Genomic DNA, 72,089 nt, shown 5'->3' on the forward strand with positions numbered 1-72,089 from the left:
AGTCTTCAGCCTGGTATGTACCTGATATTCAAATAGATTACGTGGTTTTAATAAAAACTCAAACTTTCAACATGGATGACACCTTCTTAATTTTTTAATTACGAACCATTTATTAACTTTGATATGAATTTATTTGAATTCAAACGGAAGCTGTCTTGCTATGATAATATTTTTTTTAATTTCATACCACCAACAGAGATGTTTCTCCAATTACAGGTGGCTTAGTCAGTATACATTAATTATTAATAATAATAATAAAAAATTACAGTATCATTGAATTATCGCGCCCAGTAGTAACACAGTAGTAGCAGTACGGTGATGAAGTGTTCTTTGTTCTAGAAAGGAAATTCCTTAATTACAGCACGCCCTCCAAAATTGTGATAGCTGCACTGTAACAACGAATGACTATGTAAGGCGTTTCACTCCCAAATTTCCGTTAACACCTTCCATTTAGGTACGATTTGAGGTATGAATACGGAGGAAAATTATTAAGAAGCTATTATATAAATAATCGGATACGCAGATAAAGTGGTACATTCTAAGTATACCTTAACACGGGAAGGCCTCTCTCCTCAGATTCGGACCGCCACAGAGCACAACAAAATTGTGAGGAATTAGAGGAGGGGAATGATACGCGTACTCATTTGTATTCACAGGCTAATGCGCTATTATAGCGATCACTCACGTGAAATGGTAATACAAGCAACGCGTTCTCCAGTGCACGAGTTATTTCCATAGAAAGGGTTTCAAATAATCCCTTCCGTAACTAAATTACGGTAATGAGCCTACCACCCTAAATGCGTTCCACCTCTGATCCACATTAAATCAGGGAACTGGATGACAATCCCTTTCTTTAATTTTGCCGCATTCATGTCCCGGTTGTTGCAGCAGTTCAGAATTCTAACTTCTTTTCCTGCAAAACATAATACATGAATTTACACAGGGACATGCTGTTAAAATGAAAACCTATTCAGTTCATGATATAACGGTATATTATGATATTAATAAACCCATTGTATATTTCTATATCAGAATCTGACTTTAATACTTTCCGACTTAAACAGAAAATTATTCGTTTCAAATTATTCTTCTTCTTCTTCTTCTTATTATTATTATTATTATTATTATTATTATTATTATTATTATTATTATTATTATTATTATTATTATTATTATTATTCCCGACTAAGGAGCGCGACTTCTCACATGCCAGCAATAAAAATTGTCTTTCACAAAAGTTCGTCCTGCGAGTATTTTCGGGAGGAAAAGGTCGTTGAAGAGTGGCAATCTGGCAACACTGTAACCACATGTAGGGTAACTACCTCTGTCAGCATGTGTTAGTCGTGCTGTGCAGTTGGTGCAGTGGATAGAGTTTTGGGTTAACATGTAGGAGGTCGAGGGTTCGATCCTGGGTTGAGGTGGTTTTTTATTTGCTAATTTACATACTGTAACATAGTAAGACACCGTTTCTTAGGTCGCATGTATCCTACTTTTACAAAATTTAGTAACGCTGAACACGTTGTAATGCATCTAGTAGACGAAATGGTGCGAATAAATTCACGCCCACGACGTGCAAAGGGCGTCTTTCAAAGCTGACCAATGAAAACGAATGTTCATCCATTTCCGGAGAACCCGCTGCAATCGCTGTTGAAGATTAAGATGCCAGATACTATACCATCAGGACTACATTTACGAAATAAAAAACCTACGCCTCAACCCAGGAATGACCCCTCGACCTCCTGCATGTTAACCCAAAACTCTATCCATTGCTCCAACTGTACAGCACGACTGGCGTGTGCTGACAGAGGTAGTTACCTACATGTGGTTACAGTGTTGCCAGATTGCCACTCTTCAACGACCTTTGTCTCCCGAAAATACTCGCAGGACGAACTTTTGTGAGACATTTTTTTTATTGCTGGCATGTGAGGAGTCGCGCTGCGAATTTCGCTTCATCCTGTATAGTATATTTAATATGTTTAGAGTGGATTTTTTGATTCTTTGGCCGTAATATTCACTGACTTATTTCCTATATATATGACTGGTATATTTATAAATACTCAATGACTTATTACGAAGATGCCAGTCGCACTTACGGGTCAGTAACCTTTACAAGTTCGATACGGTGTATCCGGAAATTATTTATCTGGTCGTGAAAGTACATGAAGCCTTAAAAAATTCTGAAAACTAGAAGCTTCCGTTGACTACTATGTATCAACTGTGTATATCCACAGTGATCATTGTGTGACACTCGACACCTATCCAAATAATTTACTCTAGTATTCCTGCCCTAATTCTTTTCATAATAATTGACGGGTTTAATTATTATTCAATGGTTATTCTATTATACTCCACTTGATTATGCTGGAATCTAACCAAAACATTGCCACATGTAACAATCACATCTGTAACAACACAAGAGAAATCAGTTCAACTTACCAGTAAATACAACTAATTTCAAACTACAATCGATTCCTACTGTATTAATTTCGCGTACCGTTTTCTTTTTTCAGATGTTATCAGGGTAACTACTGCTGAAGCTGCAGGCGTGGACATAATTCTGAAAAAAAAACTGATTTAAAAACGAGGAATATATTTCCAAATAAAAATACGAAACAGAAAGTAGAGGGAAGTAAATAAATTCATAATCTGTAACCTTGACGTTAGTCACGTTTTCCCCCAGGAACTAATCTGGTATTATTTATGTGTGTGTGTGTGTGTGTGTGTGTGTGTGTGTGTGTGTGTGTGTGTGTGTGTGTGTGTGTGTGTGTGTGTGTGTGTGTGTGTGTGTGTGTGTGTGTGTGTGTGTGTGTGTGTGTGGACTGAGTGCCTCTCTAGGAGTGAAGTCTTGTCACAAACAATTTTCGACTACCCACGTCCTTCTGGGCAAACGGAGCATGCCTTTACTGCATCCGCTAGGCAGGCCCCTTTTCAATCCGCATAGGCAGTTATGAGCCGTGGAGAAGGAATAGTCTACAATACAAAAATAAATATACCTTATATAAAAGCCGTACGAAGTCAGGAGAAGCATAAAATATTTCAGATTCAAAAATGGACTGATGACCCAAAAACAACATGAGAGCAGAGAGAAACAACTTTCTTTACAGCGAGCATCTGTGCCCGTTCTTTAAACGACACTTAAGTTTTTCCATGAATATGTGCGAAGTTCCACGGCTCAATTCAAACGCTAACTATGCCATGTTGAAATGATATTTTGTCCAGAAGCATGTGGCCGTAATGAGAAATGCGATAAATCTCAATCAAATCGAGTACGGCACAGTTCCTTACCCAGTGTAGGACGAAATTCCCTCAGTTTCCAAGCTATATACTGTAGTTCCTCTGACCACTGCGACCGAAGAATCGTGAAGCCCGTTCTTAGCGATATTTTCTTTATTACGTTCTCTATCAGAAAAGTAAAATGTCTGCCCTCTTCTTTCTGAAAAACCACCTTGAAATGACACTGAAATGATGTGAACCGAAAGTCTCATGTGACTTCGACTAACATCTTTCTGATCACCGACTTTCTGAAATAGATATTTTCTAATACCACTAACTACCTGAATATTAACTGTATACTAGAGGACCTGCGCTGCTCCTCAGCGTTCGTTATAAACAGGTCAAATAACGTGTCTTGACATGAAATTGCTCCTTGCTCTGCCCAGGTTGTTTTTTTAATGTTTACTCTTAGAATTTGTATTACCTGTTAATTACACGTTAAGTGAGTTTTTGTATACACTGCCGGAAAGAAACCATGCTACATCTCCAAGGAAAAGGTGATTTCTTTCACAAGTGATGTGACAGGTACTTCATCATTGAATGTGTATATGATTACAAATGAAACACACATGTCACAGTGAAGGGTGCCCAAACAGTCGCATCAATACGCAGTGTACATCTGGTGGCAATGTAGGCATGTATTCGCGCATGCAAACGATCATAAAGGTGCCGAGATAAAACTACATACTATTCACCCCATTATACCGTTTAAACCGTTAAAGGTACATCTAAGACATAGCCCACTGTAAGTGTTTTTATGTTACAGTTTGCAGTGCATTAACGTCAAATTTAAAAACAACCTCTAAAATCAATTTGTTAATCCCTTTCGAAGTAAATTGTTTATTGTCCTCAAGTAACTAAAGTACATTAAAAATGAATTTAAAGAATGTTATTTTCACATACATTTTCGGATATATCGTCGTTTTCGTATTTTCGAGCAAATCCATTCTGAAATATGGAAATATAAATGACCAGCTTCAGAGTGACTGAGTAGATTGGGAGCCAGAACGGGAGCTATCAACGGCTTCGGCAAACATTCCTTATACATGCTAACAATGAAACTGACAAACAAAGAGATTCTCGAATGTCACAGGACAGATAAAGAATGACTTCACAAAGACACAGAGAGTTGTTGTTGTTGAGTCATCAGTCCATAGACTGGTTTGATGCAGCTCTCCATGCCACCCTATCCTGTGCTAACCTTTTCATTTCTACGTAACTATTGCATCCTACATCTGCTCTAATCTGTTTGTCATATTCATACCTTGGTCTACCCCTACCGTTCTTGCCACCTACACTTCCTTCAAAAACCAACTGAACAAGTCCTGGGTGTCTTAAGATGTGTCCTATCATTCTATCTCTTCTTCTCGTCAAATGTAGCCAAATCGATCTCCTCTCACCAATTCGATTCAGTATCTCTTCATTCGTGATTCGATCTATCCATCTCACCTTCAGCATTCTTCTGTAACACCACATTTCAAAAGCTTCTATTCTCTTTCTTTCTGAGCTAGTTATCGTCCATGTTTCACTTCCATACAATGCCACGCTCCACACAAAAGTCTTCAAAAACATCTTTCTAATTCCGATATCAATGTTTGAAGTGAGCAAATTTCTTTTCTTAAGAAAGCTCTTCCTTGCTTGTGCTAGTCTGCATTTTATGTCCTCCTCACTTCTGCCATCGTTGGTTATTTTACTACCCAAGTAACAATATTCATCTACTTCCTTTAAGACTTCATTTCCTAATCTAATATTTCCTACATCACCTGCCTTCGTTCGACTGCACTCCATTACTTTTGTTTTGGACTTATTTATTTTCATCTTGTACTCCTTACCTAAGACTTCATCCATACCAGTCAGCAACTTCTCGAGATCTTCTGCATTCTCAGATAAAATAACAATATCATCGGCAAATCTCAAGGTTTTGATTTCCTCTCCTTGGACTGTGATTCCCTTTCCAAATTTCTCTTTGATTTCCTTTACTGCCTGTTCTATGTAAACATTGAAAAGGAGAGGGGACAAACTGCAGCCTTGCCTCACTCCTTTCTGGATTGCTGCTTCTTTTTCAAAGCCCTCGATTCTTATCACTGCAGACTGATTTTTATACAGGTTGTAGATAATTCTTCGTTCTCGGTATCTGATCCCTATCATCTTCAGAATCATAAATAGCCTGGTCCAATCAACATTATCGAATGCCTTTTCTAGATCTACGAATGCCATGTACGTGGGCTTGCCCTTCTTGATTCGATCCTCTAAGATCAGACGTAAAGTCAGGATTGCTTCACGTGTTCCTACATTTCTTCTGAAGCCAAATTGATCTTCCCCCAACTCAGCTTCAACTTGTTTTTCCATTCTTCTGTAAATAATACGTGTTAAAATTTTGCAGGCATGAGATACTAAACTAATAGTGCGGTAGTTTTCACACCTGTCAGCACCGGCTTTCTTGGGAATAGGTATAACAACATTCTGCCGAAAATCGGATGGGACTTCTCCTGTCTCATACATCTTGCACACTAAATGAAATAACTTTACCATGCTGGTTTCTCCTAAGGCAGTCAGTAATTCAGAGGGAATATCATCAATTCCAGGTGCCTTGTTCCTATTTAGGTCACTCACAGCTCTGTCAAACTCTGACCTCAAAATTGGGTCTCCCATTTCATCAGCATCAACAGCCTCTTCATGTTCCAGAAAGAAATTATCTACATCGTTACCTTGATACAACTGTTGGATATGCTCCTGCCATCTTTCTGCTTTGTCTTCTTTCCCTAGAAGTGGCTTTCCATCTGAGCTCTTAATATTCATGCACCTAGATTTCCTTTCTCCAAAGGTTTCCTTGATTTTCCTGTATGCAGCATCTACCTTTCCCAGGACCATACAGCCTTCGACATCCTTGCACTTCTCCTTCAGCCATTCTTCCTTAGCTACCTTGCACTTTCTATCCACTTCATTCTTTAATCGCCTGTATTCTTTTCTGCCCTCTTCATTTCTAGCATTCTTATATTTTCGTCGTTCATCAATCAGGTCTAGTATCTCCTGAGTTATCCACTGATTCTTAGTTGATCTTTTCTTCCTTCCTAACATTTCTTCAGCAGCCCTACTGACTTCATTTTTCATGACTCTCCACTCTTCCTCTACTGTGTTTCCTTCGGCCTTTTCATTTAGTCCTTGTGCAACATGTTCCTTGAAACAATCCATCACACTCTTTTCTTTCAACTTGTCTAGATCCCATCTTTTTGCATTCTTTCCTTTCTTCAATTTCTTCAACTTCAGATGGCATTTCATGACCAACAAGTTGTGGTCAGAGTCCACGTCTGCTCCTGGGAAAGTTTTGCAATCCAACACCTGGTTTCTGAATCTCTGCCTAATCATAATGAAGTCTATTTGATACCTTCCAGTGTCTCCAGGTCTCGTCCACGTATACAGCCGTCGTTTGTGGTGTTTGAACCAAGTATTGGCGAGGACTAAATTATGGTCAGTGCAGAATTCAACCAGCCGACTTCCTCTTTCGTTCCTTTGTCCCAATCCAAATTCTCCTACTGTGCTACCTTCTCTTCCTTGGCCTACCACTGCGTTCCAGTCTCCCATCACAATTAGATTCTCGTCACCTTTGACATATTGTATTAAATCTTCTATCTCCTCATATATTCTTTCAATTTCTTCATCATCCGCTGAACTAGTAGGCATATAGACCTGCACTATTGTGGTGGGCATTGGTTTGGTGTCTATCTTGGCGACAATAATTCTTTCACTATGCTGGTCGTAGTAGCTTATCCGCTGCCCTATTTTCTTATTCATTATTAAACCAACTCCTGCATTACCCCTGTTTGATTTCGTGTTGATAATTCGGTAGTCACCTGACCAAAAATCCTGTTCTTCCTGCCAACGTACTTCACTTATACCAACTACATCTAACTTTAGCCTATCCATCTCCCTTTTCAGATTCTCTAACCTACCACAACGATTCAAACTTCTAACATTCCACGCTCCGACTCGCAGAATGTCAGTATCCATCTTCCTGATGATCGCCCCCTCTCGTGTAGTCCCCACCCGGAGATCCGAATGGGGGACTAGTTTACCTCCGGAATATTTTACCCGGGAGGAAGCCATCATCAGTACATCATTCATACAGAGAGAGCTGCATGTCCTCGGGAGGTGGTTACGGCTGTAGTTTCCCGTTGCTTTCAGCCGTGTAGCAGTATCAACACAGCTAAGCCATGTTGAGTATTATTACAAGGCCGTATCAGTCAATCATCTAGACTGCCGCCCTTGCAACTACCGAAAGGCTGCTACCCCCCTTTCGATGAACCATTCGTTAGTCTGGTCTCTCAACAGATACCCATCCGATATGGTTGCACCTGCGGCTCGGCTATCTACATCATTGGGACACGCAAGCCTCCCCACCGCGGCAAGGTCACATGGTTCGCAGAGAGAGTTATATTTCTCAAAATTCACTGCCCAGGTTCAAGAATATTACACAGCAGGGAAGATGTTCATTACCCTACAGAATTTACATCATTACATCATTCCGGCTTGCCACCACTAAAGCTGATTTTGAAAGTGGGGTTACCTACTATATTGTTACGTTATCTACACCCGCCAAAGTTATGCAGTGGGAGGCGATTGCTAGTGAAAATTCTGAAGTTTGATTGAAGCTACTGTGGCATAGGAGAAGCGGTGTTAATACCGACAGTCCTTATGATTACTTCATATTTCCTTTTTTATTTCAAACGAGTTCATATTCCGGTAAGAGTCTGCTTTGGCATGACGGTGAACTACGTACTTAGCGCGGGTGGAATTGATCTCAATGGATGTTTTTCTCATGGACAGGCTTTACGTGTCCCTTTCGCGTCTTACATCAAAACAAAATCATTCCATGTGCATTACCGCAAAGACAGGCACTTAACGTAGCCCAACCATTTTGCATAAATAATATATAATGTTTTTGATAGCGTGGAGAGTCAATTTGATGAGTAAATTTAAAATAGAGTTTCTTTTTCAAAATCGTTCTTTTTCTACACTTTTCCCCTGATCACACTCTCTTCTTTTGTTTGCGGAATTTGTGTCTTTTCACAGAAGACAGAAAACAATAAATTAAAAGGACTACATTCTGTCAAGGAAATATGTTTTATCTGCGATTGCAAAGGATGTAAAATGCATTCGTCATGCATTATAACAGAGGGTGTATTCACGTTTACTATTTCAGTAACCTCAAACTGTCTGGTTGGGCATTTTGTGAAGCCAAGGAATGTATTTTGTTGTTTCTTCATATTGTTTTAAGAGGCCTAACATCGAAGGTCATCAGCCCTTTGTTGCTTCTCAATTCTAATGCGTATAATAGAGAATTTTATTTTATTAAGGGCACAAACATCGAGGTCATCGACCCTCCATGCATTAAACTTATACGGTGCATCGTGGTGGACTAAAGCAAATTGTCTACATACGGAGAGTAAGAAAAGTACGGGAGAAAACTTCAAGAGTAGATTCCTCGAGTGTAAAGAAGAATAAGCCATAGCAACATGCTTAATTTCTGAGTTAATAGACTGTCTAGTACGACATATACGTTCGTTGACTAGCACGGAATTTCAAATACTGGTATGTTACCATGTGTAGCTATCGTGGCTGAAATGAATGATGTTGCATGAGCCTTCTGGGAGCATGTTCGGTACTCAGTAAGGTGACGAAACGACGCTTATATTCACACAGAGGGTGGGCTTTTTGACCATTGGATTTTAATAATAGCTACAAAGTGTACCAAAATGTCATAAATATCCATATTTGAATTAGCTAAGAGCATGCATTAAAGTCAGATAATTTAGAAATTAAGCCATCTCCATATCAATAAAATATATTTTACTATCTACATATAAAGAATAAATTCTTAATATTTGCCTATATTTTTGGTAATTCATAATTTTGTTTTAATATCAATTCAATTGCGATTTATTTGTCAATTTCATGTGCATAGATGACAAAGATTCCATAAAAAGAAAACATATTTCAGTTGGGCACAACGAGAAAGAAGGACGGGATAAGTGACAGATTGTTTAAGGGTAATCACCGATTAATAAGCTGATGGAAACATACAAGGAACACATTTGTGAACTGTAATGTAAGTATTGAGCTATTAGATCAACAGGCATGTGCAAGGTAGCCCATTAGCAGGCAGCTCAGGAAAGACTCATGGGCTCACGGGCTCTCGACGTGACGGGGTGACGCTAGCGAACAGCCAATTGTTGCCACGCAACTCAATTTACTTTTTATTCCAGCCCATACCCCTCAGCTAGTACATACGCGAGCGCTACAAATTGATACGTCTCTCACACTTTTCATCTCAAAAGAATATGAATAACGAGACATTTTCTGTAACATATCATGTTCATGTAACACACTCTAATGTGGTAGTATCACAAGTACCGTATTGTTTCTAAACATACTTTTTTGAATTATAACCGTAATTATTGCAGATAAGATTATTTCAACTAATAATTAACAAAGACACAGAAAGAGAAACTCTAATCCATAGGATTTGGATTAGAAATCTGAGTGAGTATAGTATACTTATCTTTGTGCATTTGTAGTCACAGTGATTTATTATTCTGAATTTGTATGCGGTCATTCATTTATGAAACAATTTCGATATTTTCAATCTTCCTGAGTACATATAACAATCAACTACATATACACTCTCTTCAATATACACTTGTGCAGATACAGCCCATTAAGAGCAATGGATTGTCAAGACTATTGCTGTCGATTCATGTGATACGTGTAAAAACTTTCTCTGTCATATTACTTGACTTTCATGACTGGATACTTACCTCATAACAGACATCTCCTCGGTTGATCTCAAGTGACAGAGGAATTAAAATCCTTAAAATGTTTAGATGAGCCGGAAATCGAACCAAGGGCCTCTGCGTACGATGCAGGCGCGCTACCCCTACACTATGTTCTACAGCATATAAACCAAACCCCATGGTGCAACAGCCCCGAACGGTCATGGCCTCTCAGGTAAATAGGAATGTTTTATATGTTATCTCGGTCTAGAAAACCAAGAATAACGGCCGAGATTCGTCGTGCCGACCACAGGACACCTCGTAATCTGAAAGCCTTCGGGATGAGCAGCGGTTGCTGATGCGCCATGCGGTTTGGTTTTAGCCAACAAATAAATTTGAGCGCTCATTAGGATGCGGTTTGAAACTCCTGAAAATATGACAATAATATGATCGTATTTTTTGAAAAATTATGACTGAATATTTGAAATCAGCATGCTCAAATTATATGAAATAGACGATAACATTCAAGCCGACGGAAAAAAATCATATGTAGACCAGTGAAATTAAGATAACCATCAAAATGAGAAGGAAAACGCGAAGCTTGACCTCGGATGCCCTGATACCACCGATCCTGATAAAAAACTAAACGCAGTGACTACATTGTACTAAGTCTATCACTTTGATCAACAATAACATTACATTGACTCTCTCTCTCTCTCTCTCTCTCTCTCTTTCTCCGGCTGCCACTCATCTCTACTAGATGGTATTAACTCCGCAACTCCATAAAAACGAACCCATTGTTGATGGGTTCAGCAGGTAATGTATCAATATAAGACTCTTGCCTGGTATAATGTTCTCGGTGACAATCATAATAACACGTAAGTTAAATATGCGGCAAAACCTAGCTTTAACATCTAACTGCATCGTAACCCATTCCAGTTAATTAATACATCGATACTAATACTGAATATATCACATTACGCTTTCTATGACAAATTCATCGTCACGCTGTGTAAAATAATCACAGTAGTAACGCTATCAATAAAGAAATTGCATACTTTGCTTTCGAATTCAATAAAATTTTCCGAAATACACAGAATTCGGATTCACTTAGGTTTCTTTACACTAAGGCAATAACAATTTATGATTAGTGTCCATCATCTAATACAAGGGGCTGTCTGGCCGAGGCGGTCAAAGCGTGCTCTTTTCTCCAGGGAGGACATGGGTTCGAATCACCATCAGGAAGTCGTAAAATTTAAGGAACAAGATTTCCACTTCCGGAGATGCACATGGCCCTGAGGTTCACTCAACCTTCACCAAAAATGAGTACCGGCTTATTTCCTGGGGGCAAAGGCGGCCGGGCGTAGATCTAACCACTCTACTCTATCAAGTGCCGAGGTTACACATAGTGGAAGACTTTACCTTCCACCCCTCCAAGGGCCTCCATGGTCTGTACGGACATGACTTTGCTTTTTATTTCTCATCTAATGCATGTTTTCTTTTCTCTCTAGGTGCTAATCATATTTATTCTACATTATTTCAGTAATCACTATATAGTTTTGAATCTAGTAAGGTAATTTCGGGAGATCCCGACATACGGGAGAGCTCGACACGTTCAAATACGTATATAGCGCCACTAGCAACCATTATACTCTACAGGTCAAACTTTTAACTGCATGTCTACTACTACTACTACTACTACTACTACTACTACTACCACTACTACATGTACTAAATGTATTCATTCCTCCCCTAAAGGAGGAGGCGGGCCTCCTAGAAGGTGACGCCGTCTCTCAGGCCAGGAGATTTATAAAGGAGAAGGAGATGTGCGGATAAGGTGAGAGGGTTGGTGGCCGTTGCCTATATTAGGAACTGCCCCGGCATTCTTCTTAGAGCAGGAGAATGGAAAATCACGGAAAACCATTCTCAGGGCAGCCGACGGTGGGAACCAGTCCTTCTCCGTCTCCCAAATACAGAGGCGTACAGCCACGGTAGAGCCGTGGCCACCCTTCCTCTGCTCGGTTGGCCGGTCGGAATGCAGAGCTGTAGGACCACGGACCAGCCGTGACCACTTATGGACCGAGACCCACTCTGTATGCGTAGACCCACAACTACATCACTTGAAAGCGTGCATTTATGTGTCCATGCTCATCCTATAAAGCTGAAGATTATCATTATAAATACAAACCATCTGAATGGTGTGGCCTACGAAGAGGCCTGCTGCAGGTCTTTCGAGTTGACGCCGTATAGGTGACCTGCGTGTCTGTGAGGATGGGGCTCTACCAGTGATGAATTCTAATGCTGAAGATAGCAGAGGCACCCAGACCCGAGGCATTGTAATTAACTAATGAAGGTTTCAATCCCCGACCCAGTCGAGAATCGAACCTGAGAACCTCTGGACCAAAAGCCAGCACGCTAACCAATGAAGGTTAAAATCCCCGACCCGACCGGGAATCGAGCACGGGATCCTCTGGACCAAAGGCCATGTAAGCTTTGGGAAAGCGTTCTTTCTTATTATATTAGACATGTTTGCGAAATTAATAACTGCTATGAGAGAAGGCAGTTTTGGTTTAGGAAAGGTTATTCCACTGAAACTCAACTTGTAGGTTTCCAGGAAGATATAGCAGATATTCTTGGATTCAGGTCAAATGGACTGTATCGCGATTGATCTAAGGCATATGATAAGGTAGATCATGGGAGACTACTGGCAAATATGAGTGCAATTGGACTAGAAAAAAGAGTGACTCAATGGGTGGATATATCTCTAGAAAATAGAACTCAGAGAATTAGAGTAGGCGAAGCTTTACCTGTCCCTGTAAAAACTAAGCGGGGAATTCCTCAAGACAGTATTATTGGACCTTTATGTTTTCTTTTATATATACCAATGATATGCGTAAAGGAACGGAAACAGAGATAAGGCTGTTTGCAGATGATGTTATTCTGTACAGAGTAATATATAATTTACAAGATTGTGAGCAACTGCAAAATGACCTCGACAATGTTGTGAGATGGGCAGTAGACAATGGTATGATGATAAACGGGGTTAAAAAATTACTGCATTGATGGGGTGAAAGTTCCTTTGGGGGATCATTGTAAGTACCTAGGTGTTAATATAAGGAAAAATCTGCATTGGGGTAATCACATAAATATCATTATAAATAAAGGGTACAGATCTCTGCACATGGTTATGAGGGTATTTAGGGGTTGTAGTAAGTATGTAAAGGAGAGGGTATATAAGTCTCTGGTAAGATCCCAACTAGAGTATGGTTCCATTGTATGGCACCCTCACCAAGATTACTTGATTCAAGAACTGGAAAAAATCCCAAGAAAAGCAGCTCGATTCGTTCTGGGTGATTTCCGACAAAAGAGTAGTGTTACAAAAATGTTGCAGAGTTTGGGCTGGGAAGACTTGGGAGAAAGGAGACGAGCTGCTCGACTAAGTGGTATGTTCCGAGCTGTCCTTGGAGATATGGCGTTGAATGACATCAGTAGATGAATAAGTTTGATTGGTGTCTTTAAAAGTAGGAATGATCACACTATGAAGATGGAATTCAAGAGGACAAATTGGTGCAAATATCCGTCTATAGAAAGGGGAGTTAGGAATTGGAATAACTTACCAAGGGAGATGTTCAATAAATTTCCAATTTCTTTGCAATCATTTAAGAAAAGGCTAGGAAAACAACAGATAGGGAATCTGCCACCTGGGCGACTGCCCTAAATGCAGATCAGTAGTGTTTGTCTGATTGATGCTTATGTATCACGTCATTTTTGCCACTTTGTATTTTTAAGTCATTTGCTAATATTATACGTCATTATTTGGTAATTTTATGGGATTTATTAAGCCATTTTATACGTTTTGTGTCATTTTCTTACATGTTTGAGGAGTTCGAAGCATTTATGCGCGTAGTATTGGATATTAACGCAACTTTAAGTAAGGATGAATACGAAAACTTGAAAATCTTCGCCCGTTTTGTCAATCTCGGGTCTAAAGAGACTTTGTTCACCACTTTCTTCTTGGAAATATCCACATTCCAGGAGAGACACATCCAATTAAGACGTATTCCTCCTCTGAGAAACGTAAAGAATTTCATCTTGTTTTCTTGACATGACAAAAGCACAAAAGCTTATTTTAGTGTCTATAACATGAATATAAGCTATACCAACTCGATTAGTAAATTGATTGTGACATTTCATATAAAATTTATGTGATTATTTTAAAGATTTTGGATCATTTTACTGGATTTATGCCGTCATTTTATGGATCCTTTTAGGTCATCGGAATCCTTGCCCTGATGATAATACTAAATAAGTGGAGGTAGTCTACATTTATTTCTGAAACAAAATAAACTAGGTGCATCTGAATGTTCTGATACCAATTTTTTTTTTCGATCTCCACAAAACGTTTCTCAGACCTAGTACAGTATAATATGACTTGTAGTGATAAATGTTCTGAACAGGCTTTTAACATGTAAATTGAAGGTAATTCAGCAAAATATTAATTACAACATGCATTGTATATGTATAGCCAGACGTATGTAATAAAATTTGCTCCAAACAAATTACCTTGAAGTTTAGAAGGAATATAATTATAGAGTCAAGTAAAATATTTACGAATTAATTTACAGACATAAAATTGACTTTGCTCCAAAGAGCATTTAATTGTTTCCTCTCTAATTGAAATGACGATAACGACTATTATTCGTGATTAAACCATTCAAAGGAAGTTTCTCTTCATATGCCCACCATTCCCACAAAGAACTATTTGTTAGTTAATAAATTGATACACTCTACCACCCATGTAGAATATGTTAATTATGTTTCCACGTTCACTGTCAAGTCTGACGCATATCAATAAATGACCTATCTTCATAGCAGATAGAAAACCAATGCAAGTCGCCATAGCAATTTTCCGTGAATACCTCGTGAAGTTACGCTTTGCATCTCTGCACACTCACTCCATGTCGTTTTTATTAGTACCTCGTTTCCTGATCCAAAGTTACTCATGAGTTCTTTTACGTGCCATTAAACCTACTGAGTCGTAACTCGTAAAATAAAATTGACCTTTCTTATTGTTATTTTCCTCTTCAGTTCTCGTCGAGGAAGAGTGGTTGCACCAAATATATTAGTTAAATTCACAAATGAACTTCCCTCACTGTATAGGTAGCATCACGATACAAGCACCTATCAGTGGTGGCACTGAACATTTTAATTATCAAGGATATTAGCAACCTATTGGCAGTTGCTGACACAAATTATTTTTTCACATATGCTATGGTGGGGAGTCAAGTAAGTTAGTCAGATGGTGGTGTGTTTGCTCACTGTCTCTTAAAAGGCTTCTTGGAGAAATCCATTTTGAATAAGACAAATGCTGTTGTTTGTCTGGAAGGTATTATCCTATGCCTCTTTTCCTTTTTGTGGCAGACAGCGTCTTCCCGCTGGAATTCCGAATAATGAAGTCTTTTCCAAGACTACACAAGGAAAGCAGAAAAAAAAATTTCAATAATCGTCCAGACAGAACAGGGAGAGCTGTAGAATAAAGTCTATGATGTTCAGCTCCCTCCGTGAACCAGTGACAGAGTGTCCTCTGGATTCCAATATCGCGGTTTCAAACCCGGCAGAGGTAGCCGGATTCTGAAGGGCGGAAACATGTATATTCGACATTCCGTGCCGTATGATGGTGACATGTCAAATACATCTGGTTACACATTGTTGTTTACCCGACAAAATTCGGCAGAATAAATTGCAACGTCAGTTGACAGGCAGGTAGTCTAGATGGTGTCGTATCAAAGTACCTGCCCACGGTATCTGAGATCGTATTACTACTATTAGTAGTAGTAGTTTGCAAGTTGTTCTAAGTCGCACAAACACAGATAGGTCCTGTGGCGACGATGGGATAGGAAAGAGCTAGGAGTGGGAAGGAAATGGTCGTGAAAATTGAAAACCACGGGAAATCATATTCAGGGCTGCTGACAGTGGGGTTCGAACCTACTATCTCCCAAATGCAAGCGCACAGCTGCGCACCCCTTACCGCACAGCCAACTCGCTCTGTATTATTATTGTTGTTGGTGGCGTTGTTGTTGTTGTTGTTGTTGTTGTTGTTGTTATTTCGTAATCCGTTTACCCTCGAGGGTTGGTTTTACCCTCGGACGCAGCGAGGGGTTTCACCCCTACCGCCTCACGGGCAGTGTTCTGAAGCGTGAGGCTTTGTGTTGGGAATATAACTGGGAATTATGACCAGTACCTCGTCCAGGCATCCTCACTTCTATGCTGAACAGGGGCCTTGTGGGGAAATGGGAAGATTATAAGGGATAGGCAAGGAAGAGAGAAGGGTCGTGGCCTTAAGTTAGGTACCATCCCGGCATTTGCATTTGAGAAGAATTGGGAAAACCACGAAAAACCACTTCGAGGATGGCTAAAGTGGGAATCTAACCTCCCCTTCTACCATCCTATACTCAGTTGACATCCCGAGACTGAGTGGAACCCGTTCCAGTACTCGTACCACGTTTCAAATTTCGTGCTAGATCCGGGAATCGCCCCCGGGCCTCCCGGGGTGGCAGGTAAGCACACTAACCACTACACCACAGGGGCGGACCACTATTATTATTATTATTATTATTATTATTATTATTATTATTTCTTTTTTGTCATTTAGGCCTACTGAGGACCACGGGGCTCGTATCTACTCTTCGGTAAAGTTGTTGCTTTCTTCTTCTTCCAATACTCCTTCATTTGCTGACCATGAGCCAGCTTTCTCTCCTCTGTCCACTTAGTTCCTGTAGTCTTTTTACTTGTAAGGCACGTTGGTAAAACTCCTTGTCGGATGGTTCACGGAACAGTAGTCGGTCATGAGTTTGTTCCAGTGGGATATCTAGTTGTTTCATATCCTACTTAACTGACGTAATCCATTTGTTCTTAGAAGCCTTGCCTCTTCCTTTTATTGTGAATATCCTGTTGGTGAGTCTTTTGGGATCCAGACGGGCCAAGTGACGGTGACTATCGGCCGATTAACATCTTATGCATATTGCCAAAAGCTTTAGAATTCATAGTTCACAAGCAGATTACCAACTATCTTACTCAACACAATCTCCTCGATATCCACCAGTCCGGCTTTAGACCGAGACACAGCACTTGCAGTGCATTAACACATGTGACGGATGACATAAGGCAAGCTATGGACAACAAACAACTGACAGTTCTAGCGTTATTGGACTTTAGTAAAGATTGACACTGTTGACAGAGACATACTTATATCCAAATTAAATGGTTTAAATTTCTCCGCGAGTGCACTCCAGTGGATCAGTTCCCATCTCACCGGCCGCCGGCAGTGTGTACTTAACAACAATGAATATTCAAATTGGAGTACGGTTGACATAGGAATACAACAAGGATCTTTACTGGGCCCCTATTTTTCTCTTTGTATATAAATGGCATAGCTTCCGGATTAAAACACGGTAAATACCACTTATACGCAGATGACTTACAAATATATATACACAGAAAACCCGGAAACCTACACTCGAAAACACTTCACCTGAATGAAGACTTGATGACCATAGATATATGGCCAAAAATCACGGATTAAAATTAAACCCATCAAAATTCCAGGCAATAATTATTGGTTATCCTAAATTACTTTGCAAACTCAATCGAACAGCGTTACCACAGTTGTCCATAAATGGTACTCCCATACAGCATAGCCAAAATGTAAGAAATGTTGGTATAATATTTGACGAACATCTGTCCCGGTCTACCCAAACTATATATGTGTGTAGAAAAATATACTGTACCCATCCCGGGCATATCAGGGCAACAATTACATAATTCGGCTTCACAAACAAATATATAAATGGAATTCCAGCATGAGAACTTTCGGAAATCACTTCCTGGGAACTGAAGTCTCATCCTCCCTACTTTCATTGGGTCAACGGCTAAAGATCAAAGCATTCGGACAATGGAATGTTCGTAAGAGAAAAATAGGCACTACATAAAATATAACAAAAGTAGGGTTCTCTATAATGTGAGAGGAATACATTAATATTATAAAATGAGAAGGATCTTTGTTAAGAATATTTACTAAAAGTTTTATTAAACTGATAGAATCACACGATAAATACATGAGATAATGCCATATTATTACACATAAACAAAAGAAATAGTTAATTTAAAGCAATCATTTGTATACAGTATGCCTTAACGTCCTTTAGTTTATTCACAGTTGTGGTTGTCGCTTGGCATACTTTAAATCACTTTATTAACACGCACTGATACTATGTTCAGTATGCAAATTTATTTATTTCTAAACAATAATACTCGATGGTACTTGTTATCTGAATGGACTGACCAGAAGTCATGATGGCATTTTCTCAATGAATCATATTATTAGTTAACTGTCGTAGTTATGAAATTTATGAGTACTGGTTAGTACAATATTTTAACGCACGAGATTGCATCGCCACATATCAAACACATGGTCCATTTGACCACGTCAATCATATATTACACTGAAATACGCGTATCCTGGGTTTACCTAAACCTATTATATACAAAGTAAATCAACTAACGCTGGTATCTAACCCATCACCTTAAACACTTGGGAATAATGAAATACCTGAAACCGTCGCCATAAGACGTATCTATGTCGGTGCGACGTAAAGCAAATAGCAATAAAAAATACATGAATACATTACATAGGAAAATACCAAACATATAGCAAACAATACATCTTGAAGATATGGCCTAGTCAAGCCATAAAGTATCAGGTTAAATTCGTATTTCCAACGATGGTCGAACCCACGTTCTTCAGCTTCCGAGGTAAAAATCTGAAACTCCCATCACGAGCTAATTTGATACATAAAAGTGGGGAGGAATATGTCCTTCGCAGAATCATAAAATTATCAACGCTACTCATAATGTATCATTAGCATGGAATCGAAATTGCACAGGCGAATGAAATAAAGCTTACAGATACTGTAAATGTTAAGACTCTTGGAAACAACACAGTCCCTTTAGGACCGTGCGAACCTTTACATCGTAAATCCATCTTCCTCTAGTAATGAGCCAACCTGCCTTGCGGCAGCAAAGGCACTTCGTATTCTTTCTTTCTTTCTTTCTTTCTTTCTTTCTTTCTTTCTTTCTTTCTTTCTTTTCATCTTGGCTCGTTTCCAAGTACACGTTTATTTAAAGGCCACCAATTCTTATTACTTATTATCCCGGCTACTTATACGGCCTAATTCAATACATCACGATAACCGTTATTATTACAATTCTTTGTCATTCCAGCATCTCAAACATTTCACAAGCCTCATCTTTCCCACATCACACCAGTGCATCTCAAATGCATTTCATTCATTTATAGAGAAGACTCTATTCTCACAGGTTATTGAACTGATTCAATTTCACTCGCGTATCTATATAAATCAAATTATACCTCGATTTGACCATCTTCAATGATCATTTATTATTATATGGGATGTATATATAATACCTGAATCACCCTGTGAAGTGAACACATAGTCTATATTCAAATTACTATGAAGATCCTTACCATTTAGTAACATTAGGAAGAATTATAAATTTAACTGAAGTGGCGTTCTCCTCAAAATATGTGCTTCATACGCACTAAGAATTTATGGGATCCATGTACTAATTCATGCAAATAAGCCCACTAAAATATTAGTGATTATCCTTAAATCAAAGAAGAAAATCCTACTTACATAAAATAATATTTCCCAGTCACAAGCGTATAGTGTTCCCTATCTATATAAATAAAATTGTTTCTGTTTGTCTGTTTGTCTGTCTGTTTGTCTGTTCCACCATCACGTCGAAACGGCTGGATAGATCTCAACCAAACTTCATATTTAGAGTATACTGACCCCGGGGAAGGTTTCGATATGCATATCATTTTAAAATCTTTGAAAAGACGGGGGTTTTATAGGAAAAACGGATTTCCTCCATTTTCTCTTATACTATTATAGGCAAAATATCGAATTTGTCGTATAAGGACGAGACAAAGCTCAATTTAATCCTCTTGACGCAAAGAACAAAACTCGGTAAGCCCTACGGGCCCGAAAACCATGTTTTAAGGCCCTAAAACCAACCGTTACGGAGATATTGGCACCACACTACCCCTGCTCTAGGAATCGGATAAAGAAATGAACTGCCGTAACCATGGCAACGTCAGCTCCAGGATTCTAGAGCAGTGAGATTATGCATGTACGTTTGGGCATAGCTGTCAACCAAAATAGGTACAAATAAGACTTAATATCTGGGAAAAAAATATACTGTTGTGTAAGGCACTCATAGGACTCCTTTGGGCGGGGATGGAAAGGGGGTGAAGAACGAGTGTAAAAATCTATATAAATAAAATTGTTTCTGTTTGTCTGTCTGTTTGTCTGTTCCACCATCACGTCGAAACGGCTGGATAGATCTCAACCAAACTTCATATTTAGTGTATACTCATCCCGGAGAAGGTTTTGATATGCATATCATTTTAAAATCCTTGAATAGACAGGGGGTTTATAGGAAAACCAGAATGGTTTTTCCACCATCACGTCGAAACGGCTGGATAGATCTCAACCAAACTTCATATTTAGAGGATACTCATCGCGGGGAAGTTTTCCATATGCATATCATTTTAAAATATTTGAATATATGGGGGGTTTATAGGAAAATCAGAATGGTTTTTCCACCATCACGTCGAAACGGCTGGATGGATCTCAACCAAACATTGTATTTAGAGTATACTAATCCCGGGGAAGGTTTAGATATGCATATCATTTTAAAATCCTTGAATAGACGGGGGGTTTATAGGAAAACCAGAGTGGTTTTCCCACCATCACGTCGAAACGGCTGGATAGATCTCAACCAAACTTCATATTTAGAGGATACTCATCGCGGGGAAGTTTTCCATATGCATATCATTTTAAAATATTTGAATATATGGGGGGTTTATAGGAAAATCAGAATGGTTTTTCCACCATCACGTCGAAACGGCTGGATGGATCTCAACCAAACATTGTATTTAGAGTATACTAATCCCGGGGAAGGTTTAGATATGCATATCATTTTAAAATCCTTGAATAGACGGGGGGTTTATAGGAAAACCAGAGTGGTTTTCCCACCATCACGTCGAAACGGCTGGATAGATCTCAGCCAAACTTCATATTTAGACTATACTCATCCCAGGAAAGGTTCCGATATGCATATAATTTTAAAATCTTTGAATAGACGGGGTGTTTATAGGAAAACCACAGTGGTTTTCCTCTATTTTCTCTTATACTATTGATTTTCTGTAAACTTCGTTTACCGTACGTGAAACGTCTCTTCATTATAAACAACTTTCGTTATGTTCATAATTTACCTTACTCTTCACATGACGGAGAAATTTACAATTTTCTGCTGGTATCATGCTCTGCATTTAGTGACCGACAGACCGACAACGAACCTACAGGTTACCATGGCAACGTCTCTGACTGCATGCCAGTAGGGAAGTAACGTATTGCCATTTTCCTCATCATGCTTTTAAATTCGTGGTTGTTCCTTGGGTAGATGGCAAGAGAGGCATCAATCGGCTCATCTGCGGGATATTGGCGGAATATCGTTGGAGGTTATAACCGCCCTCGAATAGATTAAGTAATAACACCATTAGTCATCTTCATATTTGTTTACCTAAGAATCACTGAACCTAAATTTCTCCTCTGTTAGCGCTTTATTATATCCATAACTCACGGCATTTATTTATTTGTCGTTATCCGACTGTCCTCATTTATAATCCATTTTCTATTAGTTTCAACATTCTTAACTGTATTATTTTTCCTTAATTACGCCGTATGTACGTGAATGCTAGAAACTACTGGATGCATTTCCACCAAGATTCGTATTTAGAATACACCTGTCCTTGATAGGTTTCAGGGCAAATATTGTTTCTAAATCCCTGAACTAACTGGGGGTTTATACGAAACCGAAACAGTGATTTTGCACTTCCAAAAAATATACACAACAAAAGTTTATGGAAGTCTACCTACCTTGGTAGAAATTAATGTCTAAACCTTTTTTTCTCATGTGCATCATTTCGATACGAGGATCAATAAGGGAGATATCATTAAAGGACCGTTTTTCTGTACAAGTCCCATCGGACTTAACTCACGAGCGGGTGCGTGTAAAGCGTATTCCTTACAACTTGAAAACTACTGAAGACATTCGAAACAAAATTTATATTTAGCATCCACCTGTCCAAAGGTAGGTTTTAAACGTAAATAACATTTCATGTTCCGGAATGGACTGGCGGTTTATAAGGAACCGAAATGGTGATTTTACTCTTCCACAATATATACAGAACAAGACCAACCTGACTGGAAATCGACCAAACCTGATGGAATTCCACCTCTAAACCTTTTTTTTTCATGTGCATTTTTTCGTCAGGAGGATTAATAAGGGAGATATCATGAATGGTCACTTTTGCAGGTTAAGTCCAGCGGACATAGCCCAAAAGGTGTTTTACATGGAGCAGATTCCTTATCTATATAAATCAAATCGTAACGACTGTGTACCTCTACACTGACTATTTTGGCGAAATTTTCGTACAGCTTTCCGTTTAAGGGGTAATAATAACAATCTCCATAATTTTTGATTTCCTGAAAGTCCTAATTTTTACCCGCCTCGCCCAAAATCCACATTGTGGCATAATCTGCCAGAAGAATAAGAAGATAATTGAAATTTGACAAAATTATACGTTTTAGCCTGTAACGAATGAAAAATCCTATATCATTAAATTTTTCATTTTTTATCCCCGAAGAATATCGAAATATGCAGGCAATTTTAATGATGGTGCAGACCTTCGGAAATTCCTATCACGTAACGGATTGCACAATCTCCGTTCAATTTGGAATGATCTACAACCTTGGTCTTATGACTTTATGCCGTATCTGTATCCCTTTTACGTTTGATTTTTCTCTATTAATCGATGTTAAGTCAATTTGGAATTTTCACATGCATTATTCATACTTTCAATTACTTATATGAAATACAGAATCATCAAACTCTTCACGAAAATTGGCCCACTCAGTAGCCATTTGTGAGCCAAATGCTACGTATGTAGCTGTCACATTATTATCCGAAAAGTAATGTAATGTGAGATGATCTTACAAAACCTTTACCCTGTTCCACGTTTCTAAATATGACCCAAGAATAGATGACATATCATTGGACCAGCCATTTAGGCCACTAAATCCGGCGTGTCTTATGGTATAATCCTTTGTCGATATGACGTACGTTTAGTAGCAGTTAATCTGTAAATGAAGGTCTTCAATATTGTAAACACGCATATACTTTCGTATGTCGATCTATATATATTCACTGATGTCGATTTAGCGATCGAGAAAGGGTCGGTCTGCTATTGTAATCAGTACTCCCCACACCGACTTTGACTGGCAGTAGGAAAGGGTTCCTTCTCCAACTCCTGTGTAACTGTCATTAGTAAGGAAGGCCTACAATTGTAATGAATAGTTCCCTTCTCGATTTGACTTGCAGAAGGTAAGTGAGCATGCAGTTTTGTTTAAAACTCCCCTACCCGATTGTGTTTGGCAGTAGGCAAGGGTGCCCGCCATTATAAAGAAATGTACTCATCTAAAATGTGACTGGCATTAGGCATAGTGGCCTGCTATTTTGATGGAAACTCACCAACTTGGTGTGACTGGCAGTACGCTGGCTGGCAGTAGGAAAAGGGGCCTGTCATTATAATGATAACTGCACAACTCAATTTCGAGTGATAGTAGGGTAATTGCCTGCCATTATAATAAAAACTGTAATCTGTCTGGAGGTAGGAAAGGGGGCTGCCATTTTAACGAAAACTCCCCAAATCGATTCTGTCCGCATAGTAGGCAATGGGGCCTGCAATTATAATGTAAACTTCCCAACCTGATTGTGAATGCCAGTAGGCAAGTGAGCCTGCCGTTATATCACAAATCCGTAACAAACACTTTACATTGGAAACGTACGGGGACCTCCCCATGCTCTTTCTCGGATAACGCTAAGAGACATGCAATTTTAAAACTATCTTATTTACTGCATGTACACTATTTACTTCGATATTCGAATACAATGTAGAATACCGTAGCGAAGCACGGGTACATTCGCTAGTATTTAATATTATTAATTACAACATATTTAATTTATTTATTTATTTTTTATTTAGAAATAAAAACTAATATTAGCATGCAAATCTCATGGTTTAATATATTAAAAAATGTACTTAATGCCTGTGGTTCGCTGCCACCTCGAAGGTACTTCTGGAATTTTAGACGTTCATGATGACAGCTCCACTCTTAAATAGTCCTTGGTTCTTCTTCCTCCTCACAACATCCATGTCCAGAATTGTGGACTTCCGTTGTTGGAATCTCTAGACGTCCCTGAAGAGATGAATGCAGGCACTTTAGGCGCGTTTCTCGTTGATTCCAGTTCTTGGGTTCGATGATCACTCACGAACATAGAGACAAAAATGGGAAATTTTTTTAATAAACACTATTTATGTGTTTCCACAGAATCTACTGGTGATCAGATCCACTTATAACAAGTAATGGACTAACCCGAACAGTGATAAGTTTATATAAATCAGTATTCATTTCCCCATTTATCACACAGTCTAACTAATTGTTACCGCGAGTGTCCATGGAGTATGCAAACGTTCTTCTTATCTCAAACACCGTTCTTGTAATTTTACTAAGTGTCACTCAATGTTTAAATGCTTTTAAATCAACAACTATTAAATAATGAATATGATCGGTTGTCTCACTGCTTCTAAACAACCTGCTGTGTTTGCCCTTTCTGTAATGATTGCATCACAAGCCGTAACCGACTGTCATTGATATTTAAAGGATTAGATGTTGAAATAAGACTTCTATTCATCACCACTTTACTTTATCTCGTACCACACAGTTTATTTCGCGATATTTATACCACACTGATATGTTTTCCCTCGACACAGCACTTCATACACTGATATCCATAGTTCACTACTAACACGTGAGTACTACAGCTACACAAATTACAATGGGATACTGCATCTAAGTCCAGGTCTTATTTATAGTATTTGGGTTGAGTGGTCGGGGAGGAGGTAGACCACGCTCCGATCGAAATTGAGCTCCGATAAACGGAATCTTTCAACGACGTGAAAGCAATCAAATTATATCTCGTGGCCTCTGTTTTATACTGATCTAGTTCTGAATTAATACGATCAGCGGGTCATTCACAATCTCAAAAGCGACCTTTTAGAAATTCATGCGTCATGTTTCATCTCGCAATCCCACCCACTTTTTTCCTCACGTTGCCAGATCTCGGCAGTCATCTTTAGTCGGCGTACCACTATATGACAGGCGTCATTACCAATCCACTACTAAAGTATTGCATTTATATGCATCAACAATTTGCATTAAATACGTTGGTTGGAATGACACCTGACTTATAAATTTCCATAGATTATCTCAGACAAAGGTGTTCTTCTTCTCCTTATTTTTAGTTAATTATGGTGAACTGGCACCAATGAATGCGGTGTTGAATCAGTAAGGATTTTTATTTCTTGAGGGTTAACACACCTTAATTCAGCCCACTCTCTGACAACATACATTTCCATGCGTAGCGTCATCTCTCCTCCTCTCTCCCTCAGAGTGAGAGCGTGATTTCAAGGTTCCGTGGTAATACGCTATCCTTTTCTCAATAAAGCGCAGAAAACTGCTTCCTTCGGATCTGCGTATCGCAAATCATATCCCGGTTCGGCACGTAGACTGCTAATTACGACATTACATGTCGCAGAATGTTGCGGAAAACGGCATATATGATTGACTAAACCTCCTAACATGCCCATGGCATAGTGATGAACGGTCACAATACAGAACGCTACTCTGTCCTAGTAAATCAAATTCACTTTCCCTTTTAAACTAAAGAAAATTCTTGTTAATCACTCGCATCACTTCATTTTGATTATTGCGATATAGTTTACAACCTAGGAGTAGATTGGGGAAGGAAATTACAGTGTGCTCAGAATGCTTGTGTAGGTTTTATCTGTGGACTTCGTTACGCTGACCATGTCACGCCATCTTACACACGGCTCGGATGACCTTGCCGGCAAGAACGATGCACACTTCATACTCTTTGCTTTATGCATAATATTCTTAAAACTTCTCAACCAGCCTATCTCCGTGATCGCATCAAGCTCCCCTCCACAGACCGAAACAAAAATACCCGATCCTGCAGCACCATGTGTTTATCCCTTCCTGTACACAGAACAGCAATCTACACGAAATCATTCACTGTTACCGCAGCTCGACAATGGAAGCTCTTACCAGTCGACGTCAGAAGCATGTCCAGCAGCTCAGCTTTTAAACATGCCTGTATCGAAATACTAGGTAAACATGCATGAATCATCACATTGTGACCTGAAAACACCTCCTCCTACCGCCTCTTTATCATTATTTCCCTCTTCCTTTCACAGATCTTTTTATTCTTCTTCTCTTCTTACTAATCCTCCCCTTCACCTCTCAAATGAAGGCGATGTAGAAATACTGTAGAAGTACTGTAGAAATTTTCTAAACTTTCTCTATAAGATTTTTGTAATTTAGGCATTCGCTCTCTATTATTATTATTATTATTATTATTATTATTATTATTATTATTATTATTATGACACACTTAAATAACTTATCCTATTATTTCCCGACCCTCACTATAAACAGTTTTCCGTTTTAACGTACAGAATACACTTTGAACCAACGCTATAGTACACATTATTAATCTATTTTTAATGTACTCTACGCACTGAGCCGTATCCTGCCTGCCCATAAAAATAATTAGAGTATTATTTGACCCAATATGTAAAATTTATTCATAAAAGTTACAGTCTAATATGTTAAAGCATCGTATCCCAAGATAGTTAATATCGGATGTTGAACAAGACAGTGAGTCGCTGGATATTGCTTCATATTTCCGTATGACCATGAGAAAGGGTGGCGTAACCAAGCGCTGGCAAGGATCGACACGTGTATTAGATGCTGAACAAGCAAGATATTTCAGCCAATGGGAAATTAAGGACTTGGGAAACATGGAGGCCACACCGCGCCAAATCTTAATTCCAGAATGACCTACGTGCTCAGTTGCTGAAGTCAGTTTCTGTCGGTAATCGGTTTTCCACAGTTTCTGAAGTCAGATATATTTGGAAAAGTAATATAAAAATTGGTGGAAGCGATTTGCTAGTGTTTGAGCTGTGTTTTGTAAATATATCACAATAAATATTGTGTCATCATATACGACGAATTTTCTGATTGGTGGTTGGTTCAGACACCCGGGAACCCCAGTATTGAAATGGCGTCACCGAAGCATCCTCAGTAACCCAAGCTCTGGAGAGCGTCACTCTGTGTTAAATGCTTGGATAGTGCGGAAGCACAAACTCTGAATTGGTGATCGTGATTAACGTGGTGTTATTCCAGTAACAGTAACTGGTTTTAAATGATATTTTAAATTGTGCAGTTGGAAGATTTTACTGTTCTTGAGTAAATGGAATAGTATATTTTGGCAGAGTTTACTTTCAGTATATAAAGACGGTGCTTAGTGACCGATGTGTAGCAAGTGTAGTGGAGACGTGCTATTGTTTCACTACTTCGCGACGGGCGCGTTTCGCGAGGAACTTCCGTAGCGAACCGTGTGCTGCTTTTTAAACTGTATTCTCACCCTTTAAGTGAAGTGTGTATTATATACGTATCAGTGTGTTTAGCTGATGTTGTAAAGAGAAAGGGTATTTCGGCTCGTAGCATTAAGCAGCGAAGATATTGTCAACCATAGTCTTCTGTGTTTCCGTGGATTATTTTCAAGCAAGATGATGGCCATGCATGCAGAACAAGGAAGTGCATTCCCACATGTTAATGCTGTGATTAACACGGACTAAATCCCTCAATCAGCGGGGATGTAAGCTGCTATCCTGGTATCTCGAGAGTCGTCGGATGGAATTCAGTTAAGATGCATGTGTTATTTATGGCATGATATGTAAATTATGTTAAGGTACTAGGCCAGTGTAGATAGAATTTTTAACTTCATTTAAAGTAAGCCTGACGGCATGTGTTTGTCTTAATTTGTTACTATGATACATTCGGATACGAGAATAATGCATGTTTATTTTATTTTTACTTTGCTTTATGATTAGATGATCGGGAACATGAGGGATTGATAGGATTAGTTGTTGTTTATTTACGTATGTTACTTAGTATAGGATATATATATGCTAGAAGGGCTAGATTGACAGGTTCATCTTTATACAACGTTCAATACGTATTAGTTCATTTCATTTCGGTTATTCAGAGAGACAGGTATAGATATTCTGCATGACGCATAATTTTACGGAAGCTGACTGAAGGAGCTGCAGAACGTCGTTGTTAAAATAATCTTTGAGATAAGTTGGATTCTGTTTACCTGATGGTCTGTAAAGGACACGAACTGAGTCTCATAATGTGGAAGGCCAATGGGATTTATGAGAAATAATGAGATAAAGATTGCATGCTGAATTATAATGTATTGATGCAGGCTGATTGTATGCCTGACAAGAGAAATAATATTGTGCAGATGTGTGTGCCTGCTAAGTGTCTTCTGAGTGTATATTGTGATCAGAATGAACAGTATTAATTCCAGACTATTGAGTCTGATGATATTCAATGGTAAAAGCATGCTAAGAAGGAATGAATATACGTGAGTTTCCGTGTAGCCGGCGAAAGGCGTTATCTCATGGCAAGCTGATTTCTGGTCTGTGTTTATCTGTAGGCGTGAATGAGACGATACTTCCTTGTGACAGCCTCGGGAGACAGAGTCCAAACTTTAGCATAGTGCTGAGTTCAACATTTCGTTTCAGCTCGTAATCTACCCGGAAGTACATGACGGATGACCACGCAGTTGAGCGCTCAAATGCAGCAGAAGGAGGCAATGTTGCCCATTGCTTTTTTCATGATATCAAGGGTTATTTATATGTCTTTCCCTTACAGGATGATGTTTTACATTGTTATTTGTGATTGTATACCTTGTCTCGTTGTTTTAAAAGGGAACAGCCCGAGTGCTGAAGGATTGATGGTTTATCTTGTGCAGTGAACCGGGATTCACATTAGAATCTGTGTAGCATTTAAGACTTTACTCGATATCCGATGTATATAGATGTGTCTAGTTTGATTATTTGAATTGTTGTAAATATAGTATAGGATATGCCCCTAGTATTTTGCATAACTTACATAGCGTCCATTGCGTCTTAATTATTTTCCTTTTTCGTCGTAACTTTTCTTTATAATGTAACTTTTATTTAACGGTAGTATTTCGGCGACTCTCGTTTTAACTTAAATTTGGAAACCGTATCGTTGTGATGAGATAGTGTGTAACTCCATACGTAAATACTACATGTCAGTGTTTGCGTACACTTCTTGCCATACAATATAAACATTGGACTATAAGAAGAAGCTCAGTTTTGATGTATACAAATGTTCTTTGTTGAACTTGATTTTGATTTCAAATTTTGTCTTAACATTCAAGTAACGTTTTGATTTCCTTTTATTTTCTACATTTTTGAGTTCATTTTGACATATTATTTTTTCTTGATTTAATTGTTTTCTCGTAATATGATCGGGGATATTTATCAATAAATCCATCTTACCCCCTATGATTGTTTCTCATTCGTGTTATACCTCCATTTCCTGTCATTGATTGATATTTTAGAGTAGAACTTCGACTTTTTATCCTGACCCAACCGACAACCAACTCACACTCTGCCCAACCCTGAGTTAGTTGGATGTTCATACAGGAATGGAGGCATCGTCCTAGAGGGTATTTACCCCTGGGTACGGTACAGTACGGTGTGTATTATATACAGTAGATGATATGATTTTTTAAGTGTGGTTACATTTATTAATCCTATTACTGTTATTATTGTTAATATTATCGTATTATGGTAATCAGTAGTTATTATTAAGTGTTCTAGGTTAAGACTGGTTAAGTGTAAGAAAGGAAGTACATCCCTAACTTTCGCAGAATAAATAAAACAGATTATTATTATTATTATTATTATTATTATTATTATTATTATTATTATTATTATTATTATTATTATTATTATTATTATTATTATTATTATTATTATTATTATTATTATTGCTGCCAGTCAAAATTGAGTTGTGCTGTTATCATCATAATGAGAGGTCACTTTTCTTAATGCCAGTCACATTTTAGGTGGGTAAATTTGTTTATAATGGCGGGCAATATTTCCTACGTCCAAACACAAACGGTTAGAGGAGTTTTGAAAAAATACATGCTCCCTTGCCTTCTGCCAGTCAAATCGAGAAGGGAAGTATTCATTACAATGGTAGGTCCTCCTTACTAATGCCAGTTACACAGGAGTTGGAGAAGGATCCCATTCCTACTGCCAGTCTGAGGCGATGTGGAGGGTAATGATTACAAAAGCAGACTCCCTCCTACTGAGAGTCGCTATCGATTTGTAAAATACTAAATATAATGGCAGACACACTCTTACTACATCGCTAAAAATCCACTTAAATATATGTAATTGTTACAGGGAAAGTCGATTGTCCAGTAAGAGTTGACTCTCCCTAGGTAAAGTCGACTCTTACTGGTCTTTTCAGTAAAAATTTATTAAAAGCGGAAAGTGTTCAATTTCGATCAACATTTACTAGTCAGAGTTGACTATACCTAGCTAAAGTATACTCTCACTGGCTTGAGGTAGTAACAGTTGACTATTTGCAAGAAAACGGTACTAGCTAACAAAAACAAATAAAAAGGCAAACTAGTACATAAAGAGATAGAAATGTTTAATAAAAACTAATAAAAATGCAAAACCTTTATAATAACATAAAGAGAGAGACATGTTTACCATTTATTACAGCAAAGTAAAGATTTGTGACACTTTGAGTTGCAAAGCACACTTTTCTTCTTACACATACACTTCAATGGATTCGCATTTAGTGCTGCAAGATCATTAAAAAAATAACCTTGTCCACTTCCAAGTGATTGTGAAGTTGCAACAGTCCACACAGCTATTCTTTTATCCATGGGAACTTCATTTTCTTGGATTATTTTCGTAGGACATTCACTAAATTGAAACCTGAAAAAAATATAATCATTGAAATCCGGACAATTTCTTACTACGGGCAGCGAGAGAGAGGAGAGAGATATCTTTCATTTTAGCTTTGAAAACTTACCTTGATAAAAACTGCTTTATATTCCATTTCTCGTTCCAATTCCATAAAATATATCATCGACAACCTCCAGTACCACGCCAAGGATAGATTGAGCATCTCCTCTAACGCAGTCAACATCGGGGACAGGAATTCGAACTGATGTTCCTTTTTCTACTAGTGGATGAATATGATCCGAGGTTTTTCTATGCGTTTAGCTTGTTTTTCTAGACAGTAGGAATATTATTTTCTCTGTTTCTTGATATCCTGAGTAGACTTGTCCAGGTCAGTGAGGACATAATCACTATAATCTACGAGATTTTCACCACTTTATAAATTTTGGTTTGTTTCATTTACATCAGGATTTCCATTCTCGTTACTTTGAATTTCGTTCCCTTGTTGTTGCTGAATTTGACCAATTGCGCATTGAAGATCACCTTCTGTTTCTAAATTTGCCAGTACCTCAACTGGTAGTTTTGAACTAGATAAGCCGTGTCTCGGGGGGCAACCGAACATTGCCTCATACGGGGATCTTTTTATCCCACTATTCAATGCACTGTTTTTCATAAGTTGAATAAACTTTAAGCCTTCACTCCATTTTGATGTTTGTGTTCTTACATCAAGGTAGTTATCATATTATCTACATCCTGGTTGGCTCTTTCGACGCTACCTAGACTCTATTGTCGCGGTTTGCCTTGCACTATTTTGAAGTTAGGCCATGTATTAACCCGACTGTCAATAATTGTAATTACCAAATTCTCTGCCATTATCCGACTGTAAAATACAAGGAGCGCCTAACAAATTAAAAATATCAGTGGCGTACCATGTAGGATATTATTTATATATTGGGGTTTTGCCCCCGATTGACCCTTTTGGGGCCATGTTATGTATGTATCTGATACCTTCTTAATATTGAGTACTTATTTTCTTTCGACGTGGTGTTTTTAATATTTAATTAAGTGTAACCTTCCTTCGTTTCGGTTCAAGGCTTCCTAGTAAATCTGTGCCCTTTCAAATTATTATTATTTTCTATCCTCTGATTATCTTATTTCATTCCTGGTTTTGGTTTGTAACCTAGGGCAAAGACTGACTTTATTTGAATATCTTCAGTAAATGATTTCAGTTAAACAAGTACCTATTGGTTTTTAAATGTCATGACTTAGTTTCAGTTTTGGTCATACTAACCTTTCTTGGTATTGTTTTAATATATATATTGTGCCGTTTCACAGTTCTTTATAAGAGCTGTAGTAACAAAGATGGAGTCTCTGCCATCAAAATGTCAAATAAAATGCATTTAACGTCAGTACGGGCCGAAATGTAAGTCTTTTCGTCGGTCGGTTACGGAAATAACCGCGTATAGAAGGCGCAGGAAAAAATGACAAATGGACATTATTTAAAACCATTATTCAAAAAAAAATGCTCATCACTTATTATATAATCTGACTTCGATGTGTTAAGAAGACGCAAGACTAGATTTGAAAGGGATTATCCAGCGGAGCTAAATACTATAAATTGGAAACGAAAGATAATTCGCGACTACACGCCAATCTGCTGATATCAAGATTTAAATGCCGCGCGGGAGATTAAATACGTAAAAAGAAGAGATAAATAGACTACAGTAGAACTACGTCACGGAGTGGCGCAGGGCCTCAATAAAATTTTCCCGATTCTGTTTAATGTTGAAGGACACCTACTGATCAGTTGTTGAGTGCATTTACGCCAATAAAAAGATAGCGGAAGGAGATTTATTTTCAAATTGGAATATATACAGAACATCTATCTTAGTCGATTTGGAACTAGTTTGTTGGATCAACTGTACCCTAACGAAATCTATACCACTTGAGCAACACAAGAGATATATTAATTGAAAGATGTCAGCAATGAATCAAATATTTTATTATTGTTCTGTTTCATACGCTCGAGTTTCAACCATGAGTCGGTAAAGAAGCAAGGCAACGCTACTTGGATCCTGATGAGGCGATACGATGTTGGCTGTCCCGGATGACCCGTAATCAGTGTTGAGAAGCTACGATGTACCCGACCACTTGTGGAGGAACCAGATGACGAGATCCTAATCTCAGATGACCGGAGATGAGGAAACACCGAGACCATCTTGAGCAAAGCTAAGTCCATTATCCAAGTCGTTTTCGTAAGTAAGAGTATATTATTTCCTTTATTGTATGTTGATGTTTGTTGATGTTGATGTTTTGTGCGAAGACAGTGCGTAGATAAACGTCTAGCTGAGATGATTGGAAGTAAGTACTCATCCAAAGGAAATGTCAATTCCATTTGTAGGCGTGGTCACCAAGTGATTTTCCGATCGTAATGTTTTCCAGTGATATGTGAGGAGAGATAGCTAGAGTTATTATTATTATCAGTGAAGAGTAAAGAGTGAAGTTGGCATTAATACCTGTGTGTCCTAATTTAATCAATGTCAATCAGTTCGAGATCGTATATTGGAAGTGTTTTATGAAGGAATAAGGCAGTAGACTACTCCGAGTTCATGTTAAGTCTAGCACTATGACAGTAGTAAGTAATGTAGGCATTTTATGAATGTCACGGCACGTTGATGTGCAAGTTAAGGGAGTGATTTACATATGATGAAGTGAAAGAGTTGTTATATATGAAATGTGAGTATATTTAACGCGTTATAGATATGATGTAAGGTTGTTAATGATTTATGATGGTTGTATTTATTGTTTTCTTCGAGAGAGAAATAGTCATAGTTGTGCGAAGTGAGATCTCGTGATTGCAAATGATGTTTCTGAGAGTGTCACTGAATTCTCGCCAATTCCTTGTAATAGTTCTGGATCCTACGCATTTTACTTAGCTCAGGATATGATCTCGAGACGTGTAGTGCAATGTTTTTGTCCATGTTAGGATTACCTAGTGAATCATATATGTACGCAAGATGAGATTTGAGCCTTCACTGATTTATTTAGGATGATCTTGAAAACTCTCACTGTGTATAACATTATTCTGGACAAAATTCAACCTACTAGGCTAATCACTGGTGACATAGATTTTCAAAAGAGAATTATTTTTTTTTAGTCGGAGATAGTGTCATCTGATCAAGTAGATTTTCCATTGGTAGTATGTGTTATGATAACTATGTATGATATGTGTGGTGACGTTTCTTGCAACCTTATACGCACGTAGTCTAATATCAATAAGCTAAGGCCACATTACCTTAAGTTCATAAATTAAATCTTACAATAACGTTACTTGAAGGGTGATTACGACTTACAATGGACGTAGCTTAGCTTATGGTGTGTGACACAGGGAAATATGAGCAACTAAGAGGCAACTAAGTATGCGGAAGTGAATATTTTAAACTGTAAAACATACAAGAGAGCACTTGTCAGATCAAAGGAAGAAGAACTTTGTGATAGCTTTTATTGAGAATTTTTAAACCTGCATCCAGACAAACAGTCAGTGAAAATTAAGTAATGCGGCAGTTTAAAGAGTAAGGAATAGGTGGTAACTAACAGAATCTAATAGGCCTACTTATTCCAAGAATAATTGATTCAGACAACTTGAACTCCAATCCTGAACTGAACATTAACTCGGCAATTCTACAAGCGTTTCTTTATTTTCTCAAGAGAGTATCGCTAGGAATATTGTAAATAGTAACTAATACAATTTTTTATTTTTCTTCTTTGAGGATGCATCCTATATTCTTGGTATACTTGATTTTAATGTTTATTTTCTTGCCAGTACGGCACATGTAAATACAATTAACTGCATTCACATTAATTTATTTTATTGTCGCCCAACTTCGTGAGTTGTATGCGAAGGAAAACATGTCTTTTTCAAAAGTTTCCCAGATGTTACATAGTATTTATTCTAATAATTTATAATTTTGAGATCAATGGACTTATGAAATCCGAGAAGACATTTATTTAGGATGAATTCGGAAGATGTAATTTTTCTGAAATGTTGTTGACGGATATAGACTATAGGGATGACAGTGAGTCACTCACTTCAAAAAAATTTATTGGCAAAGTTTGAGATAATTTTCTTGAATGTTTGAGTTAATATAAAAAAAATATGGAATGGTGAAACCTAAACATTCTTTCTCTGTGTTCTTAGAATAAGAATTAGTGGTAAGACTGTAGTTGTTTCAATCGACGGCAATTTCTCTAAGAGCTAATAAGAGTATGGTATCTAACTAGTTACGAGTTAGAGACGTCTTTCTGCGTTAGTTAGAAACTACCATTACCTAGACGTTTTTCCATTACGGAACTCACACCCGTAAAACTTGGTCACCGGATTATTTGAATTTAGAGCTAGTCAGGATCTCTTGTGTCCACGCCTGGACGCGGGAACGGCGCAATATATATATATTAATTCCTTCATATAACCTCCTTTGGGTGTTTTATTAATAATCATTTAAAAACTGTAAACAATGGCCATTGGAAAATATCAAGTTGGGGTTCGCAAGATTGTTTCTGTGTGTCTCTATTATTCTTGTAGTTATATTTCTTTATTAAAGCCTTGTTATTATTTATTTCTGAGTGATCATTATGTAGTTTGACCAACAGGTTGGCAATCACGCAACGATCTTACTGCCTCCGGGTAAGTTATGGGTACCTCTTTCCACATCATCTTGTTTTGCTGTGTATTCATGTCCACTGCTGTTTCATTTTATTAATGTGTTTGTGGTCACAACGTTACAGTGGTATTATTACACACTTCATCTGTAGTCTTTGATTTCAATGGGCTTAGCACAACAAACTTTGTCAAATGGTCCTCGTACACCATTATAAATTTGAAGTCTTCTTCAGGTTGCGTTTGAAAGTCAATCAAATCCACTTGACATCGTGAATTCATTCCCTTGAATAACAAAGGCTTTACAACCAATCCTTTCTTCGTATGTTTCAATTTTTGAACACAAGGTTCGCACAAGCTTAAAAATAGTAAAATAGTAACATTTTGAAATTTTCCTTTCAATTTCTGAAGCAAACGATCTCTTTCTCCATGCGCTTCATTAAGAACTCCAAACAACTCTTCATCAAACACATAATACCTTGTGCTCTCCAGGTCTGTGACAGGGTGTATTACTTTTGTAATACCATTTACTTCAATAATGTAATATCTTCTTAAAAACCTGACATCGTTACTTTCTGTTTTTAGTTGCAGTTTTTAGATTTTTCACGTTTTGAATGTAACTATCATACTTCAAATTGGTCAATTTCAGTGAATTTACCTTGGAAGTCGAGCGTTCCTGCTTCAGTTTTTGTCGAAACAGTTCTGCCCTGGGGTATGACATAATTATTACACACTTAAACTAATTATTTAAACCTAAATTAATATTTTGTCACTATTGCACAAAAATAATGAGCCGAGTAATAACGACTGTGCTGGGATAATCAAAACAAAGAAATATTCCAATAACAGAAGTACGAGTCCAAACAATCGGAATATAATAATCAAAACAAAGGTTTGGCGCACGTGGTTACATTTTCAGAGCAGCATCTGCGAATCAATTCTTACTAAACCACAGCAGGCATAGTTAACTCTTCTTAGGAAAAAATGATATGTTTGTTTTCATCAACTGTTACTGATACTTTCAGTAAGAGTTGAATCTGCCTAGGGAGAGTCAACTCTTACTAAGAATCGACTTTCCCTGTAACATATATACTGTAGATGGACATACGAAGGATGTTAACATTATTGCAAACCTTCATTTCCACATTAATTGCTGCTAAACGATACCTCATATCAACAAATGGATTGTACCTTAAGACGCCTCATTTAGCGGCCTAAATTGGCTGGTGTTATGATACTTTCTCCTATTTCATCTATTTGTGGGTAAGATTGAGATAGAAACGTTGAATGGGGTGAAATTTGGATAACATTTTCTCACAGTGCATTACTTTTGGACAGCTAGAAACATATAATATGGCTCACATATGGCTACTGGGTGGGCCAATGTTCGTGTAGAGTTTCATGTTTCTATCTTTCGTATAAGTGATTCAAACTACGAGTTATACGTATAAAAATTGCAAAATTTACGTACAATCGAGAAATAGAGACAAATCAAACGTATACGGGATAGAGATACGACAAATCTAAGACCAAATTGAATTGAGACTGTCCGTTTTGTGATACGCCTTGCCGTTTAGACACGAAATACCTCGAAACGAAGGTCTGCACCGTCATTAAAATTGCGTCAATGTTTCGATATTTTTCGAAGGTAAAAGTGAAATATGTAAAGATCTTGGAAGCTTTCCGTCGGTTACAGGCTAAGACATATTTTTTTCAAAATTTCAATATTCTAGCTCGTCTGGCAGATTGTGCCGCAATCTTCATTTGGAGTGTGTGTGTGTGTGGGGGGGGGGGTAACAAAATGTAGACTTTCAGCAAACTAAAGCTAACAAATATGCAGATGGTCATTATTACACCTGAAACGAATAACTGCACGAAAATTTCGCCAAACTAGTTAATGTACAGACAGACGATCGTTAAGATTTTATTTATATAGATAATGATTCCTTTGCTTCTAATGGGTTCGTAAGAAAGACGAGATTAACAACGATAATGACTGGATCTTAACAGACGGATATAACAGAATAGAAAAGGTTGACTATACGTAAAGAAGGATCTCTGGGTATGGAACATGACTGTAGCGCCCGATAGCTTTGTCTTGTTCTGTCATAAAGCTTCTTTTGATGGCGACCCGTGGCAATTCGAAAGCGAGTTACGGACGTGCATGGCACGAGAAGAATGCCCAAATGCTTTGGCATCTTCCTTACTGGATTACGGAGCAGCCCCAGGCGACAAGCGCTGACAACCGAACGGGTCCGATCTGCAATATTTACTGTTCTGTTCTTCATGTTTCCATGAAGTCCATCGTGTCCTCAGCACAAATCCAGAAATAACTTCTACTTTAACTAAGAATTAGACGTACAGTACTACTAAAATACAATGTCATTTCATTACAAATAGATTTCTGTCCTTCGTCTCATTCATAAAATAATTCACCATTGTTTTAGGAATTAACGATCGTGCAAAACGAGTTTTTGAACACAATTTTATTGAAATTCATATTACCATTTTACAGGTACTGTTTAATACAAGGAAATTCTGAACCGCAGTGACTCAGCAAGTAAGGAGTTGGTTTTCCAACAGAAAAGATGCATGTTTGATTTTCACCAATGGTAACGTTAGCTTCCGTAGCGTAACGGTCAGCACTATTAGTTTCAGTCCTTGGAAGCCCAAGTTCGATTCCCGGTACTGCAAAGAAAGGTAAAAGCGCTGGTATGTGGTTAAAAAGAATGTGCCTAAAAAGAACTGCACCATATCAAGACGAAAACACGAGTTTACTCTTACCAATGGCAAGGATTCAGGAACTTCTGTCTTCCCTACAATTTGACTTATGGTCAGTTTACACCGATTTTCATATGAGGCTTCAGAAGTATTTCTTCTATTGATGGATTATTTAGGACAAAATGCCGACGATTTCATTTTGCTAGTGGTTTTACGTCGCACCGACACAGATAGGTCTTATGGCGACGATGGGATAGGAAAGGCTTAGGAGTGGGAAGGAAGCGGCCGTGGCCTTAATTAAGGTACAGCCCCAGCATTTGCCTGGTGTGAAAATGGGAAACCACGGAAAACCATCTTCAGGGCTGCCGACAGTGGGATTCGAACCCACTATCTCCCGGATGCATGCTCACAGCAGCGCGCCTCTAACCGCACGGCCAACTCGCCCGACGGTTTCAGACATCATTAACGTCGCTTGTAGTATCTCCTTACACATCAGATTCAAAGATCTCTCCTCGCTTTTTTTCAGTTTCAAACTCTTGAATATGATCTGGCGTGGCAGCCTAATGCAGGGTTCGTGATTATGATCTCCACCGACGACGAATCTGTCTTAGTTAGACTTAAAGAAATGAGCATTGCATTTCTTATTAATAGATCATCATTTCTGACCACACTTGATGATCTCAGCTTTGCGAAATTTAAAATGATTTATCACTCACAGCTCTTCACTGAACATTAAAAACATCTTGTTGAAAGCAAAACACTCGAACAAGTGTGCAACTAAGTCATGCGCGCTACTCTACTGGGTTGCCTGATGAGTGCTATAAGGATCCTTGAGCGCAAGTCTACAACGACAGCTTTTCCTGATTGTAGACATGATAAATGTCCGAATTTGGCACTTTAGGCTTTTCGATCGTTACTCAAGTGTCTAATATCAGTTATTTCTGAATCATGTCAGAGGTTATGGATTTCACGTCCCAGTACTGATAATACTGTGTGGTCTGTAACAGTGTGTCTCTCTGTCTGAACCAAGGATTGACACTGACGTAATTTGAAACCTTGGCCATAATAGTTCTAGGATTGAGCCAATATTTCAGTAATAATACAGGGTTTCCATTATAAATCCAGACCGTCCAGCGGCGTTTCTACTCTCCGAGACTTAAGCAGCTGTACGGGAGGCGCGCGTGTAGTTCTTGACCTTGCAAGGAGCGTGCACATGTTCCACATATCATTAATAGCCAGTCTGAATCTCAGCTGTTAACATGGTGAGACAGTTATCATAGCAACATCGTATTTTCATAGGTAAAAGTTATTTTAAGTACGAGTCGGCTCGACGGCGACCTGAAGCATTTATTCAGCAATTTTCTGGTGAAGTGCCATCTTCATGAGCACACATTCACGTAATAGTAAATACATTTGAAACTACTGGCTCAGTGTTCAATAAAAAACATGCGCGCACACGAACAGTTTTAACAGAGGAAAAGCCAGATGGCACTGGTGCGAATCTTGAACGGAAACCGAATAAATCACTCAAAAAATTAGCACAACAAGTAGGGGGTTTTGGATTCATCTGCACACAGAGCTACAAAACTGTTACACATCAAACCGTACAGGTTTACATGGGCCCATTGTTTAAAACCTGATGATCCAGCCACAAGAGTGAGATATTATGAGTGGTATCTTGCATCATTGAATGATCGTTTATTCTACCCACAGCTTGTGTTCTTTTCGGATGAGGCCTGGTTTCATCTTAATTCTAATGATGTTTATGAAGTCCCTCATTATGACACTATGACATTATGACATTATGACACTTCCAGCATCTTTTATAGAGTAAGATATAATATAAGATCGCATACACGCTTAAATCAGGGCGGGAGCCGATGACCTAGCTGTTAGGCCCCTTTAAACAACAAACATAATCATCAACATAAAGCAGGCAAACAGTTTCTTTTGACCCAATAAAAATTCCACCTCACATTAAAGTGTTCATGCACAGCTGCCCGAATGCAGGCTTATCCATTGCTCAACAGTTATATTAGTCACTGTTAACAAAGGGAACTAACACAAGAAAATATTTACACTTTGAAATGAATAAACTGGGGCATAATTGCCCATACTACGTGGCCTTAATTGTAAAAAGAAAAGGTTGCACATAGCAGGTCATAAACAAAAGGCAAGGAGACGAAACACCAGCACTCCTTATACAGATGTCTAAAACCCTAAGTGGGCTACGGCCCCAAGATACAGAGGCTGCCGGGCTGAGTGGCTCAGATGGTTGAGGCGCTGGCCTTCTAACCCCAACTTGGCAGGTTTGATCCTGGCTCAGTTCTGGGTGCCGGGCTGAGTGGCTCAGACGGTTAAGGCGCTGGCCTTCTAACCCCAACTTGGCAGGTTCGATCCTGGCTCAGTCCGGTGGTATCTGAAGGTGCTCAAATACGACAGCCTCGTGTCGGTAGATTTACTGGCACGTAAAAGAACTCCTCCGGGACTAAATTCTGACACCTCGACGTCTCCGAAAACCGTAAAAAAGTTAGTGCGACGTAAAGCAAATAACATTATTGATACAGAGGCTAATCCTATACTACACGGAGGTGACTAAAGGAGGAACATTAATGCCAAGACAAGATTTACAAAATGTTGAGGTTGAAAGCTTTAGTTACCCAATGCAAGATTGAATGGGAAACGACACATGGTCAGCACACATCGTTCCCTTACATTACATATTTCCCGTTAGGGAATAGAAAAGGATTCGTCAGACTTCGCCGAAAAACCTACATTTAAACCGCCAGTTTACAAAGTTACATTAAAAAAACGGCTTAAACCTTCCTCTCAAACTATCCGCAGGCGCTATTACATGTCTAGGTAAATTCTGCCATTACTTTGCGTTGCTGGATATTCCTCAAGCAGGCCTCGCCCCTGCCTCCTGGGCTCAAGTCAAGTCGCACTCCTCAGCACTGGAGTAATTCAGACAAGCCAACCATGAAGTGCCCTGTTTTTATACTGCCGTAAGGGGAAGTTTCCAGAACACTTTGCTGATTGGCTGGATTCCTGTACACATTCCCGGATTTAACTGGCTAGAGAACATATTTACCAGCATCTGACAGGTTGATTACAATCAAGGAGAAACCAGCTGAAGTGTTGACAACTTTGGTACATAAAAAGAACAATTCTCAGAAAAAGGTTTACCCACTCCAAAATTAATTATTACTCTTTCAGTTAGTTTCTACGACACGAGGGTGCACAAGCAAATCGATGATAGAGACATCTAACTGTAGAAGACGAAAGTTTCTGGGAGTTCATAAGTTCAAGTCTGTTGCATAGATGGCCTTAGAGATGGCGTGCAGTTTAAATAGCTGGGGAAGGTGTAACCCTGGTACAATTATTATCATTATTATTATTATTATTATTATTAGTCCAAGTCCTTGGTCTTATGCTCAGCGCTGAGGTCTTCGGTTCAGAGGGTCCCACAATAGTGACATCACTCCACATTCGTTTGGCGTCTGGAAAAGCATTAGACCATAAAACTGGGCAAAATCCACGTATTTGGCACAGTTCGCACCCACGACCTGACAGGTGTGAGAAATGTGGTAGAAGAAGAAGATTATGGCAAGTGAAATATGGTATTATGTTGAACTATCTAGGAGAAAATGTGCAAACGCCCACATACAATAGTTTGGACATGTGCTGCTTGTAGAAACTGATGCGATTGCAAAAATGGGCTACACCCAGGAAGTCACCTGAAAGAAATTCAAGTGACGATCTAAGCAACGATAGACTGTCACCAATAGACTACGTAATGACATCAAGAAAGTAAATCTACATCTACATGGTCCATGAACGAATTAAATGGAGACAGCGGAGTTACATAGTGGATCCCGCCACCAGACGAGAAAAACCCTGAAGAGCATAATGTTTATGATTATTAATAGTGTAAACTATAGTAAGAAAATGATATCTTACACACAGCCTTTAATATAAAGTAAACGAATGCTTGCAAGACATTAGCTTCCGTTGTGATGGAGAGGTACTTTTTAGCGAACGTTTTCCGTGTGAAAGAGAAACTAGCTAAAGGAACAAAAAAGTAAATGTGACAAGGAATTCATAAAGAACAGCACAAATAAACATTTTATTGTAAGCAGCGTCATTAATCATGTCGTTGTATGTAATCTATTCAGCTTTATGAAATTAAATCATTGCACTCGTTCATTTTTCCTCGGGCTAGGGAGCTATTAACATAATCCCGCAGGCTCAGGGGGTAAAACTCTCCAACCGTATGATTTACGCGCGCACCCTGCTGCCTTCATTTAATCCCTTGCTCACTTTTGACATAAAACAGCCGCCTCTTGACTCCACCTAGATAAATTAAAGTCACTAGGTCAGCAGTATTTCACCACTACACTTCAGCAATACAATAAAGGAGAACATACAAAAATGAATTAACTCTCGTTATACGAGGGCAAGTCATGAAAACTTAAGTATTTTTACATTCCTTTATTGAGCGAAAGTTGTACCCAAGTGTAACATTTTTCTCCGTATTCACCATTACGTTCAATAAGTCCTCCAGCGCTTACAGTGCCTCTAAAGATATTTGTTGGTTGTTTGCGCAGCCACTCGTGCAACACCTTCACCCTTCATTTTCATACGGTCTTTCCTTCCAGAGCCCTCTTGAGTGGCCCACACTCGTGCTAACTACTAGGTGCGAAGTCCGGCGAATATAGTGGCAAATACTCCAAATGCAGGTCTTATATGGTCAATACTGTTGCGTGGACAGTATAGGATCAAGCATGGTAATTTTGCTGCTGTAATAAACATACCCACTACACGAAAATTCATTCGTCGATAAATTTTGATAAGTGTCAGGTCTTAAATATTCAAAAGGTCAATAGAAGACAGCTGTTCTCCTTTCGTACATGAATGAATTGTTACACTGTCACTTACACTGTCACTTTGATGGTATTTCTCTGCACGGTGCTGCCGCTTATAGGAGATTTGCTAAAGCTTTGTTAAACGTACTGCCAACGGATGGAACCGTCACGCAAGATTTCTAACTTTTATTACACTTATAATGTTTTCATTTGACTCAGCCTCGTATCTTAACACTTACTTTCCTCACTTTAGACAGGTGATAGTTGTTTTTGGACTTGGCAATAAAAACTTGATTTAAGACTGTCGCCTAGGCCCTGTTAATTGTTTATTCTTTCCTTAAATGATTTCAAATAAGTCAGAAATTTATCGAACATCTCCAATCCAATAAATCCTCTTCTTATAAATGAACATTTATCCCAAGTTTTCCTCTTGAATTCCAACTTTATTTTCTACTTCTAAAAACTCTATTCAATCGTATTCGTTTCATTGAAGGTCCCATGTACTTCATGCGTTGTATTTCATATGATAAATAGAAATATATGATTATTCCCATTTTCGTTCTTTTCGGCCGGCAGAATCTACTTATCTTCCCACATTGTCAGTTTGGACACCCCCGAGGGGGTGCCTAGTGCGGCGCCAGTACCGGTGCGCAATGCTGCGCTCCTCACCTGGCCTGTATGTGAAAATAAGTATAAAAATAATTATATAAATGCTGATAGTAATAATAATAATAATAATAATAATAATAATAATAATAATAATAAAAATGGTGGAATTTTTACTGTTTTGTAGGTGCGGTTAAGTGTGATATGGTTTAACATAACGTTATTGACCGTATTGACCATGGCTAGATGTTAAATAAAATTTTCTAAATTGCTTTGAGCCAGCGGCAAGGGCAAGACCTGGGTGGTCACCCATCCACACCTTAACCACGCCCGGTGTTTCTTTATTATAACCGGGCCATGCCGCTGGATTGTTTGCTAGAATATATTTATATTCATGTGTATCAGTTGTTTATAATACATTGAAATTTAGAAATGACAGTATATGAAATTGCAGCTTTTATGAATATCCGCCTCGACTTCCGGTTGTTACCAGTGCTTCGTTGGTTGTGGTAAGTCTGATTTTTATGGGGTTGTACTGATTTTTGTTGAGTGCTTTGGCTGTAATTAGGATGTAGGTTGACTCTTGATAGGCTGGATCGTTTATTAGGAAGTGAGAAACTTTCATGATTCTTGCTCTGATCTTGGTGGGGGAGATGGCTTGGTGGGGGCGGTTACTTGGGGGTGGCATGGTTTTGCGGGGTAAGCGTTGGTAGTGATCCTTATCTATATACAGTATATAAAATCCCTATTCCGTAAGATTTTCACAACCATATTCGATGAACGTTTCAACAGCTGAAACTGGTACTAGTTTTAGGTAATTATCTCTCCTTTACAAGAAAAGCCCAAAAAATATTTCACGATCAAGACATTGGTACATTTTAAAGACAAAAATGTTTCTTTGAGCGAAGTGATTGTCTTTGTCTTATTTATATTTGCCACGATGACGCGCACAGCTACTGTATATCTATCGGCATTAATTTGAACTCCTTACATCCTGAGTTCTGTTGCCTTCCAAGGGAAACGCAAACATTTGGAAGGCTGAAATTGGCACTAGATATTGGTTACAAGAACAATGACCACTGACTACTGAGTAAAAAAACGTCACATACCAGTGAACTGAATGAATCGTACTTACCATTCTGGTATATCAATAACCAAGAGGCAGAATTCTATCGCAGAGTTTGGATAATGACATCTAACAAATTTTGAACGTGGGTGCTTCGTTGTAGGTTGCTCCATGATGCATATATGATTCGGTTGAGTAGGAATGTTGCATTCTTGGTTCTTTGTCGATAAAATGCCTCTCATTCAGCGAGGTGAAATTGTCATTTTCTTGCACTGAGCAGTATTAACACCACCTACTGATATAAGACCAAACGAAGTCCTGTCGCCTTATCTGAATTCCTGCGCACAGAAAGTGATAACCGAAAAAAGATAACCGTTAATGTTTCTCATTCAGTGAAGTGAGTTATCATTTTGGAACAAGAAGCAACTTTAACGTCTGTCTGTCTGTCTGTCTGTCTGTCTGTCTGTCTGTCTGTCTGTCTGTCTGTCTGTCTGTCTGTCTGTCTGTCTGTCTGTCTGTCTGTCTGTCTGTCTGTCTGTCTGTCTGTCTGTCTGTCTGTCTGGTCATTAGGCTGGAGGCTGGTTGGATTAGTACCACCTAGGTTATACAGTTATAGGGAAACCACAAAAGCCAATAGCGTCGCTAAAATGAGTCGTACTAAGAAAGAGTGAGGTAGTTTGGCATTGCTTTCCTAACATTAACATCATCTGCTGGCATAATAATGACGTACTGGACAGTACGTACTGTCTGCTTTGGTGTTCGCTCATAGAGAGCGATATTCACAAATGTAAAACCTTCATAGAAAATATCCCATCTTAAAACAGCCCTCTTTCCTTTGCTTCGCTTGGGGGCGGGGACCGCTGCTCAGCCAGAAGGCCTGCAGATTACGAGGGGTCGTATGGTCAGCACAACGCATCCTTTCGGCCGTTATTCTGGGCTTTCGAGACCGGGGCCGCCATCTCACCGTCAGATAGCTCCTCAATTCTAATCACGTAAGCTGAGTGGACCTCGAACCAGCCCTCAGGTCGAGAGAATAATCCCTGACCTGGCCGGGAATCGAACCCGGGGCCTCCGGGCGAGAGGCAGGCACGCTACACCTACACCACGGATAACTTAAGAATACATGGTCAAATATGTCACAGGGCTAACATATTACACCCAGCAGAGGAATATTAAGGAAAGTAGGCCCGACTTTACGTTGTAAATCCCGAAGAGGCAACTCAGGAAAGACTGGCTATAAGCATTGGGTGTACGGAAGTTCTTATGAGAAAGTTTAGTAAATTTATATTGCTAAATCTTAGCAGATGCTATATGAATTAGAACAGAAAATGAAAATCAGAACACATGAACTTTCAGTACTAATTGTAACTATGCGTACCAGAAGTTACAATAGAAGTGATGTCAGAAGATACCAGGGGCGTATCGAATGCAATAGGGGCCCACATGGCAAAATAAAAATTCGGATCCCCCTCAAATAAAACATAAAAACCTATAAATAACGGATGTAAATTTAATTACAGCAGGTAAAAGTAATGCAATATATTGTCAAGTTATAAAAACAAAGGGATTATTCGTTATTCTAAGATTATTAAAATATAAAGTTTAATAGGTTTTACTTGTCTGCCTCCGTGGTTTAACAGCTGAGCTGCCCAGCATGCACCACTTAGATGTTCTTACTTAACTTTAATTGGTTTCATTTTTAGTAACTACAGAACTATACTCTGTAATCGATACCGAAGTCTCAGTTAACTAACCCCCTAGCACTACAGCCCTGAAGGGCCTGGCCTACCAAGCGACCGCTGCTCAGCCCAAAGGCCTGCAGATTACGAGGTGTCGTGTGGAAGTCTCACTTATAGCCTAAAATGTATTCGATTACAAAAAACGAATTAAATCAAAAACTGTTCAAGTAAATTTTGAAAAATATCAAACCGTACAACTGATAAGCCTGGTCTATTATTAACTTTGCGCAGGGAGAGCTCGTTCTAAACTGACTGATTGCTACTGCACCAATTTCTTGTTCGCATTATATATTGTTGCCTAATAAATGTGTGTTAAAAGTTAAATATTTAGCTAAATCTGTGCATAATACGATCTCAGGTGCGCTGCACATCGACAAAGTATCATTTCCTAAGTGAAATATGATATGTTGGCATCAGTTTTCATTGTTGTAATTATTGTTCATGAATTTGATGCAGGTGTTTGTAAGGAGCATTTCGCGGTGTTGCGAGAGATGGCAAGGGCAAGCATTGTTTACAGCTGTGCTGTGTTACACTCACTGCAAGAAACTGCTGCTAGGTACAACCAAGTGGCAATTCCTCTACGTTCAAATTGTACGAAACAAGCAACTGCTGTATTTCGACTAATTCTACAAATCTGCCTTGATCATTTCCGTGCAGAGTGACATTAGGCTAGGGGAGTCCTTGGGGCCCCTTAAAGGCCCGGCCCACCTGCGTTGCAGGCCCTGCAGGCCCTAACCATACGCACCGGGAGATACAATGAACCACAAGCAAACGTAATTTATTGCTGTTAAAATTTTGACAGTGAATCACCATTTGAAAGATATCCTCTATTCATTTATGACCAGACTCTCACTTCCTACAACAAGAAAGATGCAGATAATAAGTGTTATTCATCCATTGCTAGATTCGATGGGTAATTTGCTGCTTTTCTTTTTGCATTCGGAGATTCTGGATGGCATCCGAACGCACAACTGTATACAGTAACCAAAGAGAAACAGTAACTCGGTTGCAATATTTCAGACGCAGACTAGCCATTCGAAATAGCCAATCAATTTTTAAACGTGGAAAAATAAAGTATGCAATATTTGGTCGATTCGTGTGTTAACATAGAGTAAAATCGTTTACATTGGATTCGAAAAAAGCAGATAGAGTTGCATATTTAGAGTCATCAGGGCTTGATGAACCATTTTAAAGCAACTGCGAAAGAATGCGATTTACTTTCAGGAAATCCAGTGATCGAGCATTTTTTTTCATCTGTATTCCTTACAATATGCAGCAGCGTTAACAAGATGCAATAGCTATTCTCCGAAAATTCGATCATTCTGATACATGCAATTCACAGTAGAGGGAAACTGCGGATAATCTTGGTAAAAGTAAGTAAATAGACCTGATTTAATATCCCGGGTTTTCGATCCGTAATTAAAATCAGTAATAGACTGATAGAAGAGAAATATTTAGTAAAATTATTGCGAATATTCGTATTGCAGAACTCTGGAAGCAAGAAAACGAAAAAAAGAAATCATCAAATGTCTCCATTCTAATGGAATGGTTCAAATCAAAACATCCGACCGACTTTAAGAGTTGTAATAAAATGAAATTCTTGACCAATTCGTTATTTAAAAAAATCAAGGTGGACTTAAGGAAAACAATGTGTTGAGAGAGTCATTATCCAGACGTGCACCGTTATCCTACTTGAAGGTGAAAGGTATTTTCTACGTCTGCATCTTTTCAGGTTACAAAGAATCATCAAGGAGAGACCTAACTGAAGATGATAGAGTTGGAAAAGTGATTTAAAAGAGACTAGTTTTATCAAAATACCATAATCTCTTCAAGATTTGTTCGCTTTTTTTTATACCCGCTAAAAGAATCTGGTTTATGGGATAAGTTCCGGCGTGATTAGTGTGAAGATTTTACGATAAAAAACGAACCATGACCATTCTACTAGATGTAATCGCAGTGAAACATTAGCATTAACAGTAGAAATAATTTCAAATTACGCGCTTAAAAATTTATAAACTCTCCCACAAAAAATAACTAACGATGGCAAAAGTAAGGACATAAAATGCGGACTAGCATAAGCAAGGAAGGTCTTTCTTAAGAGAAGAAATTTGCTCACTTCGAACCTAGCTAAAGGAATTAGAAAGATGTTTTTAAAGACTTCCGTTTGGAGCGTGGCACTGTATGGAAGTGAAACATGGACGATAACCAGCTCAGAAATAAATTAGTGCATTTGAAATGTGGTGTTACAGAAGAATGCTGAAGGTGAGATGGGTAGATCGAATCACGAATAAAGAGATACTGAGTCTAATAGATGAGAGGAGATCGACGTGGCTAAATTTAACCAAAATAAGAGCTAGAATGATAGAGCAAGTCTTAAGACACACAGGACTTGTTCAATTGTTTTTTCAGGGAAGTCTAGGTGGTAGGAACGGTACGTCTAGACCCAGGTATGCATACGACAAGCAGATTAGGGCAGAGGTACGATATAATAGTTGCGTAGAACAGGATAGGATGGAAAGCTGCATCAAACTATTCTATGAACCGATGACTCAAACAACAACAACCGTTCATTCTGAAATTGAGAGATTTTCCTCCAAATGTAGCATTATCTCTCATAATCAATAAGTCACAGGGACAAATTTTGTACAAAGCTGGGATAAATCTCTCCACTGTGGTATTTAGACATGACAAGCTGTACATAGCTTTCTCAAGAGTACACAGATCCATAGATGTCGAAACAGAACTCCTATCAACAACTGGACTCAACGTGGTTTAAAAGGAAATACACTGACTGACAGAGCAAATGCAACACCAAGAAGGAGTGGTTCGAAAGGGATGAAAGTTGGGGAAAAAACAGAGACGGCACGGACGAATAATTGATGTTTATTTCAAACCGATATGCAGGTTACACAATGCGTACGGCATCGACTCAGTAGGATGTAGGACCACCGCGAGCGGCGATGCACGCAGAAACACGTCGAGGTACAGAGTCAATAAGAGTGCGGATGGTGTCCTGAGGGATGGTTCTCCATTCTCTGTCAACCATTTGCCACAGTTGGTCGTCCGTACGAGGCTGGGGCAGAGTTTGCAAACGGCGTCCAATGAGATCCCACACGTGTTCGATTGGTGAGAGATCCGGAGAGTACGCTGGCCACGGAAGCATCTGTACACCTCGTAGAGCCTGTTGGGAGATGCGAGCAGTGTGTGGGCGGGCATTATCCTGCTGAAACAGAGCATTGGGCAGCCCCTGAAGGTACGGGAGTGCCACCGGCCGCAGCACATGCTGCACGTAGCGGTGGGCATTTAACGTGCCTTGAATACGCACCAGAGGTGACGTGGAATCATACGCAATAGCGCCCCAAACCATGATGCCGCGTTGTCTAGCGGTAGGGCGCTCCACAGTTACTGCCGGATTTGACCTTTCTCCACGCCGACGCCACACTCGTCTGCGGTGACTATCACTGACAGAACAGAAGCGTGACTCATCGGAGAACACGACGTTCCGCCATTCCCTCATCCAAGTCGCTCTAGCCCGGCACCATGCCAGGCGTGCACGTCTATGCTGTGGAGTCAATGGTAGTCTTCTGAGCGGACGCCGGGAGTGCAGGCCTCCTTCAACCAATCGACGGGAAATTGTTCTGGTCGATATTGGAACAGCCAGGGTGTCTTGCACATGCTGAAGAATGGCAGTTGACGTGGCGTGCGGGGCTGCCACCGCTTGGCGGCGGATGCGCCGATCCTCGCGTGCTGACGTCACTCGGGCTGCTCCTGGACCCCTCGCACGTGCCACATGTCCCTGCGCCAACCATCTTCGCCACAGGCGCTGCACCGTGGACACATCCCTATGGGTATCGGCTGCGATTTGACGAAGCGACCAACCTGCCCTTCTCAGCCCGATCACCATACCCCTCGTAAAGTCGTCTGTCTGCTGGAAATGCCTCCGTTGACGGCGGCCTGGCATTCTTAGCTACACACGTGTCCTGTGGCACACGACAACACGTTCTACAATGACTGTCGGCTGAGAAATCACGGTACGAAGTGGGCCATTCGCCAACGCCATGTCCCATTTATCGTTCGCTACGTGCGCAGCACAGCGGCGCATTTCACATCATGAGCATACCTCAGTGACGTCAGTCTATCCTGCAATCGGCATAAAGTTCTGACCACTCCTTCTTGGTGTTGCATTTGCTCTGTCAGTCAGTGTATTATAATACCTGTTCTGATTCAAGTATACGAAACATCGATACAGTAACTTTTATTCATCAGTTGCATTACGAGGTGAGTTTTGTTCGTAATAATTTCGTGTGGCAGTTGCTAGTCTGGTGCAGCCCTTATAAGGCAGACCCTCTTACGAGGGAGGTGGCATGTGCCGTGTACAGGAAATAGCGTGTTATTGTGGTGGAGGATTGTATTGTGTGCGGTGTGCGAGTTGGATGAATGTTGGGAACAGTAGAAACACCCAGTCTCCGAGCTTGGGAAATTAACCATTTCAGATTAAAATCCCCGACCAGCCCGGGAATCGAACCTTGGGCCCTCTGAAAAGAAGGCGATTTGTTGTTTTTTTGTTTTTTTGTTGTTGGATTTTTTTTTTTTTTTTTTTTTGCAAGTTGCGTTACGTCGCACCGGCACAGATAGGTCTTATGGCGACGATAGGACAGGGAAGGGCTAGGAGTGGAAAGGAAGCGGCCGTGGCCTTAATTAAGATACAGCCCAAGCATTTGCCTGGTGTGAAAATGGGAAAAACCACGAAAAACCATCTTCAGGGCTGCCGACAGTGGGGTTCGAACCCACTATCTCCCGAATACTGGAGACTGGCCGCACTTAAGCGACTGCAGCTATCGAGCTCGGTAAGAAGGCGTTTATGCTGAACATTCAGCCAAGGAACAGAGCGAAGTAAGCTCGTGTCCTAGTCCTGAGGTGGTGCCGCTCTTTTCAGGCACATCATCAATGGAGGTGAGCTGCATGTACCATTTTAACCATATACCAGGCGTCCTGCAATTCTTAAATCTCTGGCAGTACCGGCAATCGACCGCGGGTCCCCGAGGGTGGCAGCTAACCATTGTCTATCGCTGGGTTTTCCTTACACATACGATAGTATCACATAGCTTATCTTCATTCTTACGGATTATACGCATACAATAGTGTACCCATAAGAAGACACGACCAAAATAAGCCACATACGATTCCTTGGCTTTGACAATATGAAAGTGACTGAGGTATGAGTGATGCTAGTAATACCATTCCTTATGCAGCCAATCCTTGTTATGAATGGTGTGAAAATATCGCTCATAGGGTCAGTTGGTGCATGCATTTCAGTGGGCTTGGCAAACTGATATGCAATAGCAACGGCTGGCTCGGTGAGGAAAGCAACGGGAAACTACCTCACTCCTCATTTCCCTAGTGCGCCTCTTCAGTGACGCCTAGGCTATTTATGACAGCTGTTGGTGAGCTGCAGAGGATCAAACCAGCCTTCGGTCTGAATACCCAACATACATACGTACACGATACCAACTTCAAAATCGTATTTTTTTATTTACGATTTACGATAGTTAACCTTTGACGTCTAGAAATTGGAAGAGGAATTAGGTATTGGAATAATTTATCAAGGGAAATATTCGCTAAATTTCCAAATTCTTTGAACTCTCTTAAGAAAAGTTCGGGTAAACAACTGATATGGAATCTGCCACCTGGCGATAGTCCTAAATGTACAATGATGATGCTTGATGATTTATTTAAAGGGAAGCTCAATGGAATTAGAATCACCCTATTAACATTAATAACAGGGGATTGATAAAGAGTTCTGGTCCCTAGAAGAATGACAGTATCGGTTGAAAAGGGGGAGGGCCATTAAAGAGGGAACCATTAAAAACTCCGTAGGTCTCAGAAAGTTTGTATCGTAGAGAACAAGAGTTGATGATGAATGGTCGAATGGTAAATATGAAGAACGAAATTAACCTGGTACAAGTCGGTGGAATAAATGCCAGATTCATCCAGAATCCATTAGTCGTCATGCCACATCTCACAACTTTATTGACCCTGATGCACCAATTGCCTCCGGCATTACTTTCACTTCTTGATGTCGAGTCTGACCTGACTTGGTATATTCTTCTTCTCTTCCGAAGTTGATGTTTGTCGTACTTTCCCGGGGACTATTAACCTACACGATTACGCCACTAAAATTCAAACAGCATTGTCTTCAACATCATCATAATCGACTTCAATCACTAATTCAAAGGACTCTCGTACACGCGTCTACAGGGAAACATAGAGAAACAAGCAGTAAAAAAGGGCAGATAAAAGGATTTCACGTTTCCAGACAAACAGTACTTTTACATGCGGGAGAATATGCAAGAGAATATTTTCCAACGCGTGCTGGCAATTCCTAATATTCTTGGTGTAGGATCAGCAGGGCTTTGTGTCTGGCACGGAGTGAGTTTATGTGTATTCTACTAAGGTTTAAGCAATACCTTGAGAAGTTCACCGTGCGTTTTCAGATTTATTTTTCTAGTTTACTGTACTTCCCACGGTGCATAAACATCCTCTTTTATGTTTATACCGTTCACTTATTGCTAATACCTTGTTCTTCATTCTTCGTTCATTCCTCGTCAAGCATCTCATCTCAGCACCTTTCCGCTCATATTCCTTCACTGTCTCCCCAGATCCTAATTTCATTCTCGCGTCTCTGTCTCTTTAAGTTCCTTGCGTCTCTCTATATTTCTTCCTTTTTTCCTTTCTTTCCTCTTCCCTTCAGAGCAGCTATATCTATCTCCGCCGACTCAATATTAAAATCAATTTGTCGACGACCCTTATGATCCTTTAATGGCGCGTGCACGTTCAAGATAATAGGGTCGCAGTCTGTTTTCTTTTACAACACACCACTCCTCTAGGGCTAGATAGGACTCCGATGTTAAGAATTACAAGACAAATGTCTCTTTCTCATAGATACCAGAGCGCCATACATAGTCACATTACGCAATTAATGTATTCACCTTAAAATTAACTTCTTTTTTACAGACCATTATTTCGGTGATTCGTCTGCAGACTACCGAACTTTGAAAGCGCCAAACACCTGTTTGTTATATTATTATTATTATTATTATTATTATTATTATTATTATTATTATTATTATTTGAGTCATAAGTCCATAAAGAGATTTGATGCAGCCCTCCATACCACGCTATTTGACGCTAGCCCATTTCTCCACAGCTTCTGCACTGCATCGCACATCTACTCTAATATGTTTGTTATAAACATACCTTGGGCTATCCCTACAGTTTTTACCCACTACAATTCTCTACCCTCCTTCTCCATTCGATGTCTTTCTGCGCAAATTATTGCGCAAAAGTCATAAACATCGTTCTAACACGCATATCTATATTTCAACGAGAAAATAATTTCCTTAATAAAAGTCTTCCTTGCTTGCTCCTATCTTAACAAGTTATTCTACTATCCTGAAAACTATTGTCACCTATTTCTTTTAAGGCTTTATTTCCTAATCTAATATTTCGTGCATCACCTGACTTCCTTCGACTGCATTTCGTTATCATTTATTAATCGTGACCTGAATTGCTACCACACACTATTATACATCCCTGACAAGTGTTGATAGACACAAATTGCAAATTTGGCCATTGTTTATTGCCTTACTTCTGCTTAACTGGACTCATTTCAATCCAATTCCAATTTTTTATTGTCCATAGAACTTTACAGTTTTCAGGCGTCATGTCATACACTTTCTTATGGAAATACATAAAACAAAAGGCATTGATTCTGATTTACATAATACAAAAGCATGCATTTTGATTTTACAGCTCATCTAACGAATGCAACCACTTGTTCACTGATAACAGGTCTATTGCTGTTACGTTCCAATATCTAGACTTTGAGGTACTGGATTTTTTGTCACAGAGGGGTTATTTTGCGAGCCATTGAATCTACCGACACGAGCATTTTCAAATATCACCCGACTGATCAGGGATCGAACCCGCCAACCTGCACTCAGAAAGCAAGCACTTGTACCGCCTAAGTATCTATCAATGAAGTGGCGTTTCAGTGTTGATTGAAAAATTACCATTTTCTTTTTCGTATTATCACTTATTTCATCGCACCGAAATGCACCTGTTTTATATAAATTCTTTGGAATAATACACTGAGACGTCTTCAACAGTATATTTGACAACAGACCGCACGATCAAGAGGACATAAGTGTGTTACTCTGATGAGGCCAACAGTCGACATATTGGAAGTCTGGAATCTGAAGAGTTTAAATGGAAAAATGAAACCGTGTATTTCCGTGCTGAAAGTATTATTCTCTCTACAGGTTATGAGTAGTTAATTATTTTAGTTGTTTTATATTCATGCACTCGTTATATTACTACAGATAAAACAATTCTCTAACTAGTGTTATAGTTGTGAATTTCACTGTTACTAGTATTCACTATTTCACTGATATTAATAAATGTAGAAATGTATATCCAAGTAATGGCCGATTGTATAAACATCATTGACTGGAGATCAGTTTTGATCTAAGTTCAGAAAATTATCTGAGAACAGACGGGTGTCGTATTGTATAACACTATCAACTAATCGAAGTTCAATTTTGATCCCAGTTCATATGTGAGCGTTTGGTAAGAGCGCAGTAACATCTGAGTAGCGAGTCGCGTTGAGCAGCGTGAATCTTTTTTTTTTCTTCGTATTCTGTGTGCCGAACGAAAGAAAGAAAATGACTGAAATGAAGCAGAAAAAGGACCGTTCTCCTAATTTTTCCAAGGAGAACAAGGATGCCCTAGCTGAAATCGTACCGGGCGAGCTGGCCGTGCGGTTAGGGGCGCGCAGCTGTGGGCTTGCATCCGAGAGATAATGGGTTCATGCCCCACTGTCGGCAGCCCTGAAGATGGTTTTCCATGGTTTCCCATTTTCACACCAGGCAAATGCTGGGGCTGTACCTTAATTAAGGCCACGGCCACTTCCTTCCCACTCCTAGCCCTTTCGTATCCCATCGTCGGCGTAAGACCTATCTGTGTCGGTATGTCGTAAAGCCAATTCTAAAAATGTTAAAAAAGTTGAATTCGTCTTGGGAAAATGTAAAGACATTACGGAGTCTAAAATGACGGATGCGATAACATCCGTGCAAAAGCAACATGCGTGGAAAAATTTTGCCTCAGACTTCAATTCAAGTCATATAAATCGGCCTAATCGATCGTGGCAAACTTTAAAGGTGTGCTACGAGAACGTAAAGAAGAGAACGAAGAAATCATCTGCCTATGACAAGGTAAGTTATAAAATATGCTGAAATGTTACTTTGACACTAAAAAACTACGCATATACTGCATTACCATAATACTTCTTTTCATAGATTCAACTGCACAAGACAGGAGGTGGGGATTTTTAAAAAAACAATCGTGGATGAGACAGGACAGAAACTAATTGCTGTCCTGCAGGCTCAATTTCTTCCGCTGGCCAATCCATTCGACGACGACGCCAATTTCCATTCTAATGTTATGTCAGGTGAGCAGTATTTTCATGTGCAAGATGCTACCTTAAAGACGTAAATCATTACATACTTCAACTGAAGGTCCTGTTGATGAGGTGTGTATAATATAGTATTTTACTGTCTTGTTGTAGACCTGCAAAGCGGCAATGACTATTTCTGTCCCCACTTCTGATGAGTCACATGTTATTGGTGCGCAGGAGGAGGAACATTTTATAGTGTTGGAAGAGATACCAGTCCACAATGAGATTGTAGAAAATATTTGTATTGAACAAGTAAGTAGAGAAATAATACATTAATCCTGTATTATGTAAATTAAATTTGTGGGAAAGCAATAGGCCTACACTTCTTTATCTTCTATTTCAGGCTCCTGCTTCCAAATCAGCTGATCTGCACGCTGCTCCTTCGACCTCGAAAACAGCTTATGTGCTCACAAAGTCACGGTCGCCTAAAAAGAAAAAGACGGATAGGGATATTGCACTTAAAGCGAAAAGATCGTTCTGAAAAAGACGATTAGAATGCTTGGAAGATGAGCACGAAATGGAAATGGAGACCTTAAAACTTGACAATGAAATAAAAGATTTGGGAATTTTAGAGAAAAGGAGAAAGCAAGGCCTGGACAATAAGGAAAAGTAGGTTTAATTACATAGTACAGTGGCATTATTAGACGCATGTAGTTGTAAAATACATTTTTTTGGCTATTCACTTTTCATAATAGCCAACTGTATATTTGTAAATATTCTTACCGAAATATATTGTTGATAATTGCTGTCCTTATAGCAGTGTTTTCACTTCCATGAATGTCATTTGCAGCAGGTACTGGAATTTCTTCAAATGCTCTCCTTGCAGCGAACACAGCCTCATCTCTTTCAGGGACCTCATCTACAGCATTTACAGCGATATTGTGCAAGACGAATGCTGCAACTATGATTACCGGAACACGAGGTAACATCACTCTTAAAGCCCCATACTGAGACAAGGAAAGTGTCTTTTCACAACCCCAAATGATCTTTCTATTGCTGACCTGGTTGCTTTATGGGCTCGATTATAAGCTCGCTCTGCAGCTGTTTCGTCATGAAGTACTGGAGTCAGCAGGTAACGACAACACTGATAGCCATTGTCTCCCAAGAGAATGCCTTCTGGAATGTCACCTGTTTCTAACTAAGCGTGCACTCGTGAATTAATGAAGATACGTGAGCAGATCCTGGCCATCTTGCTACGATATTTAGGGACCTGAGCCTAACATCACAAATAACCATTTAACGAAAAACTACCCATGACGATTCCTATAAACTTCTGCGTTATAGCCCCTAGGAGATATTATAGGTATGTGGGTACAATCACTAGAGCCTAGAACACCAGAAAAGTGTTGTACATCGAAAAATTCGCGCATGATTTTCCTCACGTCAATGTGTTCCGAAGGCATTTTGATAAACTCGTGTTTCAGTGCAGCAATAAGGTTAGACACACGATGAATGGCTCTGCAGACTGTCGCTGCGTCTGCATGCAGTAAATCACCAACGACTAACTGAAAACTTCCCGTGGAAAAGAATCTCAAAGTTAGTAACAACATGTGCATTGGAGACAAAGGTTTGTTTCTCTTGGTAGTTTTAACTAGAATATCACACAGTCTGAGTTCTAGCTGTTCCACGGTATCTTTTCCCAAGCGATACCTCAGTTTAAACTTCCTATCACTCAATTCTCCCATTGGATTTCCTCTTTTACAGAACACACGGGGAGCCCGATGAAATTCATGATTTTCATTATCAGAAGATATGTCCGAGAAATCAGAGTAATCAGACATCTGTAAAATACGAACGAGATAAGATAAAAACGTAAGCAATTTATTTTATAGAATTATTACATTACACTGCAGTAGGAAGCGTAATATTGCCTATATACGGACAACAGCTATAGCTGGCAATGTATGAGGTTAGACTTCAGTGTATTTTTTTTTTTCCATTTATCGTAACAACACAGGTAATATTTTGTTAACAATCAGCTGTTCTTGTATCTCAAATAGAAAACAACTGGATGATCTGAGATCAAAGAGTTTGATCGGAGAAATTTCTCCAGTCAAAGTTGATCTTAGTTCAGTGCGTATTGATCTCAGATTAAGGTTTATACAATGTCCTAGTTTTGCGTGAACCAAGATCAATTTCGTCTCTGATGTAAGATCAAACGGTTTATACAATCGGCCCTAAGTGTCATAATATTATTATTTAAAAAGTTAAACACTTCGTTTCGATATAACACTTATGAAAAATGACTAGTCCAAAACAAAAATGTAGATGCTTCCTAGAAAAAGAAACGTGAGGTAGGTAAACTTATTCAGACATTCGAAGAACTTGAGTGATGTGATGATAATAATAATGTTATTGGCTTTCCGTCTCACCAACTACTTTTTATGGTTTTCGGAGACGCGGATATGCCGAAATTTAGTCACGCAGGAGTTCTTTTACGTGCCAGTAAATCTACCGACACGAGGCTGACATGTCTGAGCATCTTCAAATATCACCGGACTGAGCCAGGATCGAACCTGCCAAGTTGGGATCAGAAGGTCAGTGCCTCAACCGTCTGAGCCACTCAGTGCGGCTGAGTAACGTGAGGAATAAATCGTCCGTAAAAGAAAATTTTCCCAGTTCTTTGAGGAACAAATCAGCCAAAAAGAAAAAGTATCCCAGTTCTTGCAATCTGTAGCCTATTTGTCAATCTGTCACAAACTCAGTCAAAATGCGAAGCGAAACGCCAAGAAAAATAAAGTCTTGTAAATAACTAAGACGACTTACTTCAATCGTTTTCCTTTAATTCGCAATCCATTCCTTCCTACGACCTCTCATGTATTCCATTAGTTCATTAATCAACGCCTTGGTCAATGAAATACTAATTACAGGAAACTGGAAAAATCACTATGACTGTATTCGAAGTTGTAGTTCTCATTGTAAAAGCGTTGAAACAAAATATTCCGCTTCGGTCTTCTTCAACAAAATCAGTATTGGATTCCGTTCTTTTGTTGTTTATCAGGTTATTTAGATTAACATTTGGAAATCATTTCGCGGACATCTGGTAGCCGGAATGTTGAATTAATAGATGAACTAAGAAAGTCCCTCCATCAAGAGACGCTCTTGCACTCAAGATTTTGACTACTGGGACTAAAATAAGATATTTTTGAAATATATTTACAATTCTGCTTTACGTCGCACCGACACAGACACAGTAGGTATTATGGCGAGGATGGGATGGGAAAGGGATAGTAGAGGGAAGGAAGTTACCGTGTCCTTAAATAAGGTACAGTCCGAGCATTTGCCTGGTGTGAGAATGGGAATCCATGGAAAATATTCAGGGTTGCCGAAGTGGGGTTCGAACTCACTATCTACCGAATGCAAGATGATAGCAACATGACCGAAACCACGCAGTCTCTCGCTTGGTATAAACTAAGATCTATATTGCTATCCATAGACCTAGGAAGTTCGTCAGTTTTACGCCATTCATTGTTCTTTCCTTTCTTTTGTCAACACCTTCTTTCTTCAATGGGTCTAAATTCTTCCTTTTTCTCTCCTGATTAGAATTAAGGTCCGCCTCTGTGGTGTAGTGGTTAGCGTGATTATCTGCCACCCCGGAGGCCCGGGTTCGATTCCCGGCTCAGCCACGAAATTTGAAAAGTGGTACAAGGACTGGAACGGGGTCCAGTCAGCCTCGGGAGGTCAACTGAGTAGAGGGGGGGTCGATTTCCACCTCAGCCATCCTCGAGGTGGTTTTCCGTGGTTTTCCACTCTTCCTCCAGGCAAATGCCGGGATGGTACCTAACTTAAGGCCACGGCCACTTCTTCCCTCTTCCTTGCCTGTCCCTCCCAATCTTCACATCCCCCCACAAGGACCCTGTTCAGCATAGCAGGTGAGGCTGCCTGGGCGAGGTGCTGGTCATTCTCCCCAGTTGTATCCCCAGACCCAAATATGAAGCTCCAGGACACTGCCCTTGAAGCGGTAGAGGTGGGTTCCCTCGCTGAGTCCGAGGGAAAAACCAACCCTGGAGGGTAAGCACGACATCTCATAATCTGCTGGTCTTCGGGCTGAGCAGCGGTCGCTTGGTAGGCCATGGCCATTCGGGGCTGTTGCGCCATGGGATTTAGTTGTGATTTCTTTCAGGATCCTACAAGATAACGCTACGAAGTGGCTGCGATTAAACTGCGTTGAATGGTACCGACTTCACCTGGGATCGAATCCGCTATCTCAGGTACAGAAGACAGAGGCTGAACAGCCATGCTACATCGTGGGGGTTATTTGTTTTAGATAAAATTCTAAAAATGACAATAAGTTCGAAGGAAGAACACTAATCCACAAGAGGGACTGAGTGTGTAACTTTTTCTCCTGCCTTTCTACTATGTACAGCCATGGAAAGCAAGAGAGTTTATTAAACTATACGAAATGTACATTATAACTCACTTGGTTAGTGGTATAAAATGTAAAGTGACGTTTGGTGCCTTATACTTATTCATTATGCAACATCGTAATCAGAAAAGACTACCTCGAGAAAGAAAGTTCTCCACTTTCTGAAAAAAAACAAGGGGGGGGGGAGCAGTTTGATAGGAGTAACATAGACAGACGAAACAATTCATGGATTCGTCACAACACCTCAGTTTATAAGAAATTTTAATTAATATCCAATATTCAGCCCAGAATCTCTCACAACAGCTTAAATTAATAGTAATTATAATCCCATTCCTCGACCTATACTGTAGCCAGCTTGAGTATTTGGAAAAGCTTTCACTCAGAGCTGAGGCTTATGGAGCACTCGCTATGATTCAGATTACCACATGCATCCTTGATGATGCTCCCGCGTATTCTAGACGACAGCTGGAGGATTATTCTGGAGTTGGGCCGAGGTGCGCCTCCCAAACAAAGAGCTCGCTGCTTGTTTGCTCGCTAGGAGCAGGGAATCGGCGGCCAAGAACTTTTAAGTTTCCATTTCGTAGGTAAAGCTACGACATCATTTCTTGGTCACGTTCTCCACTACTATCTACATTAAATATATTAGTCGACGAGGCTAAATGGAACAGAACCATTCCGCATTGTACTTGCGACAGAAGTGGTGTTCTTGCCAAATTCTCTGCTCTATCGAGCCACAAAGTATCACAATATATCTTGAAGAACCGATTTATGTAATAGGAAACGAGTAAATTACTTGACTAGTTTGACGTTGTCCACCTCCATGGCTAAATGGTTAGCGTGCTGGCCTTTGGTACCAGGGGTTCCGGGTTCGATTCCCGGCAGGGTCGGGAATTTTTACCATAATTGGTTAATTTCGCTGGCACGGGGGCTGAGTGTATGTGTCGTCTTCATCATCATTTCATCCTCATCACGACGCGCAGGTTGCCTACGGGCGTCAAATCAAAAGACCCGCACGTGGCGTGCCGAACTTGTCCTCGGACACTCCCGGCACTAAAAGCCATACGCCATTTCATTTTTTCACTGAGTTTGGCGTCAGTAAGGGCATGCGGCTCTCGAAAAGTACCATATAATTTTATCTCACCTTATTCCTCGCCCGTATCAAGAAATGGGAAAATACATCAGTGAACTAACATATTGAGAGAGTTCCAAGCGTTCTTGGATTAGAGTTTGCTTCAATATTCCACATGCAGGTGTGTAACTACTTGCAGAGCGACAGGGTAATCTCACTGTAAAGTTAAATTGTAATCAGTGGATCGAGAAAATAACAAAGTGTCTCATCCAAATGTGAACCTTGGCGGCAAAGTCACTGCGCTCAGCTGAGCCATGGGCCACTAATCAGAAATATTGAGCAGGAATTTACATCATCATCTTCTTCTTCTTTGAAGCTTTTATCCTGCCTATGTAGGGTCCGCTTGATGGATCAAGGAATGCCATTTCCCGTGATCGAAAACATCATTACGCTGTAGGTAAAGTGATCTTAAGTCGGCGGTAATGGCATCCTACCATCGTTGTTTTGGCCTTCCAATTGGTGCAATGGCTGACGATTAATGCATAAAGGTTTACATTCTATGCCTGATCCATTTTCTAAATTCATTGTTTACATACAATGAGTGACTCTAAATTATCACAAAATCTATATATGCAGACTATGGTGGTAGGCAGTACTATCGACGGGATGAGGTGCTGCGCACATGATGTGGCTATATCATGGGAGACGTCTCTGACGCACTTGCTCATGTATTGGGCCAATGTTATTCTTCCTTCGAATAGCGTCGTTTATAATGTGGTCAAGGCGAGAGATTCGCATCTACCAACGCAACATACACATCTCCATAACGTGAAGTTAGTGTCCTACTCGTCTCGCAGACCTAACTCCTCCTCTGGGCAACGGCTCGTGGGACAGCCATCCTAGTGGTGACCACACTCAATGTAGCCCAACTTAGGGAACAGACGAACAAAACTTACTGTTTCGGTATGCGGTGTAGTCTGCTGAATTAAAAGGGGAGAAATCGCTACACAGTCGAGTATAACATTTGAAAAGAATTCACTGTACCTACATGATGGTGGACTAACATATGGTGATGGTTGACGAAGTATTAATGCAGAGTCCGACTCGTTGGCTGAATTGTCAGCGTACTGGCCTTTGGTTTAGAGGGTCCCGGGTTCGATTCCCGGTCGGGTCGGGGATTTTAACCTTCATTGGTTAATTCCAATGGCCCGGGGGCTGGATGTTTGTGCTGTCCCCAACATCCCTGCAACTCACACACCACACATAACACTATCCTCCACCACAATATCACGCATTTACCTACATGGCAGATGCCGCCCACCCTCATCGGAGGGTGTGCCTTACAAGGGCTGCACTCGGCTAGAAATAGCCACACGAAATTATTATTAATGCAGAAAGGTTTACATTCTATACCTGGTCCATTTTCTAATTCATTATTTACACACTATGAGCGACTCTAAATCATCACAAAGTCTATATATATACACAACAGCCAATCGGAGAAATTACAACAAATATTCAGCAAAATAGTTCAGAACAAACTGATGAACCGGATGTGTCCAACCGAAACTGTTAGTCATCTCATGGAAATGACGTGAGATTTGATGGTACATCTTACAACACTCACCATGCTGAACGTAGCGTCGTCAGACCTCCACTTGGTTTGCTCTGTTTATAGTTTTCTCAACGAAAATCTTCCGGTGATGTCTACGCTCCAAGAAAGTATCTTGATGACTACTTGGTCTCCATATCAGCTCAGTCTTAGCAATATCAGGATGCAGAAAGTTCTAACAAGAGTAAATAAATTACAAGATAATGCATGGTACTTAGATTAATGACTCCTTTAAGTGAAACGTTTACACTGTGGTGCATATTAAGAACAACATTAGTTGGAAGTAGATTAAACATATATTGTTGTTGTTATTATTATTATTATTATTATTATTTTATTATTATTATTATTATTATTATTATTATTATTATTATTATTATTATTTTATTATTATTATTATTTACATGTCATATGGGTTCAGTGAAGTACCTAGGTTCAGTTGGGACTTTACTGGAAAGTTAGCAGTGAAGTACCTAGGTTCAGTTGGGACTTTACTGTAAAGTTAGCAGTGAAGTACCTAGGTTCAGTTGGGACATTACTGGAAAGTTAGCAGTGAAGTACCTAGGTTCAGTTGGGACTTTACTGTAAAGTTAGCAGTGGAGTACCTAGGTTCAGTTGGGACTTTACTGTAAAGTTAGCAGTGAAGTACCTAGGTTCAGTTGGGACTTTACTGTAAAGTTAGCAGTGAAGTATCTAGGTTCAGTTGGGACTTTACTGGAAAGTTAGCAGTGAAGTACCTAGGTTCAGTTGGGACTTTACTGTAAAATTAGCAGTGAAGTATCTAGGTTCAGTTGGGACTTTACTGGAAAGTTAGCAGTGAAGTACCTAGGTTCAGTTGGGACTTTACTGGATGTTTAAAGGCATATTTCGTTCCACCACGTTGATTCCATCGAAAGTTCTCCCTGAAAGCGACGCGATTCAAATCCGAGACAATCATGATGGAAGTTTATTGGTTCGACTACTAGGCTAGCGAACAAATATTATTATTATAGGTGCGGGCTGGAATGGGTCTAACTACAAGTCCGAAAGATGAATTAAAATTTCAATAAAGGTTATATTTTCAACAGACAACAAAGTTTAGTAATTTTCACAAGGTGAAATAACAAGAATATCAGGTACAATGTAAGCTTACAAATTCTGGGCTACGAGCCCCAAAGTCTGAGCTCTCAGCTCATAACCACAAATTACCAAAGGGCAGAAAACCCTTAATTACATGGAGCATTAGCTCCCAACTTTACATTTCAAGCCTGTCTAAGGCACTTTTAACACAACACCATAAAGAGCTGAGCTGCTCACGCTCTTTCAAGCCTATAAAGGCAATAACAGACTTTTACACAAACTGTCATCAAGGCATAATAAAGACACATGGGTATCTCGTACCCAATCTACTGGGCCTTAGTGTGCAAAAACTAGGTTAATTTAAATGGCCCAAAACAAAAGGATGGAGGCGTGAATTTGCACTCCTAAATCTACATTTTAAAACCTAAGTGGCTCTAGGCCGATACACAGGGGCTAATCCCAAGCTAGGGAGGTGACTTGTATGAGAAGACTTTAATACATTAAGGAAGAGAAGAAACGATTACGAAAACGTAGTCACCTCAGTTTCAAATGAAGGGGAGCTCGAGAGGGTAAAGCACTCTCTATCCCCGAATTATTCAAAAACGTTTACCAAGAAAAGGGTTTACATGTTTAATAGTTTACATATTAAAGGTTTCGAACCCTCCCCGAGAGTTAAACTGCTGAGCTAGCAAGAAATAAAGATTTTAAAAGGCCATTACCTTGTTGGAGATCCGTTGCCCGAAGAAAGAGGCGCTTCCCGCCCCCTGCTACATATCCACACACTAAGCTAGATGTTACTGAAGTGGCCCGGAGACAAGAAAATCAGCAGTTTTTATACCCTCGTGGAAAATTCCAGACCTTTCAAGAATGAGTAGACACACCCACTCAATTTTTATTGGTTGACTAAGAATTACACATGGAAATGTGAAGAAGAAAGCTATGATAGGAGGAAAATTAATTACAGAAATTACTGATTGGCTAAATTCAAAACAGGCGGAAAGAAAGGATTAATGTTGCCAACCCACAAACCACAGAACAAAATTTAGTAAAGACAAAACTTATGAATACTACATTTCTCCAAGAAGGTTCATTCCTTTACACCAGAGTTCGTTATCATAGTTTTGGGTAGAGACATCTGTTAGAGAATGTCCACACTTCTTGATCAATGATAAACCAAAGCAAATCAAAAACACACAGTGACATCTTCAGATAACCAGTAGAGTTAGTTCAGTTGTTAAAGTTCCGGGTTTCTCCAGTGAGAAGTTTCAATTGGCGCAAGATTTGAACTTGCGTCGCGTAGAGGTGTACCGCCCGGTACAATTATTATTATTATTATTATTATTATTATTATTATTATTATTATTATTATTATTATTATTATTGGATCTAATTCCGTTGTTTACAGAAAATTATGAGAAAACTACAGCACGTATAATGATGCGAAATATGTCGTTCGATTCGTCGTTAACTCGAAAAGTGTGGAAAAGTGCTCACCTCAAAATGCTTAGTTTTAAATGTAAAACTTAAAAATGAAATCATTAATATTTATCGCTTAAAAACTTGAATTGGAAATAGTGACTACATGGATGTGATTTTACCGGGCGAGTTGGCCGTGCGCGTAGAGGCGCGCGGCTGTGAGCTTGCATCCGGGAGATAGTAGGTTCGAATCCCACTATCGGCAGCCCTGAAGATGGTTTTCCGTGGTTTCCCATTTTCACACCAGGCAAATGCTGGGGCTGTACCTTAATTAAGGCCACGGCCGCTTCATTCCAACTCCTAGGCCTTTCCTATCCCATCGTCGCCATAAGACCTATCTGTGTCGGTGCGACGTAAAGCCCCTAGCACAAAAAAATGGATGTAATTTTGTTCATTCGTTCCTAAAGGTTGTGGTTTGTTGTTAAAACTTGAACATTTTCAAATAGTAAACCTAACATCCCAGTTTGCAATGTGAATTAGTTATATTATTATTATTATTATTAACATGAAGTTAATTGTAAACAGCACTATACAAATTTAAAAAATAGATCATTTGAAAAGAGAATTCACTGTAGACACATCTGGTATTTATCTGATCTACAATATTATTATCGGAGGTATAAGGAGGATGGCCACCGTTTTGGGTTACAGAGGGTAATTTTTAGCTGATGCCAACAAACAAGAAGTGTTGGTGATTGTTTTCAGGAGACTGGATAATCCTTGATCCTAGGTCCTATGTATGTGTATTTCAGCCTCGTGGTGTAGGCGTGTCTACCTCTTACTGAATCTGGAGGTTGCGACTTCATTTCACGGCCAGTACAGGGATTTTGATGCCGAACTGAGTGCTGGAACGGAGTTCACTGAGCCTCGACATACGAACCGAGGACCTATCTGATACGAGAAGCAGCGGACCCGGTTGCGAAAGCCAAACAATATGGTGGAAAATGTCGTGACACTCAAGTATCTACAGACCATCTGCTGGACAGTTGTATAATGGCCAGACATCAGCGTTAATGACTTGTATGTGCCATGGTCTTGTTTGTTATGAACTATCTGCTAGATAAACTGTCTTAAGTCTATTACAGTTTGTGTAACTGTAATATTAGAGATAGTATTGGAATGTGTGCCTGGGGCTTGAAATTCAATGCTTTAAAAAAAAAAATTCTTAACTGAGTGTAGAAAATTCACACTGTCAGAGATAGGATTTGAGACTCGTATCTCCGAATACTAAAACTTCCAAACTTCTTGTGATAGTTTAGGTTCTCGGGTATGAAGGTGAGTTGTCCAATTTCAGGACAAGAACAGTTTCTCTAGCTTCCACTAGAAGAGACTTTCGAGATATAAGCGGCACACTCGCTGGCAGACGAATGTGGTCATGCAGTAACAAAAGGGAAGTTTCTGGTGAGGCACAAATTGTGTCAAACGCGCCTCATTGTGTGAATGAGGGAACTCTGTTATTATCCAGGCCGTACACGGACTGCGCCAAGAGATAAGACTAAGCCTTGCCCAACGTTCCCCAAGAGCCGCTAGGGCTACACATCTCTGCCTCGTTACTTGAAATATTCACCTTTTCTCAGCTACTCTGGAATGTAGGTGTGTTTCACTAGAAACACAAGACACAATAGCTTAATAGTTAACGTTGCAGTATATTGCTTGATTAATACTTCACTGCTCCGGGAAAACAATGTGTCATAATATGGTCAAAATAAAATAAGTCTGTATTACATACACTGCCTAACAAGAAAATTCGACCGAGCTCGATAGCTGCAGTCGCTTAAGTGCGGCCAGTATGCAGTATTCGGGAAATAGTGGGTTCGAACACCCACTGTCGGCAGTCCTGAAGATGGTTTTCCGTGGTTTCCCATTTTCACACCAGGCAAATGGTGGGGCTGTACCTTAATTAAGTCCACGGCCGCTTCCTTCCCATTTCTAGGCCTTTCCTATCCCATCGTCGCCATAAGACGTATCTGTGTCGGTACGACGTAAAACAAATAGCAAAAAAAAAAAAAATCGAAACATTCAAAAGGGTAAGAGGAAACGAAATGAAACTTCACGCGTTAAGAGGGAATGTCACGCTATTTTAGTGATTGAAAAATAGATTTAAATTTACAAAGAACTTGGCAGTACGAACCCACTTATTTCGAGGTTGCACTCTCTCTGGCCTGGATGCATGCACTGATTCGGTTGGGAAAGGTGTCATAAAGACGTTGTATCCACTTGTGAGGCAAGCTAGCCCACAACTGTTGTAACTGGTCCTTGATTTTCTGGATACGGGCTCTGGGAAGAAGTTGACTTCCGAGCTGGTACCATACGTGTTCTATCGGGGACAGATCTGGGGAACTTGATGGCCACAAGAGTACCTCAACATCCCTCAGACAGTTCACAGAGACACGTTCCGTGTGTGGACCAATATTGTCCTGTTGAAAAATGGCACCACGATACTGTCACATGAGAGTTAAAATGAAATGGCGTATCGCTTTTAGTGCCGGGAGTGTTCGAGGACATGTTCGGTTCGCCAGGTGCAGGTCTTCTGATTTAACGCCCGTAGGCCACCTGCGTGTCGAGATGAGGATGAAATGATGATGAAGTCAACACCTACACCCAGCCCTCTGCCAGCGAATTTAACCAACGATGGTTAAATTTCCCGACCCTGCATGGAATCGAACCCGGGACCCCTGTGACAAAAGGCCAGCACGCTGACCATTTAGCCATACATGAGTGGTATTCCATGAGAACTCAGGATGTCCGTAATGTACCGTTGTGCCGTCAGAGTTCCCTCAGCCACTACCAGCCGTGACCTGATGTCACACCCGATAGGTCCCGATAGGGGTAGTGAAGAACCGTGATTCATCAGCAGTCCATGCTTCCCGGTCACGGCACCACTCCGAACGCAGTCATTTGTGTTGTAGTGTTAACGGCAGCGTACGGATGGGACGGTAATACCCTAGTCCGGCTGCTGCTAGTCTCCGAACAATGGTGCAGGATGAAACAGAATGTTGCAGGGAGTCCATTACTTGTTCTCGGATGACAGGCGCAGATGCGAACGGGTTACGATGTGCTTGGTGTACAATACGGCGATGCTCTCTTGTGGTGGTCTGACGTGGTCCACCGGAACCTCGACGACGAGTATGCCTGCACTCACGTTCCCATGCAGTCCAACATCGGGCCACTGTCACATCCGAATGCCCCAAAAATCTGGATATTGCACGATTCGACCAACCGGCCAAATGGAGACCCATAATAAGGCCACCTTCAAACTTCGTCAGATGCTGATAACACTGTCTCACACGAGTACGTGGCATCTCCGTGTCCTTCATACAATGATTACTCAACATCCGATGCTGATTTCTCTCACTGATAAACTTAATTCAATTATATACACGTCGTGGTTGATAATAAAACGCTGAATGCACTAACTCAATTAATTTTACGCTATGGATATAACATTACACAAGTAAACTGAAAAATTAAAACACTGCAGAGCTATATTCTTAACATATAGCCTCACATGAATACACCTTAACACTAAGTTCTCTTCACTAATCAAGGACTTTTTACTTAATAATGCAGTCGATAACGACTCAGTCTGATATATATCTGAGTAAACATGCGGCCAACGTTATATATGTCAATAAAACAGCGAAACATTCACATGGAACCCAACTAACTCACGTTCTAAACTTCTCCCCTAACGATCATCTGATTGCTTTCCCGCGCTTGCTACAGTACGGCCTCTACTTCACGAAGGCAGTGTGAGCAGCCTGTCTTTCCAGCTGATTCTGCGCTACGTCATTGGTGACGTCGTCGAACTTTCTCGATGCTTCCTTCCTGTTCGAGGATGGTCCTCGTGTCCTCCTATAAATGGGCCAACCTTTCCAAGTGGAATCAAACCATTCTATTTACTTCTTTAGCTCCATTGTAGTACAGTATAACTTTCCAGTTATTGTTTACATTGTTTTACACTATTTTACAGGACACGAGAGCGGAAGAGCAGCCCACACTATATTGAGATTAAAATGTGTATAAGTGTACATAAATGTATATAGTTACAGATTGCAGTGACAAGTGTGTGCCACCAACACCGCAAAGAAGGGACGTCTTCAGGCGAAAAAGAAGAAGCTCCTTACCGTAAACAAGGTTTGTCTCTATTTCCCTTCCTCTTAAAGGAGACTTGGCACCAGGGACCGCTGGCTGCTGGACCAAGGGACAAACCTATGGCCCAAAGCCCAAACGCCAGTGGACCCGAGCCGCACCAGGCAGTGACAAGAAGGACTGATCCCCATAATAACTGACAAATGCAAGGAAAATGGTTATGACTGCATGCCACATATTCCTAACTAACACAACCTCTGGACTTTTCCAGCCCACATCCTTGCATGTGCTATCAAAAAGATGTCAGGTTTTACATGTAGGCTCTTTCTCTTTTCTGGCTATGGAGTTTTCCCTGGCCCTTAATACCACGCCTTAACACCACCTTACCAACACACACCTTGCCTGGTAACACGTCTAACGTGCAAACAGGCAGGTACTCCTGTAGTACCTTTCCCACTCTTCCCTGCTATCTCCTTTCTTCTTAGAAATTAATAGCATCTCGGAGGCAATGTAGGTTGTGTCGATTGCCACGTGGGTGGAGCGATCTTCCCCCCAACCGAGGAAAAAAACGGTGAAATAAGTCTGACTTAGACTGTGGTTTGGGGTGGAGGGAGCTCCAATTTTAGTGCGTGTTCCTTACATGGACTTTATTATTTTTCCATCAATCTGGAAAAATCCATCATGCATTTTCTCACTTTCACACAGGAATTTTATCATTCCTGTTTGACCTTCAGGCGGTATCAATAACTTCCTATCTTGCCTGCCTTTTGGTGACTTGTGTTCGTCTTTTAAAAGTGAGAACTTAAACTCTCTATTCTTTTCGAAGTTAATTCTGCCATGTTGGACTGTACGTCAAGATGTGGTTAAGAACTTTAATACTTTTTAAATTCACCTAAAGCAACTAAGTGCGCCCTGTTCGTGTGCTTTCCTTTAACTTTATAGCCTAGAATTACATTCATGAAGGATTCGATCTCCTTTCTCCAACTTCTCCACCTCCTTTTCCCGTTCCTTTCTTTGTGACTTTCTCTCTTTTAATTATACGTGTTCGTTGCTGAAATGTTTTTTAAATACCCTAGAAGTGTGATCCTATTGTGGCCTTAATCTCACATCTTGTACATCAAATTGTTAAAATCTAATTCTTTTGAAATTACTTATTGTATCTAAACAAAATGCGTTTTTTCCCGGTGCTGAATTGTTAGAATTTAATTCTTTGGAATCTAGTCATTGTATTCTAAAACCTCATTATGATGCGTTTCTTTCCTGGTGTTAATTGGATGGAATCTATACTTTTGAAATTGGTCGTTATTTCAAAAATGATTGATTGTAACTGTTCTTTCTTGTTATCACTCGTTATGAAAACAAAATATATTTGTTAAAATATGTTTGTTGAAAAATCGCCTGTTCCTCTTCGATACTTCTGATTCTTCCTTTTATTTATCATTTTGTACCTACCACGGAATTCTCTCCTTTTTGCCAGCACTGCGTCCTTGCTCTGCTATTGCTGCAAAGTTTGTGCTTGTGATTTCCAATAAGGGGTTGAATCTCATTTTTACATAATGATGTATACTGACTTTACCGACTTAGGTGGTATGGTTCGATGGTTCGAGCCAAAATGAGATACAGCTCCTACCAACATACTTTAAGTTTGCTGTCTAGCGTCATTTACTAGTCACGTCACCTCACCTGCCAATACTGTACTGTTCTGGTACATGTTCTACGAACATCATTATAAAGTAACCCAATTCGTCACAGGATAGAGGATGGAACGCTACCCATGATGAATGCTGAAGACGACACACACACCCCGCCCCCGAGCAGAAGGCAGATTCCATATTCCTATTTCGTAAGTCTTTTCTTAAATGATGTCAGAGAAGTTGGTAATGTATTGAACACCTCCCTTATTAAATTATTTCAATACCTAAACGAATATTTGCCTGATTTAGTCCTCTTGAATTCCAACTTGTCTTCATGTTTTTTAAGAGTCCGTTTAAGCTTGTTCATCTACTAGTGTCATTCCACGGAATGTCATGCCACTATCTCCTAAATGCAAATTCTAAATAATAAAAATAGTAATAAAGTCAAATGTCAGCAAATAGTGGCAAGCATT

The sequence above is a fragment of the Anabrus simplex genome, chromosome 1, assembly GCF_040414725.1.
Source record: "Anabrus simplex isolate iqAnaSimp1 chromosome 1, ASM4041472v1, whole genome shotgun sequence".
In the NCBI taxonomy this organism is placed as follows: Eukaryota; Metazoa; Arthropoda; class Insecta; order Orthoptera; family Tettigoniidae; genus Anabrus; species Anabrus simplex.